Below are 72,089 nucleotides of genomic sequence, written 5' to 3' on the forward strand. Positions count from 1 at the left end.
AATCAAAGCCAACTTAGACAGTGGATTAATGTGGACAAAAATCACTCTCGGAATTTGTCGAGAACATGTTCATCTTTTCGGGAATTTGTCCAGCGCAAGCGGTTTCTTGATTCCACCCGCATGCATGTGTGTCTAATGTGAGGCGTTTCAAAATTCCAACGCCTCCAATGTTTCTGCACACGGTTTCATATTTCTAAGCGTCTCTGGATATGTGTATAGGACAAATAACCACCTCCAGTGAGCTCATTACATGCGGCTTTGTTCTGCTTGGTCACAACCGCTTCTGAGGGCCGCTGCTAATGCTCGATTTTATACTAGTGCGCATTGGATGTTTCTAGTGTGTCGTATGTGATTTTCCATGTCAATAATCTTGTAATAATGCTAATGTGGATTAAGCTTAAACGAAAATGGTCTAATTTCATAATAATTAAAAAATATTTGTTTAGGCAATTTTCATTGACTGTATTGGTACTGCTATGAAATCGAGACCGTCTACAGGTGCAAACTTCAAGAGACAGCACACCAAAAACATCTAATGGATAACCGTCATGAACGTGTATTGAGTTTCGGCTGGCACTCTGAGTGGACCGCTTACTCCTGAACTGGACAAAGCATTATCGGAGTTCACTTTAGAATTTGTGTGTGTCGTCATAAGTGTGTTGGGTGATAGGTTGGTTGGTGCATATTTACACATGTGGGGCATCAAAGATCTATGGGATGCACGTGAATCCAAGCTTCGTACCATCAATGTCAGTGGTGAATGGCATGTTATAGATGTTGGGAAACGTAGCATGCAATTTCAAAAAAATTCCTACGCTCACGCAAGATCTATCTAGGAGATGCATAGCAACGAGAGGGGGAGAGTGTGTCCACGTACCCTCATAGATTGAAAGCGGAAGCGTTTGATAACGCGGTTGATGTTGTCGAACTTCTTCTAGATCCGACCGATCAAGCACCGAACGTACGGCACCTCCGAGTTCTGCACACGTTCAACTAAATGACGTCCTTCGTCCTCTTGATCCAGCAAAGGTGTCGAGGAAGAAGATGAGTTCCATCAGCACGATGGCGTGGTGACGGTGATGGTGAAGTGATTCGCGCAGGGCTTCGCCTAAGCACTACGAAGATATGACCGGAGGCGTAAACTGTGGAGGGGGCGCCGCACACGGCTAACAATTGTTGGTGTGTGTTCTAGGAGCCCCCTCCCCACGTATATGTAGGTGGGAGGGGGAGAGGAGCAGCCATGGGGCGCCCCAAGTAGGAGGAATACTTGGGTCCTATCCCAATTCGGCCTCCCCCCTTCCTTTTCTAGCCGGAGAGAAAAGGGAAGGGGGAAGGAGAGAAGGGGGGGCGAACCCCTTCTCCTCCTTCTCCAATTCGGCCACATGCCTAAGGGGGGCGCGCCACCCCTTGTGAGCTGGTGTGCTCCCTTCTTATGGCCCATATGGCCCATATCTTCCCCCCGGGGTTCCGGTAACCCCATCCCCCCCCGATACTCCGATAAATACCCGATACTACCTGAAACACTTACGGTGTCCGAATACTATCATCCTATATATCAATCTTTACCTCTCGGCCATTTCGAGACTCCTCGTCATGTCCGTGATCTCATCCGGGAATCAAACAACATTCGGTCACCAAATCACATAACTCATATAATACAAAATCGTTATCGAACGTTAAGCGTGCGGACCCTGCGAGTTCGAGAACTATGTAGACATGACTGATGTCTACTACGCAACTTTATTCTTGTAGACACGTGTTAGGCCTCCAAGTGCAGAGTTTTGTAGGACAATAGTAATTTTCCCTCAAGTGGATGACCTAAGGTTTATCAATCGTGGGAGGCGTAGGATGAAGATGGTCTCTCTCAAACAACCCTGCAACCAAATAATAAAAAGTCTCTTGTGTTCCCAACACACCAAATACAGTGGCAAATTGTATAGGTGCACTAGTTCAGCGAAGAGATGGTGATACACGTGTAATAAGGATAGTAGATATTGATTTTTGCAATAAGAACAATAAAAAACAGCAAGGTAGCAATTGATAAAACGGAGCACAAACGGTATTGCAATGCTTTAAAATGAGGCCTAGGGTTTGTACTTTCGCTAGTGCAATCTCTCAACAATGCTAATATAATTGGATCATATAACCATGCCTCAACGTGCGATGAAGAATCACTCCAAAGTTCCTATCTAGCGAAGAACATAAGAAGAAATCTTTGTAGGGTACGAAACCACCTCGAAGCTATTCTTTCCGATCGATCTATCCAAGAGTTCGTACTAAAATAACACCAAATAATTTCAGATTCATAATACTCAATCCAACACAAAGAACCTCAAAGAGTGCCCCAAGATTTCTACCGAAGAAACAAAGACAAGAACGTGCATCAACCCCTATGCTTAGATTACCCTAATGTCACCTCGGGAATCCACGAGTTGAGTGCCATAACATATATCAAGTGAATCAAAATAGTACCCCATTGTCACCATGGGTATTCATATGCAAGACATATATCAAGTTTTCTCAAATCCATAAAAGTATTCAATCCGATAAAACAAAATCTCAAAGGGAAAACTCAATTCATCACAACAAGATAGAGAGGGGAAAACACCATATGATCCAACTATATTAACAAAGCCCGCGATACATCAAGATCATGACATCTCAGGAACACGAGAGAGAGAGAGATTAAGCACATAGCTACTGGTACAAACCCTCAGCCCCGAGGGTGGACTACTCCCTCCTCATCATGGTGGCCACCGGGATGATGGGGATGGCCACAGGTGATGATTTTCCCCTCCGGCGGAGTGCCGGAACGGGGTCTAGATTGGTTTTTCGTTGCTACAGAGGCTTGCGACGGCGGAACTTCTGATCTAGGGTCTCCGAGAGGGTTTTTGGAATATTTGGCGATTTATAGGGCGAAGAGGAGGTGCGGGAGGCCATCGAGGTGGGCACAACCCACCGGGGCGCGCCTGGGGGCCCAGGCGCGCCCTGGTGAGTTGTGCCCCCCTCGGGGCACCCCCCAGGTGCTGCTCTGGCCCATTGGATGTCTTTTGGTCCATAAAAATGCATGAAAAGTTTCGCGGTGTTTGGACTCCGTTTGATATTGATTTCCTGTGATGTAAAAAACAAGCAAAAATAGCAACTGGCACTGGGTCAATAGGTTAGTCCCAAAAAATGATATAACGTTGCTATAAAATGATTGTAAAACATCCAAGAATGATAATATAGCAACATGAATACTTCATAAATTATAGATACGTTGGAGACGTATCAATGACCGAGACACCTCTTCGGTCAATAACTAATAGCGGAACCTGGATGCTCATATTGGCTCCTACATATTCTACGAAGATCTTTATCGGTCGAACAGTTATGACAACATACGTTATTCCCTTTGTCATCGGTATGGTGCTTGCCCGAGATTCGATCGTTGGTATGTACATACCTTGTTCAATCTCGTTACCGACAAGTCGCTTTACTCGTTCCGTAATACATCAGCTCATGACTAACTCATTAGTCATTTGCTTGCAAGGCTTATTATGATGTGCATTACCGAGAGGGCCCAAAGATACCTCTCCGATACTCGGAGTGACAAATCCTAATCTTGATCTATGCCAACCCAACAAACACCTTCGGAGATACCTGTAGAGCATCTTTATAATCACCCAGTTACGTTGTGACGTTTGATAGCACACAAGGCATTCCTCCGGTATCCGGGAGTTGCATAATCTCATAGTCGAAGGAATATGTATTTGACATGAAGAAAGCAATAGTAATAAAACTGAACGATCAATATGCTAAGCTAACGGGTGGGTCTTGTCCATCACATCATTCTCCTAATGATGTGATCATGTTCATCAAATGATAACACATGTCTATGGTTAGGAAACTTAACCATCTTTGATTAACGAGCTAGTCTAGTAGAGGCTTACTAGGGACACAGTGTTTTGTCTATGTATCCACACATGTATCAAGTTCCCGGTTAATACAATTCTAGCATGAATAATAAAAATTTATCATGATATAAGGAAATATAAAATAAACAACTTTATTATTGCCTCTAGGGCATATTTCCTTCAATAGAGCAGTTCAATTAGTACATAATAGTTGAGAACTGTTATGTGGTAGAGAACAGGCTCATTAGAAGTAGTGGATAGTAAAGGAACGCGACTTCATTAAGGCCTTGTTCAGAACCTCTTCACGAGCCAGCTTCACTGACTCCGCGAGAAGTCAACCTGAGTGCTCCAGCTCCTAGAATCCCGCTTCGCAGAGCCCGTCCCAACGTAGTGCATTTTTGTGGAGGAGTAGAAGCCCATCTCCAGAAAAAACGGAGGCGGAGTTGATTTAAATTCAGGAAATGCATTCCAGAGTGGGGTTTCGTACTATTTCGATCTGCAGAAGCCCACCCCGAGCTACCGAGCGACTGTAGAAACACCCTCCCACCCGTGCGTTTCCTCTCTGTTGCCAACCCTAGCAGGCGCCTGAAGGAAATATGCCCTAGAGGCAATAATAAAGTTGTTATTTATATTTCCTTATATCATGATAAATGTTTATTATTCATGCTAGAATTGTATTAACCGGAAACTTAGTACATGTGTGAATACATAGACAAACACAGTGTCACTAGTATGCCTCTACTTGACTAGCTCGTTGAATCAAAGATGGTTAAGTTTCCTAGCCATAGACATGAGTTGTCATTTGATTAACGGGATCACATCATTAGAGAATGATGTGATTGACTTGACCCATTCCGTTAGCTTAGCACTTGATCGTTTAGTATGTTGCTATTGCTTTCTTCATGACTTATACATGTTCCTATGACTATGAGATTATGCAACTCCCGAATACCGGAGGAACACTTTGTGTGCTATCAAACGTCACAACGTAACTGGGTGATTATAAAGATGCTCTATAGGTGTCTCCTAAGGTGTTTGTTGGGTTGGCATAGATCGAGATTAGGATTTGTCACTCCGAGTATCGGAGAGGTATCTCTGGGCCCTCTCGGTAATGCACATCACTATAAGCCTTGCAAGCAATGTGACTAATGAGTTAGTTGCGGGATGATGCATTACGGAACGAGTAAAGAGACTTGCCGATAACGATATTGAACTAGGTATTGAGATACCGACGATCAAATCTCGGGCAAGTAACATACCGATGACAAAGGGAACAACGTATGTTGTTATGCGGTTTGACCGATAAAGATCTTCGTAGAATATGTAGGAACCAATATGAGCATCCAGGTTCCGCTATTGGTTATTGACCGGAGACATGTCTCGGTCATGTCTACATAGTTCTCGAACCCGTAGGGTCCGCACGCTTAACGTTCGGTGACGATCGGTATTATGAGTTTATGTGTTTTGATGTACCGAAGATAGTTCGGAGTCCCGAATGTGATCACGGACATGACGAGGAGTCTCGAAATAGTCTAGACATAAAGATTGATATATTGGACGACTATATTCTGACACCGGAAGTGTTCCGGGTGGTTTCGGAGAAAACCGGAGTGTCGGAGGGGTTACCGGAACCCCCCGGGGAAGTATTGGGCCTTAGTGGGCCTTAGGGGAGAGAGAGGGCAGCAGCCCAGGAGGTGGTGCCCCCCCAAGGGGAGTTTGAATTGGACTAGGGGAGGGGGGCATGGCCCCTCTTTCCCTCTCCCTCTCTTTCCTTCCCCCTTCCCTCTTCCTAGTTGGACTAGGAAAGGGGAGTCCTACTCCTACTATGAGGAGGACTCCCCCTCCTTGGCGCGCCCCAAGGACCGGCCGGCCTCCCCCCTTGCTCCTTTATATACGGGGGCAGGGGGCACCGTAGGACACACAAGTTGATTGTTCCAAGCCGTGTCCAGTGTGATACGTCTCCGTCGTATCTATAATTTTTTATTGTTCCATGCCAATATTATACAACTTTCATATACTTTTGGCAACTTTTTATATTATTTTTGGGACTAACATATTGATCTAGTGCCCAGTGCCAGTTCCTGTTTGTTGCATGTTTTATGTTTCGCAGAAAACCCATATCAAACGGAGTCCGAACGGGACAAAAACGGACGGAGAATATTTTTAGAATATTTGTGATATTTGGGAAGAAGAATCAACGCGAGACGATGCCCAAGGGGGCCACGAGGCAGGGGGGCGCGCCCCTGACCCTCGTGGGCAGTAGGGCGGTTGCTGCTCTTCTTTGGCCGCAAGAAAGCTAATTTTCGGAAAAGAATCTTGGCGAAGGTTTCAATCCAATCGGAGTTACGGATCTCCGGTTATAAAAGAAACGGTGAAAGGGCAGAATCCAGAACGCAGAAACAGAGAGAGACAGAGAGATAGATCCAATCTCGGAGGGGCTCTCGCCCCTCCCACGCCATGGAGACCATGGACCAGAGGGGAAACCCTTCTCCCATCTAGGGAGAAGGTCAAGGAAGAAGAAGAAGAAGGAGGGGGCTCTCTCCCCCTCTCTCCCGGTGGCGCCGGAACGCCGCCGGGGCCATCATCATCACCGCGATCTACACCAACACCTCCATCATCTTCACCAACATCTCCATCACCTTCCCCCATCTATCTACAGCGGTCCACTCTCCCGCAACCCGCTGTACCCTCTACTTGAACATGGTGCTTTATGCTTCATATTATTATCCAATGATGTGTTGCCATCCTATGATGTCTGAGTAGATTTTCGTTGTCCTATCGGTAATTGGTGAATTGCTATGATTGGTTTAATTTGCTTTTGGTTATGTTGTTGTCCTTTGGTGCCCATCATATGAGCGCGCGCGTGGATCACACCATAGGGTTAGTTGTATGTTGATAGGACTATGTATTGGAGGGAAAGAGTGACAGAAGCTTCAACCTGGCATAGAAATTGATGCATACGGGATTGAAGGGGGACCATTATATCTTAATGCTATGGTTGGGTTTTACCTTAATGAACGTTAGTAGTTGCGGATGCTTGCTAATAGTTCCAATCATAAGTGCATAGAATTCCAAGTCAGGGATGACATGCTAGCAGTGGCCTCTCCCACATAAAACTTGTTATCGGTCTAGTAAAGTAGTCAATTGCTTAGGAACAATTTCGCAACTCCTACCACCACTTTTCCACACTCGCTATACTAACTTTATTGCTTCTTCACCTAAACTAGTTTTTATTTCCGTGCTCTTTATATTCTTGCAAACCTATCCAACAACACCTACAAAGTACTTCTAGTTTCATACTTGTTCTAGGTAAAGCGAACGTCAAGCGTGCGTAGAGTTGTATCGGTGGTCGATAGAACTTGAGGGAATATTTGTTCTACCTTTAGCTCCTCGTTGGGTTCAACACTCTTACTTATCGAAAGAGGCTACAATTGATCCCCTATACTTGTGGTTATCAAGACCTTTTTCTGGCGCCATTGCCGGGGAGCAATAGCGTGGGGTGAATATTCTCGTGTGTGCTTGTTTGCTTTATCACTAAGTAATTTTTATTTGATGTTCTTAGTTGTTTTCTATCTTTAGTTATGGGTAGGAAACACAAAATACCAAGAAAATTAGTTGTACCTACTGAACCAATGGTTGAAGAACCACTCAAAATCTATCACACTCCTGAAGCTTTTTACTTGGATCATCTTCGATCCCTACGTGCTCGTGCTGAAACCCCAACTAGCTTAGTTGAGGGCAAATCTTTAGATGAGCATGCTTGTTATGTGCGACACCGCTTATCTCAAAAAGGGAAACTTTTACAGGATCAAATTCATTGTTTGCAATGCTATGCTTGGAATTTATGTGAAATATATGATGTTACTTGTTGTTCTGAAAACCCTAAGAAACACCTTCCCTACCAATGTGAGTTTAGTGATAACGGAATCGTATCTTAGTATTCTAGGGGTGTTTATAATTACTATGATGTTCAACAAATTGAAGAATTTGTTGCTTTTAAGGGTGCTTATGAAATTGCTTCTTTGATTGAAAAGTATGATGCTACTCTTTACAAGTCTGAAAAAATTGCCGTACTTGAATATTGTTATGATAATTATGCTTCTAATGCCTATGTTAAACCATATATTGAGGACTCCTCCGCTGTCCAAGAAGAGACTAATATTTTGTAGGAGTCTATGGAAGAAGAAATTAATGACATTATGAGCTCATTGGATGAAAAAGATGAGGAGGAGAGCGAAGAACAAAAGGAGGAAGATCGGATTGATCACCCGTGCCCACCTTCTAATGAGAGTAACTCTTCAACTCATACATTGTTTAATTTCCCTTCGTGCTTACCGAAGGGTGAATGCTATGATGATTGTTATGATCCCATTGATTCTTTTGAAATATCCCTTTTTGATGATGCTTGCTATGCTTGTGGCCAAGATGCCAATATTAATTATGCTTATGGAGATGAACTTGCTATATGTTAAACATGAAATTGTTGCTATTGCACCAACACATGATAGTCCTATTATCTTTTTGAATTCTCCAAACTACACTATATCGGAGAAGTTTGTGCTTATTAAGGATTATATTGATGGGTTGCCTTTTACTACTACACATGATGATTTTGATGAGTATAATATGCATGTGCTTGCTGCTCCTACTTGCAATTATTATGAGAGAGGAAATACATCTCCACCTCTCTATGTTTCCAACACGATAAAATTGCAAGAAACTGCTTATACTATGCATTGGCCTTTACTAGCTGTGCATGAATTGTTCTTTTATGACATGCCGATGCATAGGAAGAGAGTTAGACTTAGTCATTGCTTGATATATGTTGCTTTGTGCTCACTACTAAATTCTAAATCATTGTTGATTCAAATTGGCTTTGATATACCTTGGGATCCGGGTGGATCCATTACTTGAGCACTATATGCCTAGCTTAATGGCTTTAAAGAAAGCGCTGCCAGGGAGACAACCCGGAAGTTTTAGAGAGTCATTTATTTCTGTTGTGTGTTTTTATAAAGTTTAAAAATAATAATAATGTGCCAAGGTTTGCCTTTAGGATGTTTACAATGCTTGTTGGTTTGTGCGGTGCAGGACAGAAACTTTGGCTGTAGTGCGTGATTTTACATTTTTTACTGGAATGTCAAACGGTTCTGAAACTTTTTGCACTGTCTTTATATACAAATTGTTTATTTTTCCTAATTTTGGAAGAATTTTTGGAGTACTAGAAGTATGGTGAATGTTCAGATTACTACAGACTGTCCTGTTTAAGACAGATTCTGTTTTTGATGCGTAGTTTGCTTGTTTTGATGAAACTATCGATTCCTATTAGTGGATTAAGCCATGGAAAAGTTATATTACAGTAGATATAATGCAAAAAAAATATGAATTGGTTTGCAACGGTACTTAGAGTAGTGATTTGCTGTATTATACTAATGTATCTTACCGAGCTTTTTGTTGAAGTTTTGTGTGGATGAAGTGTTTGAGGATCGAGGAAGTCTCGATATGAGAAGAAGGAAGAGAGGAAAGAGCTCAAGCTTGGGGATGCCCAAGGCACCCCAAGTAAATATTCAAGGAGACTCAAGCGTCTAAGCTTGGGGATGCCCCGGAAGGCATCCCATCTTTCTTCAACAAGTATCGGTATGTTTTCGGATTCGTTTCATTCATGCGATATGTGCAAATCTTGGAGCGTCTTTTGCATTTAGCTTTCACTTTTATTTTATGCACCATGCTGGTATGAGATAGTCCTTGGTTGATTTATGGAGTGCTCATTGCAATTCACTTATATCTTTTGAGTATGGCTTTATAGAATGCTTCATGTGCTTCACTTATATCATTTGAAGTTTGGATTGCCTGTTTCTCTTCACATAGAAAACCGCCATTTGTAGAATGCTCTTTTGCTTCACTTATATTTTTTAGAGCGTGGTCATATCTTTTGTAGAAAGAATTAAACTCTCTCGCCTCACTTATATCTATTTAGAGAGATGACAGGAATTGGTCATTCACATGGTTAGTCATAAAATCCTACATAAAACTTGTAGATCACTGAATATGATATGTTTGATTCCTTGCAATAGTTTTGCGATATGAAGGTGGAGATATTAGAGTCGTGCTAGTTGAGTAATTGTGAAATACTTGTGTTGAAGTTTGCAAGTCCCGTAGCATGCACGTGTGGTAAACGTTGTGTGACAAATTTGAAGCATGGGGTGTTCTTTGATTGCTTTCCTTATGAGTGGCGGTCGGGGACGAGCGATGGTCTTTTCCTACCAATCTATCCCCTTAGGGGCATGCGTAGTAGTACTTTGCTTCGAGGGCTAATAAAATTTCGCAATAAGTATATGAGTTCTTTATGACTAATGTGAGTCCATGGATTATACGCACTCTCACCCTTCCATCATTGCTAGCCTCTTCGGTACCGTGCATTGCCCTTTCTCACCTCGAGAGTTGGTGCAAACTTTGCCGGTGCATCCAAACCCCGTGATACGATACACTCTATCACACATAAACCTCCTTATATCTTCCTCAAAACATCCACCATACCTACCTATCATGGCATTTCCATAGCCATTCCGAGATATATTGCCATGCAACTTCCATCATCATCTTATACATGACTTGAGCATTTATTGTCATATTGCTTTGCATGATCATAAGATAGCTAGCATGATGTTTTCATGGCTTGTCCGTCTTGATGTCATTGCTACGCTAGATCATTGCACATACCAGTACACCGCTGGAGGCATTCATATAGAGTCATATCTTTGTTCTAGTATCGAGTTGTAATATTGAGTTGTAAGTAAATAAAAGTGTGATGATCATCATTATTAGAAAATTGTCCCATGTGAGGTTATCAAAATAAAAGAGGCCAAAGAAGCCCAAATAAAAGAAGAGGCCAAAGAAGCCCACCAAAAAAGAGAGAAGAAAAAAATAAAAAAATAAAAAAATGAGAGAAAAAGAGAGAAGGGGCAATGTTACTATCCTTTTACCACACTTGTGCTTCAGAGTAGCACCATGTTCTCCATATAGAGAGTCTCTTGAGTTATCACTTTCATATACTAGTGGGAATTTTCATTATAGAACTTGGCTTGTATATTCCGATGATGAGCTTCCTCAAATGCTCTAGGTCTTCATGAGCAAGCAAGTTGGATGCACACCCACTTAGTTTCCAGTTTGAGATTTCATACACTTATAGCTCTTAGTGCATCCATTGCATGGCAATCCCTACTCCTCACATTGACATCAATTTATGGGCATCTCCATAGCCCGTTGATTAGCCGTGTCGATGTGAGACTTTCTCCTTTTTGTCTTCTCCACACAACCTCCATCATCATATTCTATTTCAACCATAGTGCTATATCCATGGCTTGCGCTCGTGTATTGCGTGAGGGTTGAAAAGGCTGAAGCGTGTTAAAAAGTATGAACCAATTGCTCGGCTTGTCATCGGGGTTGTGCATGATCGGAGCATTTTGTGTGACGAAAATGAAGCATGGCAGAACTATATGATTTTGTAGGGATGAGCTTTCTTTGGCTATGTTATTTTGAGAGGACATAATTGCTTGGTTAGTATGCTTGAAGTATTATTGTCTTAATGTCAAATGATAGACTATTGCTTTGAATCACCCGTGTCTTAATATTCATGCCATGATTAGATACATGATCAAGATTATGCTAGGTAGCATTCCACATCAAAAATTATCCTTTTTATCATTTACCTACTCGAGGACGAGCAGGAATTAAGCTTGGGGATGCTATACGTCTCAATCGTATCTATAATTTTTTATTGTTCCATGCCAATATTATACAACTTTCATATACTTTTGGCAACTTTTTATATTATTTTTAGGACTAACATATTGATCCAGTGCCTAGTGCCAGTTCCTGTTTGTTGCATGTTTTATGTTTCGCAGAAAACCAATATCAAACGGAGTCCAAACGGGATAAAACGGACGGAGAATATTTTTGGAATATTTGTGATATTTGGGAAGAAGAATCAACGCGAGACGGTGCCCGAGGGGGGCCACGAGGCAGGGGGCGCCCCTGACCCTCGTGGGCACCCCGTAGTGCGGTTGCCGCTCTTCTTTGGCCGCAAGAAAGCTAATTTTCGGAAAAGAATCTTGGCGAAGGTTTTAATCCAATCAGAGTTACGGATCTCCGGTTATAAAAGAAACGGTGAAAGGGCAGAATCCAGAATGCAGAAACAGAGAGACAGATCCAATCTCGGAGGGGCTCTCGCCCCTCCACGCCATGGAGACCATGGACCAGAGGGGAAACCCTTCTCCCATCTAGGGAGAAGGTCAAGGAAGAAGAAGAAGGAGGGGGCTCTCTCCCCCTCTCTCCCGGTGGCGCCGGAACGCCGCCGGGGCCATCATCATCACCGCAATCTACACCAACACCTCCATCATCTTCACCAACATCTCCATCACCTTCCCCCATCTATCTACAACGGTCCACTCTCCTGCAACCCACTGTACCCTCTACTTGAACATGGTGCTTTATGCTTCATATTATTATCCAATGATGTGTTGCCATCCTATGATGTCTGAGTAGATTTTCGTTGTCCTATCGGTAATTGGTGAATTGTTATGATTGGTTTAATTTGCTTGTGGTTATGTTGTTGTCCTTTGGTGCCCATCATATGAGGGCGCGCGTGGATCACACCATAGGGTTAGTTGTATGTTGATAGGACTATGTATTGGAGGGCAAGAGTGACAGAAGCTTCAACCTGGCATAGAAATTGATGCATACGGGAGTGAAGGGGGACCAATATATCTTAATGCTATGGTTGGGTTTTACCTTAATGAACGTTAGTAGTTGCGGATGCTTGCTAATAGTTCCAATCATAAGTGCATAGAATTCCAAGTCAGGGATGACATGCTAGCAGTGGCCTCTCCCACATAAAACTTGCTATCGGTCTAGTAAAGTAGTCAATTGCTTAGGAACAATTTCGCAACTCCTACCACCACTTTTCCACACTCGCTATACTAACTTTATTGCTTCTTCACCTAAACAGCCCCTAGTTTTTTATTTTCATGCTCTTTATATTCTTGCAAACCTATCCAACAACACCTACAAAGTACTTTTAGTTTCATACTTGTTCTAGGTAAAGCGAACGTCAAGCGTGCGTAGAGTTGTATCGGTGGTCGATAGAACTTGAGGGAATATTTGTTCTACCTTTAGCTCCTCGTTGGGTTCGACACTCTTACTTATCGAAAGAGGCTACGATTGATCCCCTATACTTGTGGGTTATCATGGTGCCCCCCTCCACCACATTCCACCTCGGTCATATCGTAGCGGTGCTTAGGCGAAGCCCTGCGTTGGTAGCAACATCATCACCGTCACCACGCCGTCGTGCTGACGGAACTCTCCCTCGAAGCTCTACTGGATCGTGAGTTCGTGGGACGTCACCGAGCTGAACATGTGCAGTCCGCGGAGGTGTTGTACCTTCGGTGCTAGGATTGGTCGATCGTGAAGACGTACGACTACATCAACCGCGTTGTCATAACGCTTCCGCTTATGGTCTACGAGGGTACGTAGACAACACTCTCCCCTCTCATTGCTATGCATCACCATGATCTTGCGTGTGCGTAGGATTTTTTTTTGAAATTACTACGTTCCCCAACAGTGGCATCAGAGCCAGGTTTATGCGTAGATGTTATATGCACGAGTAGAACACAAGTGAGTTGTGGGTGATACTAGTCATACTGCTTACCAGCATGTCATACTTTGATTCGGCGGTATTGTTGGATGAAGCGGCCCAGACCGACATTACGCGTACGCTTACGCGAGATTGGTTCTACCGACGTGCTTCACACACAGGTGGCTGGCGGGTGTCAGTTTCTCCAACTTTAGTTGAATCGAGTGTGGCTACGCCCGGTCCTTGTGAAGGTTAAAATAGCACTAACTTGACGAAATGTCGTTGTGGTTTTGATGCGTAGGTAAGAATGGTTCTTGCTCAGCCCATAGCAGCCACGTAAAACTTGCAACAACAAAGTAGAGGACGTCTAACTTGTTTTTGCAGGGCATGTTATGATGTGATATGGTCAAGGCATGATGCTATATTTTATTGTATGAGATGATCATGTTTTGTCACGGAGTTATCGGCAACTGGCAGGAGCCATATGGTTGTTGCTTTATTGGATGCAGTGCAATCGCCCTATAATTGCTTTACTTTATCACTAAGCGGTAGCGATAGTCGTAGTAGCAATAGTTGGCGAGACGACAACGATGCTTCGATGGAGATCAAAGTGTCAAGCCTGTGACGATGGTGATCATGATAGTGCTTTGGACATGGAGATCAAAGGCACAAGATGATGATGGCCATATCATATCACTTATATTGATTGCATGTGATGTTTATCCTTTATGCATCTTATTCTGCTTTGATTGACGATAGCATTATAAGATGATCTCTCAGTAAATTTCAAGGTACAAGTGTTCTCCCTGAGTATGCACCATTGCGAAAGTTCGTCGTGCCGAGACACCACGTGATGATCGGGTGTGATAAGCTCTACGTTCACATACAACGGGTGCAAGCCAGTTTTGCACACGCAGAATACTCGGGTTAAACTTGACGAGCCTAGCATATGCAGATATGGCCTCAGAACACTGGAGACCGAAAGGTCGAGCGTGAATCATATAGAAGATATGATCAACATAGTGATGTTCACCATTGAAAACTACTCCATCTCACGTAATGATCGGACATGGTTTAGTTGATATGGATCACGTGATCACTTAGATGATTAGAGGGATGTCTATCTAAGTGGGAGTTCTTAAGTAATATGATTAATTGAACTTTAATTTATCATGATCTTAGTCCCGGTAGTATTAGCATATCTATGTTGTAGATCAATAGCTCGCGTTTAGCTCCCCTGTTTTATTTTTAATATGTTCCTAGAGAAAACTAAGTTGAAAGATGTTAGTAGCAATGATGCGGATTGGATCCGTGATCTGAGGATTATCCTCATTGCTGCACAAAAGAATTATGTCCTTGATGCACCGCTAGGTGACGGACCTATTGCAGGAGCAGATGCAGACGTTATGAACGTTTGGCAAAGCTCGGTATGATGACTACTTGATAGTTTAGTGCACCATGCTTTATGGCTTAGAACCGGGACTTCAAAAATGTTTTGAACACCACGGAGCATATAAGATGTTCTAAGAGTTGAAATTGGTATTTCATACTCATGCCCGTGTCGAGAGGTATGAGACCTCTGACAGTACTTTGCCTACAAGATGGAGGAGAATAGCTCAACCAGTGAGCATGTGCTCAGATTGTCTGGATACTACAATTGCTTGAATCAAGTGGGAGTTAATCTTCCAGATAAGATAGTGATTGACAGAGTTCTCTAGTCACTATCACCAAGTTACTAGAACTTCGTGATGAACTATAATATGCAAGGGATAACGGAAACGATTCCCAAGCTCTTCGTGATGCTGAAATCAACAAAGGTGGAAATCAAGAAAAGCATCAACTGTTGATTGTTGACAAGACCACTAGTTTCAAGAAAAGGGCAAAGGGAAGAAGGGGAACTTCAAAAAGAACGGCAAGCAAGTTGCTGCCCCTGTGAAGAAGCCCAAAGCTAGACCCAAGCCTGAAACTGAGTGCTTCTACTGCAAAGGAAATGGTCACTGGAAGTGGAACTGCCCTAGATACTTGGTGGATAAGAAGGATGGCAAAGTGAACAAAGATATATTGGATATACATGTTATTGATGTGTACTTTACTAGTGTTTATAGCAACCCCTCAGCATTTGATACTAGTTCAGTTGCTAAGATTAGTAACTCGAAACGGGAGTTGTAGAATGAACAGAGACTAGTTAAGGGTGAAGTGATGATGTGTGTTGGAAGTGGTTCCAAGATTGATATGATCATCATCGCACACTCCCTATACTTTCGGGATTAGTGTTGAACCTAAATAAATGTTATTTGGTGTTTGCGTTAAGCATGAATATGATTTGATCATGTTTATTGCAATACGGTTATTCATTTAAAGTCAGAGAATAATTGTTGTTCTGTTTACATGAATAAAACTTTCAATGCTCATACACCCAAGGTGAATGGTTTATTGAATCTCGATCGTAGTGATACACATATTCATAATATTGAAGCCAAAAGATGCAAAGTTAATAATGATAGTGCAACTTATTTGTGGCACTGCCGTTTAGGTCATATTGGTGTAAAGCGCATGAAGAAACTCCATGCTGATGGGCTTTTTTGAATCACTTGATTATGAATCACTTGATGCTTGCGAACTATGCCTCATGGGCAAGATGACTAAGACTCCGTTCTCCGGAACAGTGGAGCGCAACTGACTTATTGGAAATAATACATACTGATGTATGCGACCCGATGAGTGTTGACGCTCGCGGCAGGTATCGTTATTTTTTGACCTTCACAGATGATTTGAGCAGATATGGGTATATCTACTTGATGAAACAAAAGTCTGAAACATTTGAAAAGTTCATATAATTTCAGAGTGAAGTGGTAAATCATCGAACAAGAAAATAAAGTTTCTTCGATCTGATCGTGGAGGAGAATATTTGAGTTACGAGTTTGGTCTTCATTTGAAACAACACGGAATAGTTTCACAACTCACGCCACCTGGAACACCACAAGCGTAATGGTGTGTCCGAACATCGTAACCGTACTTTATTAGATATGGTACAATCTATGATGTCTCTTATCGATTTACCACTATCGTTCTGGGATTATGCATTAGAGACAGCTGCATTCACGTTAAATAGGGCACCATCTAAATCCGTTGAGACGACACCATATGAACTGTGGTTTGGCAAGATACCAAAGTTGTCGTTTCTTAAAGTTTGGGGTTGTGATGCTTATGTGAAAAAGTTTCATCCTGATAAGCTCAAACCCAAATCAGAGAAATGTGTCTTCATAGGATACCCAAGGAGACAGTTGGGTACACCTTCTATCACAAATCCGAAGGCAAGACATTCGTTGCTAAGAATGGATCCTTTCTAGAGAAGGAGTTTCTCTCGAAGGAAGTGAGTGGGAGGAAAGTAGAACTTGATGAGGTAACTGTACCTACTCCCTTATTGGAAAGTAGTTCATCACAGAAATCTGTTCTTGTGACTCCTACACCAATTAGTGAGGAAGCTGATGATGATGATCATGTAACTTCAGATCAAGTTACTACCGAACCTCGTAGCTCAACCAGAGTGAGATCCGCACCAGAGTGGTACGGTAATCCTGTTCTGGAGGTCATGTTACTTGACCATGACAAACCTACGAACTATGAGGAAGCGATGATGAGCCCAGATTCCGCGAAATGGCTTGAGGCCATGAAGTCTGAGATGGGATCCATGTATGAGAACAAAGTGTGGACTTTGGTTGACTTGTCCGATGATCGGCAAGCCATAGAAAATAAATGAATGTTCAAGAGGAAGACGAACACTGATAGTAGTGTTACTATCTACAAAGCTAGACTTGTCGAAAAAAGGTTTTGACAAAGTTCAAGGTGTTGACTACGATGAGATTTTCTCACTCGTAGTGATGCTTAAGTCTGTCCGAATCATGTTAGCAAATTGCCACATTTTATGAAATTTGGCAAATGGATGTCAAAACTATATTCCTTAATGGATTTCTTAAAGAAGAGTTGTATATGATGCAACCAGAAGGTTTTGTCGATCCTAAAGGTGCTAACAAAATATGCAAGCTCCAGCAATCCATCTATGGACTGGTGCAAGCATCTCGGAGTTGGAATATACGCTTTGATGAGTTGATCAAAGCATATAGTTTTATACAGACTTGCGGTGAAGCCTGTATTTATAAGAAAGTGAGTGGGAGCACTACAACATTTCTGATAAATATATGTGAATGACATATTGTTGATCGAAAATAATGTAGAATTTTCTGGAAAGCATAAAGGAGTATTTGAAAGGAGTTTTTCAAAGAAAGACCTCGGTGAAGCTGCTTACATATTGAGCATCAAGATCTATAGAGATAGATCAAAACGCTTGATAAGTTTTTTCAATGAGTACATACCTTGACAAGATTTTGAAGTAGTTCAAAATGGAACAGTCAAAGAAAGAGTTCTTGCCTGTGTTACAAGGTGTGAAATTGAGTAAAACTCAAAGCCCGACCACGGCAGAAGATAGAAAGAGAATGAAAGTCATTCCCTATGCCTCAACCATAGGTTCTATAAAGTATGCCATGCTGTGTACCAGATCTATTGTATACCCTACACTGAGTTTGGCAAGGGAGTACAATAGTGATCTAGGAGTAGATCACTGAACAGTGGTCAAAATTATCCTTAGTGGAATAAGGATATGTTTCTCGATTATGGAGGTGACAAAAGGTTCGTCGTAAAGGGTTACGTCGATGCAAGTTTTGACACTGATCCAGATGACTCTAAGTCTCAATCTAGATACATATTGAAAGTGGGAGCAATTAGCTAAAGTAGCTCCATGCAGAGCATTATAGACATAGAAATTTGCAAAATACATACGGATCTGAATTTGGCAGACCCGTTGACTAAACTTATCTCACAAGCAAAACATGATCACACCCTAGTACTCTTTGGGTGTTAATCACATGGCGATGTGAACTAGATTACTGACTCTAGTAAACCTTTTGAGTGTTGGCCACATGGCGATGTGAACTATGGATATTAATCACAAGGTGATGTGGACTACTGGTGTTAAATCACATGGCGATGTGAACTAGATTATTGAGTCTAGTGCAAGTGGGAGACTGAAGGAAATATGCCCTAGAGGCAATAATAAAGTTGTTATTTATATTTCCTTATATCATGATAAATGTTTATTATTCATGCTAGAATTGTATTAACCGGAAACTTAGTACATGTGTGAATACATAGACAAATAGAGTGTCACTAGTATGCCTCTACTTGACTAGCTCGTTGAATCAAAGATGGTTAAGTTTCCTAGCGATAGACATGAGTTGTCATTTGATTAACGGGATCACATCATTAGAGAACGATGTGATTGAATTGACCCATTCCGTTAGCTTAGCACTTGATCGTTTAGTATGTTGCTATTGCTTTCTTCATGACTTATACATGTTCCTATGACTATGAGATTATGCAACTCCCGAATATCGGAGGAACACTTTGTGTGCTGTCAAACGTCACAACGTAACTGGGTGATTATAAAGATGCTCTACAGGTGTCTCTGAAGGTGTTTGTTGGGTTGGCATAGATCGAGATTAGGATTTGTCACTCCGAGTATCGGAGAGGTATCTCTGGGCCCTCTCGGTAATGCACATCACTATAAGCCTTGCAAGCAATGTGACTAATGAGTTAGTTGCACGATGATGCATTATGGAACGAGTAAAGAGACTTGCTGGTAACGAGATTGAACTAGATATTGAGATACCGACGATCGAATCTCGGGCAAGTAACATGCCGATGACAAAGGGAACAACGTATGTTGTTTTGCGGTTTGACCGATAAAGATCTTCGTAGAATATGTAGGAACCAATATGAGCATCCAGGTTCCGCTATTGGTTATTGACCGGAGACATGTCTCGGTCATGTCTACATAGTTCTCGAACCCGTAGGGGCCGCACGCTTAACGTTCAGTGACGATCGGTATTATGAGTTTATGTGTTTTGATGTACCGAAGATAGTTCGGAGTCCCGGATGTGATCACGGACATGACGAGGAGTCTCGAAATAGTCGAGACATAAATATTGATATATTGGACGACTATATTCGGACACCGGAAGTGTTCCGGGTGGTTTCGGAGAAAACCGGAGTGCCGGAGGGGTTACCCGACCCCCCCGGGGAAGTATTGGGCCTTAGGGGAGAGAGAGGGCAGCAGCCCAGGAGGTGCCCCCCCAAGGGGAGTCCTAATTGGACTAGGGGAGGGGGGCGCGACCCCTCTTTCCCTCTCCCTTTCCCTCTCTTTCCTTCCCCCTTACCTCTTCCTAGTTGGACTAGGAAAGGGGAGTCATGCTCCTACTAGGAGGAGGACTCCCCCCTCCTTGGCGCGCCCCAAGGGCCGGCTGGCCTCCCCCTTGCTCCTTTATATACGGGGCAGGGGGGCACCCTAGGACACACAAGTTGATTGTTCCAAGCCGTGTGCGGTGCCCCCCTCCACCATATTCCACCTCGGTCATATAGTAGCGGTGCTTAGGTTTAGCCCTGCGTCAGTAGCAACATCATCACCGTCACCACGCCGTCGTGCTGATGGAACTCTCCCTCGAAGCTCTACTGGATCGTGAGTTCGTGGGACGTCACCGAGCTGAACGCGTGCAGTCCGCGGAGGTGCCGTACCTTCGATGCTAGGATCGGTCGATCGTGAAGACGTACGTCTACATCAACCGCGTTGTCATAACGCTTCCGCTTATGGTCTACGAGGGTACGTAGACAACACTCTCCCCTCTCGTTGCTATGCATCACCATGATCTTGCGTGTGCGTAGGATTTTTTTTGAAATTACTACGTTCCCCAACAGCGCCCACCCCGTCGTTGGCTGGTCGACGGACGTGCCGCAACGGCGCAGCTAGTCTCCGCCACCCGCCCCTCGCATCTCCACCGCATCCTCGTCGCCGGCAACAGGACACCAAACCCCAACAGGAGTTGCGCCTTCCTCTACCTCGCTCCGTTTTCTACCGACGGAGAGGAGTTGCTCTCTGCAGCCGAATGCATCGCTGCTCTCGTTGGAAGCTGGCGCTTGGTGGCTTCTAGGAAAGTTGGCTAGTTCGGAAGCTGGAGGCGGTCAGTGTGTGCTCCCAAACAAGTTTGTTGCTAAGCTTCCTCATTCATGGAGAAACTTTCTCACTTTTCTTGAGTTTGAAACACCAAAGACAATAGGTCTCTTTGTTGGTTCAGAATTTTCCACAGCTTGACGAATTGTTTTTTTGTAGAAGAACTTGGTTGATGTGCATTGTTGCCGATGGCAGTGCCCGATTGGTCGACGTACATTTTTTTAGACAATCTTTGCTATGCTTTATTCATATCAGAACGTTTACAGGAAGAAAATGGAGATCTCTCGGTTGGCCAACCACACAGGGCGGCCAAACCCAAGAGTCAAAGTGTGCTTAGCGAGATTGTGAGCCTCAAAATTCGAGCTCCTATTCTCGTGAATGAAATTATACGCAGAAAAATATGTAGATGGTTCTAAAATTTCATGCACAATGGCACCATACTCCGCTGCAGATTTCTGTTTGATGCCGTCCACCACTATCTTGCATTCCGAAGCAATCTGAATATTGCTCAAATAAAGGTCCGCAGCCACTGCCCGTCCTTCCTGGACCGCTAATGCCTCGATTATGATCGGGTTCAAAATGAACTGATGGGTAATCGAAGATGCTCCTAGAAATCTTCCCTCTTGATCTCTGCAGACCACCGCCACGGCTCCTTTCCTGCACTCCCCATCTACTACATCATCTACATTTACCTTCGCATATCCTGGAAGTGGAGGCAACCAAGCTGACTGCCTGTGTGTGGTTGTTCTGACCAATGGTTGGCATGGTTTTGCTACAAGCTTCAGTTCCTTCAGATAGAAGTTGATAAAAGAATTGGTGGAGAAAGGGCTTTCATATATTTCTTCATGAATAACTTTTCTCCGAGCGCGCCAAATTGCCCACAGTGTCACCACCATTCTTGTAAACTCATTATGTTCCAGAATATCATGCATTGTGAACACCCAGGTTTTTGCATTCATTGATAGATTCTCACACATACTCTCCACCAGCTCTTTTGAAGACAATGACCAAACACTTCTGGCCATAACACAATCTATCAAGGCATGTCTGTCTTGAGCTGCGCACAGACCACACACGTTTGTAGTTGACATGCTTCTATGGTTCAGAAGATCTGCTGTTGGTCAAGATTCGTGGCACAATCTCCATAAGAAGTTTTTCAGTTTTGAGGGCACTTTGATATTCCATAAATTAGTCCAAGCCCTCTCCTCCAAACTCATATCAGATTGGCCACCCACCTGCTCCAGAAGGTTCTCTTTTTGTAATTTAGTTCGTCGCAACAGTTTGTAAACCGAGCTCACTGAAAAAACTCCTTTACTATCCTCTCCCTGCCCAGAAATCATCTACTCTCATGGTACACAGTGGTGTCCTCAGGGTGAAATCAACATCAACTGATAGAAAAATTGAACGGACTCTATCTTCCCGCCATGATGTAGATGTACTGTCAATCAGCTTCGAGACCCTTTGGGGCGGGTCATTCACCAGACATGTAATCGGGCTCATCATCCCAGGCCTGGGTATCCAGTTATGTTCCCAAATGAGCGTACCCTCTCCCGTACGAATTCTCTTAATTATACATGTGACATAGCCTCCCTTCCATCCAACAGTGCCCTCCAAATCTGTGAAGGTTGTTGGCCCAATTAAGCATTCAGAAAAGAGACAACTGAAAAGTACTTAACTTCAGTATTCTTGAACTTAAAGTGAAAGGATCATTGATTAATCGCCAAGCCTGCCTTGCAAGTAGGGCAAGGTTAAATAACTCAATGTCTCAGAAGCCCAGACCTCCCATGTTCTTCGGTTTTGTGCAAACGTCCCACGAAATCAAGCACGGTTTCCTCTTGCCGCTCTTGCTGCCCCACCAGAATTGCCGAATCATGGACATTACACTTTCACATATACCTCTTGGAAGCCTGAAACAAGACATCGAATAGACTGGGATAGCTTGAGCTACAGCCTTTATAAGATCCTACTTTCCTGCATATGATAAGAGCGTTTCCATGTATCCCTTTATTTTATCCCACACTCTGTCCCGCAAATATTTGAATGTTCCATTCTTTGAGTGGCCCACGTCCGTAGGCATGCAAGATACCTATCACACAATTGCTCATCATGCACCTAAAGAGTGTTTTTTGATATCATCTCTAACTGTTTGTGGGCACCCCTTACTGAAAAATATGGATGGCTTGTCATTGTTTACCCTTTGACCCGAAGCATCACAATAAGCATTCACCAGGTATGAAACCACCTCCGCCCCTTCATTACTTGCCTTGAAAAGCAGCAGGCTATCATCAACAAAGAGCAAATGGTTAACAACTGGAGCTGTCGATGCCACCTGCACTCTAACAAACGCTGACAATTGAGGAACGGATTTTAATAGGTACGAAAGGCCCTCCGCTGCAATCAAGAAAAGATAAGGGAAGATTGGATCTCCTTGTCGGATCCCTCTGGTAGGTTTAAATTGTTCCAATTTCTCACCATTTAACAACACCGAGAATGAGACTGACTTGATCATACTCATCACAATTTTAATCCATGGCTGCCCAAAACCAAGTTTACCCATAATCGCCTCCAAATAAGGCCATTCGAGTCGGTCGACGTACGTGTCCACGCAGAGCGCCGTTGGGCCGTATTCGTATAATGGGCGGCGAGCCCTGCAAAAAATAAAGAAACAGGCCCTGCAAAAGAATAGAAAGAAAAACAATCCAGCATCCTCTATGGGCCCGTCGATCCTTCGTAACATCATCGCAGCCAATAAGTTCACGGCATTGCCCGTCTCGCGGATCGCCAGTCGCACGGGCGCCCTCACTGCCGTCGGATCGCATCCGTCGCTCGAGAATCACCCAAACGCCAACCCGCCTCACCGTGCGAAAATTTTCGCGAGCCCGCCTCCGCAGCTGCTACAAATACAGTCCCCCCCAAATCGGGAACCCACACAGCAATCCCACCGCGCCATTCTCGAACCTTCCAAGCTCCTCCCGGCCTCCCCTCGCTTCCACCGAGTCCCTCCGATGGCCCGCACCAAGCAGACGGCGCGCAAGTCCACCGGCGGGAAGGCGCCGCGGAAGCAGCTGGCGACGAAGGCAGCGCGCAAGTCGGCGCCGGCCACCGGCGGCGTGAAGAAGCCGCACAGGTTCCGCCCGGGAACCGTCGCCCTGCGCGAGATCCGCAAGTACCAGAAGAGCACGGAGCTGCTGATCAGGAAGCTGCCGTTCCAGCGGCTGGTGCGGGAGATCGCGCAGGACTTCAAGACGGACCTCCGGTTCCAGTCGTCTGCTGTGTCCGCGCTGCAGGAGGCCGCGGAGGCGTACCTGGTGGGGCTCTTCGAGGACACCAACCTCTGCGCCATCCACGCCAAGAGGGTCACCATCATGCCCAAGGACATCCAGCTCGCGCGCCGCATCAGGGGCGAGAGGGCCTGATGAACGAGCTCTCTGTCTCTGTTCTCGGCCGGCTTTGATGTTCTCGGTGTTGTCGTGTGTTAGGATTTAGAAAATGTTGGGCTGTCGCCTGTTGCTTGCTATCTTGTAGGGATGGTTCGCCTCTGGATTGTTCAATGGAATGATACTACTGCTTCATTGCTCTGTGAGTGTTTGTGTTCACTGCATTTCTTTACGCGCGTGGTATCATCTGAATTTTGTTCTTTGATGAAAGCACTGTGATGTGGTCGTCACAACGGTGTTTGTGTGTAATCGAGTGGGGCATCTTCAGTTGTCCGCACGAGCATCAGAAATATTTTTCACAACGAATGCTCAATAAAGTCTGAAAATCTTTGCATGGAGAAGCTGCAGTTCGGTAGTTCCGCGAGCGAGCCATCTCTCTTTTGAGACAAATTTTTTGAGCCATCTCTTCTATGGATTGGGCCTATTTCTGTTGGTTAGTTCTCGGCGTTGGGCCTTTTCCGTGACAGCCGAACAATTAGTCAGGCCTAGGCCCTTTGCTCACCCACGACTCGACCCCCAAACAGCAGACGGTGAGCATTCCGGGGATGGCTCTGTTCGCCCAGTGCTCCACACGGCAGAGTCGGCGGGAGCCCTTGGTGGATCGAGCTCCTTCCCCGCATCGCAGGTCAATCGCAGCCTATCCCTCGGTAAAGGAATTCTATACTCAGATTAGCCTTACTAGTCTCTAGTTGTTTGAGCCTAAATTTCTGGTAGATAGTTTCAGATTCGGAAGTAGTACTGCGGATGTCTTCCGTGAAGATTCGAGTCCACGCGTTTCGGATGAGAACCAGCCACCTGTTGCTGTTTCCTAGTTTTAGATCTAGACTGCTTCCCCTGATTCTACTGAGATGCATCCAGTGCAATTTTTGAAATTGCAAAGTGCCCTTTGATGAAGAACATAATAAGTTAGTAAAGTGCATGCTGCCAGCCTCGAGAGGGCAATGCATTTTGGTGTCAAAATAGTTGGCATCGCAAAATCTGAAGCTCCACGAATGATGTAATTCCGAGTACCAAGTACTCCCTCCATTCCACAATGTAGTGCTTCCTCTATCTCCGTGCTTCAACTTTGACCGTAAATTTAACTACCAAGACCGATTGCGGCGGGAGCAAATATTATATCAGTGAATTCGTATTCGAAAGAAGTTTTTAATTATGTAATTTTTTCACCCGCCGCAGTCGGTCTCGTTCGTTAAATTTATGGTCAAAGTTCGACCTCGAGAAGCGCGGGCGCACTATATTTTGGAATGGAGGGAGTATTATAGTGCCAATGATCTTTATTAGTTATCGCAAGCAAAGGCTGAAGGTAGTTTGATGTGACCGAGAAATCGCAGTACTTGTTGCCGAGCTCCGAGAGTCCCAAGACTGGTGGCAGGTGTTCTTATGTTTGTTAGCTGCTGTTCAGGTATCTCTGTTTCCCTGATGCTGATAGAACCTAACCACTTTATGGTTGTTTGTTGGCAGGTCACCACTCAAGAGGTCTTATGGTCATTGTCAGGATGTTTCACTCAACAGTTTTTGTGGTTACCATTTCAGCCGTGCCCCAACGGCAAGGGTACCCGTCGCGTTCTCCAGTCTCCACCATGCCTAGTCTTGTCCTGTGTTGTACTATGTTTTCGTTGCTTCTTAATATTAAAGCAGCGCTACCCATTCTGTTTTTCGTATCAGTGGAAGCTTGTTTTCCAGTCTGCTCAACTTCAATATGCTTCTTCACCTATTACTTCTTGGCCTTATTTCCACCCAACATATTCCTTCATCCTCTGCTGCCATTGACTCCATTGCACCAGGCCAAGGACTTGTTTGCGGTGTCAGTGACAAGCTTGTCTCCCTAGATGGCAAGTTTGCGCTTGGCTTCTTCCAACCAGGCAGTAAGTCCCGCAACACCTTGAATTGGTACCTAGGCATTTGGTTTAATAAAGTACCCAAGATAACTCCTGTGTGGGTCGCAAACCGTGATGACCCAATCACACAGCCCGCTTTAGTTAGGTTCACAATTTCCCAAGATGGCAATCTTGTCATCTTAGATCAAGCCACCAATTCCATGATCTGGTCTAGCGGAGTTAGTATCAGAACCAACACCACCATTGGCATGCTCATGAACAATGGAAACCTTGTCCTACAAAATGCCTCAAACTCATCCGACATTTTGTGGCAGAGTTTTGACCACCCAACAAATACTTTCCTCCCTGGTGCAAAGATCGGCCGAGACAAGGTCACTGGTTTGACTCGCCGTCTTGTTTCCAGAAAGAACTTGATTGACCCAGCTCGTGGTCGTTACTGTTATGAGTTAGTTCCTAACGAGTTGATCCTTAAGCTTTTGAACTCATCCATAGCATACTGGTCTAGCGGGGAATGGAATGGACAGTATTTTAGCTCCATTCCAGAGATGTTAAGCCGCAGCTTGATAGACTTCAAGTTTGTCAACAACACAAATGAAGAGTACTTCACATTCACCTTACTGAACGACACGATGATCATGCATCATCTACTTGATGTTTCTGGTCAAATGAAGACTTTAATCTGGGATGAGGTCTCACAGGATTGGTTAGGTTCCTACTCCAACCCCAAAGCTCAGTGTGATGTCTATGCTCTCTGTGGACCATTCACTGTGTGCGATGATAACTCAGCTCCATATTGTAGCTGTATGAAGGGCTTCTCCATAAGATCCCCAGATGACTGGGAGCAAAATGATAGAAGTGGTGGATGCGTGAGAAATACTCCTTTAAATTGTGGCAGTAACAGGAGTACTGGAGGAATGACTGATGAATTCTACTCCTTGTCCAATGTGAAATTGCCTCAGAATGCTGACAACATAGGCGCTGCTATCAGTGCTAGAGAATGTGCAGAGGTTTGCCTGAGCAATTGCTCATGCACTGCATATTCTTGCACCGACAGTCGATGCTCCATTTGGCGTGAGGAACTCCTCAATGTAAAACAGCAGCATGCTGACACTACCGAGACAAATGATGGTGCCGTTCTTTATCTTCGCCTTGCTGCAAAAGAGATGCAAACTCAGAAACCTGACAGAAGAGTGACCACTCGGATTTTGTCAGCTGCCATTGTCACCGCACTGGGGTTGCTGGCACTCATATTGCTAGTTCTTCTACTGATGATTCAGAGAAACAATAGGGATTGGTCTGGTGGTACACTGAAAAATCCTCAAGACGGTGGTGGAATTATTGCATTTAGATACATTGATTTGCAGAGGGCAACAAGAAATTTCTCTGAGAAGCTAGGTGCCGGCGGCTTTGGTTCTGTGTTCAAGGCATATCTGACCGACTCAGCTACAATGGCAGTGAAAAGGCTTGATGGTGCTTGTCAAGGAGAAAAACAATTCAGGGCTGAGGTGACTTCAGTCGGAGTTATACAACATATCAATTTAGTTAGACTGATCGGTTTCTGTTGCGAGGGTGAACGGAGGTTACTTGCATATGAGCACATGCCAAATCGTTCTCTTGACATCCATCTATTTCAGGACAACAACACAGTTTTAAACTGGGGAACCAGGTATAAAATAGCTCTGGGAGTTGCTAGAGGGCTGGCTTACCTGCATGAGAGCTGCCAAGACTTGATCATACACTGTGATATCAAGCCACAAAATATACTTCTTGACACGTCGTTTGTTGCTAAAATTGCTGACTTTGGTATGGCCAAGTTAATAGGGAGGGATTTTAGCCGGGTTCTGACTACAACAAGAGGAACTGCAGGATACCTTGCACCCGAATGGATAAGCGGGGTTGCTATCACAGCAAAAGTCGATGTTTATGGCTATGGGATGGTGCTAATGGAAATAATATCAGGAAGACAGAATTCATTTGAACAATACACTGTAGGTGGTGATTGTGCTGTTTTCTTCCCTGTGCATGCTGCGCAAATGCTTCTCGAGGGAGATGTGGCAAGCTTGGTGGATGAAAAATTATCGGGTGATGTAAATCTAGAGGAGGCTGAACGACTATGCAAGGTTGCTTGTTGGTGCATTCAGGATGATGAGTTTGATCGGCCAACGATGGGCGAAGTTGTTCGTTTTCTAGAGGGCCTATCTGATCTTGACACGCCTCCTATTCCAAGACTACTCCAGGCCATTACAAGGAGGAGCTTGCACCCGCCATCCACCTACCTCTCGAATGAATCAGAATAATGAAGATGCAGCATGGGGTACATCAGAAACAAACATCTATATGTGAAACATAGTAAGAAAGTCTGAGGGAGCAAGAAGAATGGCACCCCATAGCTGTGTAATTTAAGCTTTACACTGCACAGGTGTGTAAACTATCAGTCTAGTCGTTCTAATCTTCCAGGTATGAAAATAAAATTCGTCAGAAGGTCAGTGTAATCTCTTGCAGGATTGATTTTGTCAATGCAAAGTAATATTTTATTTTGGTTGATTCCTTTGCTTTGCTTCGTGGTGTTGTTGTTCGCTTCTTCACTGGAATATACGTATGTATCATTTCATCATTTGTTGCCTTACCCTGTGTAATATGAGAATTTAGTGTGGGTGTTATCCGTACCCTCTATACTACTCCTAGTTAATTTGAGGGCGGTCGTTCCTCAGGATTCGTGGTAGTTGCTTCGTATTCTGATGATCATTTTGAATTTGGGACGAGATGCAGTCGTTGGTGGTGTAGGCCTTTCTCTTCTGTTCCTTGACCATTGCCCAACACGGAAATTACCGATGCCTTATTTTGAGCATTGTGTGCATGTAACATGAAATTTTTTGTGGCAAGCAATCGCTGGCTTGCAGCTGAATTATGCTCAACGGAGTGTCAAGATTCTTGTATCTCTATCTCTACTATTTAAATCGTACATACAACATTAGATACACATTGCATATCAACAAGACCTCCATTGCCGTCTCAGTCGGCGCCGAGGGTTTGTGTTTCAATTCACAGGCTGCTTCTGAGGTTTTTTTGGATCGATTGGGCCAAAGAAAAATAAGGAAGAAGTGCTCGAATATCCATTTTTGAGCCTAGGCTCATCTGCACCCCCGCTAAAGAAAAATTCAAAAAAAACTAGAAAATAAAAAAAATCAATTCTTTTTCCATGGTAGATAATTTGATGCATGAGATTCACTCCAAAGTTTAGATCGTTGCACTCAGAAGTGCTGCATTTTTCACGACTTTCAGTCCCTAATAAATACTAGCAGAACGCTCGTGTTGCTACGAGCTATGCATATATAAATTAATTAAATAAATGATTAAGGTTATCTATAAGGTCAAATCTCATTTGTTCTCAAAGGTCCGGATGTGTTCGGACATCGAACGAACGCTTAGTAGCCTCTTCAAAATTCAACTGTATGGACAGTCCGAGCTCCCCCAAATTTAGACCATATATGGGGGAGAAATGCGATTGTTCAGACTATCCTATGTTATATCCAACACAAAAAACCCACCCCACAACGTATCACCCTCTTTTTCTCTCGGACCCTCCCTTTCTCACTCGGTTTCCCGTCGTAGTGGGACATTTATCGCTGGAGCCTCCTTCTTTAAAATCAAATGACACCCACCTCACCTTGGTCATGCGTTGCAACAAAGATGAATTTTTTCATATTTACTGTATAATAAAATGGATTAAACTAACACATACTATTGACACAAAATAATAAATAACTATAGAGATCAGTCTCAAAGGGCCATTCAACTTCGCAAATGCACACTGACATGGGAGGTAAGTGGCAACCTGAATGTATTCCTAGTCACCAATAAGCTCCACCTCCAGCCCAGATACCATTCATTGCTAGAAGGGATAATTGATGTTCTTCTCTTCCTCGTCCTTCCCCACATCTTCTACTCCTAGTCTCTTCGCCAACCCATTTCGTTGACGCCAACTTCAGCGCGTTGACGCCTCATCTTCTTCTTCTTCCTCCTTCCTTGCCAGTTTTAATTCTCATTCCTACTTATTTTTTATAATACTCTTTCTTTCTTGTTTCGCTTTATATTTTTGGAAAACTCTTTCCATCTCCATCACCATGGACCACTTGGTCGCTTTAGTTCCTTTTTTCCTTCTTATTCATGGAGCACTCGCCCTTTCAACTATAGCATGAACCACCTCGCCAATCTAGTGTCGTGTTGTACTCATCCGCGAACTTTCGAAAACCGTCAACATGTGGACATCCTGCAGAGCATAGTCGTCATCCATCTTGGTGAACGCTAGGTCGTTCATATCGCGGGCGCATGGTGTCCGTTGTCCATGTTGGCAAGTGGTGCTCGACCATGTCGCTGAGAGCCTGTTGATTGTCCTTGCCGACGAGCGCTTTTAAAATGATTCAAAGCGATGAACTGCTTGCTTATAATTGATAACACAAAAAATTAATAACCTACCTAATTCTTCGCACGCCTGATTAACCGCAACCAAATCGACTAATTACCCGCCTAATTGGGAAAAAAATCTCTACTTCTAATTATCTATAGGCATAATTAAGTGTCTACCTAAACCATTAATTACATTAATGACTTGGTTTCAAAATTGATTGGGTGCAAAAAAATATTTTCTATTTAAATGGACCTAATTAATTGCATACATAATTAACCGTCTAGTTAATTAATTACATCAATGGTTATACTTTCAAATTGATTCAGCGCTCGATTTCCAAAATATTATTGCATGAATGGCACGAATGACGACGACTACCAAGTATTGTAGGACACATTTCCTTTATGAATTTCTTGACATTTGAATGGACAGACTTGATTTGAGAATGTAGTATGTGTGTCTCTGTGTATTAATGACAAGAAATATAATATGATTGTGTCCACGAACATATGTACGTGGTGGTATGGCGACACGCCTTCCGTCATGGCCGTCCTTGACGTCGTGATGCACGCCTTGGCATTCTTGAGTATCACGCAAGTGTTAGGCCCGGCCGCGACATCCTCCATGGTGTCGCGCACGGCGTCCTCCGTAGAGGCACGCGGATGCGTACGCCCACAAGTAAATGATATGTTCTTTTGTTGTTTAGGAAACTTGTGATAGTCAATTAATAGTGGAGATAATAATAATGACATAGTGCGCATGATTACTGATTTGTTATTAAGGAATATCTCATTTTGTTTTGGAAGGTTATCGAGGAAAATATTACGTCTATATTTTAGGAAGGTAATCTCAAATATATGGTGTGAGTTCTGAATTCTTAATTACCTATTTATTGACGTGATTGGAATGAATCAGAACCTGCCAAAGTAAGCACGGAACAAGATATCTCCTTCAATAAGATTTGGATTTTTAATGGAAAGGAAAAAACCAGTTGGTGGGAGGTGACGAATAAAAACCGGACGAAAATAAATCATACCAGGCTACCAACTCCTCCATCTCTACTTCTAATGGACGAGTTGGTGAATAGTCTCCGCGGTTTATTTTCGCTGCTTTTTTCGTCTCTCCTCCCACCACCCCCTCCCATCCTGGTCCGCGGTTTATTTTTGCTGGGTTTTTTCGTCTCTCCTCACACCACCCCTCCCACCCTGGTCCATCGGTTTATTTTTCTCTCTACTCTTTATTACAACCAGAACTTTCCTAACGTATAACAAATCACGGATCCCTCCGGCCGCACCCGTGCTAAAGAAAAATTCAAAACAAAACTAGAAAATAAAAAAAATCAATTCTTTTTCCATGGTAGATAATTTGATGCGTGAGATTCGTTCCAACGTTTAGATCGCTGCACTCAGAAGTGCTGCATTTTTCACGACTTTCAGTCCCTAATAATAAATATGAGCATCGTCACAATTTTTTTGGATTATGTATTTTTGTAAAGTAGAGCCAATTACCTAAATCATCATAACTTAATTTTCATTCGGAAGTTGCTTTGGTTGGGTGATAAGCGAGAGGCCAATGCCCCGCAACTTACCATCCATGATGCCATCGATTCTCTGCGCCATCTCGGCCGTCATGTGCTGCTTCCAGTCCCCAACCTCCCCGTTCCTGAAGAATGCGGAGTTGCTGAACTTCCAGTGAACCCCGTACTCGCCGGTGCGGTTCGCCTCCACGCTCCTCATCCGCTCTATGCCGCACAGCGCCGCCACGGCCTCGGGGACCGCCCCGGCCGCCTCCTCGCCCGTGAACGGGCAGCCGAGGAACTCGGCGAGCCGCTTGACGCTCCCCACCGTGTCCTCCTCGAGGTGCTCGTACCGGAGGAACATGACCTGCTCCGGCCGCGCCAGGCTCTCCCTCCAGTACTCGGCGATGTGCTCCCACGCCGGCCCGAACGGCGAGACGCCGTCGCAGAACGCCGCGAGCAGCTCCTCCAGCGACGCCGCGGTGGCGCCAGGACGGTTGGCTTTCCGGAGGTAGTGCCAGAGCGAGACGAGCGCGTCCTTGGGGTCCCGGCACATGTACACGACGCGGCAGCCGGACCCGGCCACGGACACCGGCAGCGCCGACAGCGGCGCGTGCACGGCCAGGACGCGCGGCGCCGGCATCGCCTCCAGGTGCGGGACCGCGGCCGACCGGTGCTTCTCGTAGACGTAGTGCAGGAAGGGGACGAGGTCGTGGGGGCTGGAGCCCAGGAGCGGGTGGCGGCGTTGCCCCGCGCCGTCCGCTACCGGGGTGTGCACGCGGCGGTGCGCGATGGCGAACACGAGCGCCTTGAGCCACGTGGTGCCGGACTTGGGCAGGGTGGCGACGAGGATGTCGGTGGGGCGGGCGACGAAGGTGTCCCGCGCGGCGAGCGTCGGCGCCATCTGGTGCGCCGGATACCAGAAGTTGCGGTGGTTCTTGTACGCGGCGGCCCCCAGGCCCTGGCACGCCGACGCCGGGAGGGAGGAAGCGATCGCCTCGTACCTGGCGTAGGCGTCTGCTGTCTCTGTGCCGTCGCCTTCCATTTCCATATCGTACGTGGTGCGTGACATTTGCGCGCGGCTGTGGATTTCAATATGAAGAGACGGGTCGGGCAATCAAACAAAGAGTTTTGCTTCGGTGGTGCTTCTATGGTAGGGACTTGTCGTCAGTGGGTGTAACGACTTGTCCCAGGGGAAACTATAGGGCACTGTAGAAGTGAGCTGGCTGGGCAACTCACGAGTCACCACCTCATGGGTTAGCCAGTAAGATCCAGAACCTTTCTCACTTCCTCTGAGTGGTTGTAAGCCACACAGGTTTAAGGATTTAACTGGATTATCTCATCTGAAAAAAATTTAAGTAGTAGTTGGATTATCTCTCCTATTAGATTTGGAAAATCCGATCCCTCAAACACCCATAAACGCATTCGTGGACAATGATCAGTCACCCTTTAAATATTATATTCTACAACCGAATACCTCAAATCCATATTATTAGTTGGATTATCTCTCCTATTAGATTTGGAAAATCCGATCCCTCAAACACCCATAAACGCATTCGTGGACAATGATCAGTCACCCTTTAAATATTATATTCTACAACCGAATACCTCAAATCCATATTATTACATCCAACGTAAACGGATCTTTAAGCGGAGCTCATTCGGCTTCGCTGTGCCCATGTCCGTGTTGGAAACATCCCCTAGAGGCAATAATAAATTGCTTATTATCATATTTCCTTGTTCATGATAAATGTTTATTATTCACGCTAGAATTGTATTGATCAGAAACTTATATACATTTGTGAATACATAAACAACACCGTGTCCCTAGTAGGCCTCTGATGGACTAGCTTGTTGATCAAAGATGGCTAATGTTTTCTAACCATAGACATGACTTGTCATTTGATAACGGGATCACATCATTAGAAGAATGATGTGATGGAGAGACCCAACCGTAAGCTTAGCAACAGATCATGTCGCTTAGTTATTTGCTATAGCTTTCTTCATGCCAAGTATCAGTTCCTCAGACCATGAGATCATGCCACTCTCGGATACCCAAGGAATACTTTGTGTGCTATGAAACGCCATTTCGTAACTGGGTGATCATAAAGGTACTCTACAGGTATCTCTGAAGGTGTCTGTTGGGTTGCATGGATCAAGACTGGGATTTATAGCTTCGTGTGACGGAGAGATATCTCTGGGCCCTCTCGGTAATACAACATGACAAGAAGCTTCATGTGACTAATGAGTTTAGTCACGGGATCTTGTATTACGGAACGAGTAAAGAGACTTGCCGGTAGCGAGATTGAACTAGGTATGTAGATGCCGACGATCGAATCTCGGGCAAGTAACATATCACCGGACAAAGGGAATTGCATATGGGATTATCCGAATCCTCGACATCGCGGTTCAGCCGATAAAGGTCTTCGTGGAATATGTAGGAATCAATATGGGGATCCAGGTCCCGCTATTGGTTATTGCCCGGAGAGGTGTCTCGGTCATGCCTACAACATTCCCGAACCCGTAGGGTCGCACGCTTAATGTTCGGTAGCGCTAGGGTAATGTTGAGATATTAATAGTGGAAAGTCCGAAAGTAGTTTGGAGTCTTGGATGAGATCCAGAACATCACGTGGAGCTCCGGAATGGTCCAGAGGTAAAGATTCATATATGGGAAGTCATATTCAGGGTTCCGGAAAAGTTTGGGAATTTTCGGTAGAGTACCGGGAAGGCTCTAGAAGGTTTCGAGGTTCCACAGTGGGGCCCAATGACCCGGGAAGGGCCCACATGGACCGAGGGGTGGGGCTACAGCCCACATGGGTTGGCCACACCATTCCACAAGGCACATGTCGTTTAAATCTAGAAATAAGGTCTTATCTCTAAATTTAAAGGGTTGAATCTAGAGATAATATGTTATCTCCAAGTTTAAAGGGATTTCTCCCATGTGGCTAGCCCTAGGAGGGTTTGGGACGCCCTCCCCTGCCGCCTATCCTATATGTAGAGGAGGGAGGCACATGGGGGCAGCCACTCCTTCACCCTTGCCCATTGCATCTCCCAACTCCTCCCACGTTTCTCCGGTACGGGCTTAGAGAAGCCCTGCCGGAATTCCGCTGTCACCACCACCACCATACCGTCGTGCTAGTTCCGATCTCATCTACCTCCTCTCCTTTGCTTGCTGGATCAAGAAGGAGAGGACGCAATCGAGCTAAATGTGTGCTAATTTCGGAGGTGCTATCCGTTCGGCACTAGATCGGATTGGATCGTGAAGAGTACGACTACATCAACCGTGTTACATACGCTAACGCTTTCGGTCTACAAGGGTATGTAGACACATTCCCCTCTCATTGCCTTGCATCTCCTAGATTAGATCTTGGGTGTTCGTAGGATTTTTTTAGATTTTCATGCTTCATTCGCCATCAGTGGTATCAGAGCTAGGTCTATGCATAGATGTATATGCACAAGTAGAACACAAAGAAGTTGTGAGCGTTGATGTCCAGATTGCTTCACTATAAAAAAGGACACATCCGTGACATTATGGCCCAAACGAGAACTTTTTCTGTCATGGTTATGACACTTATATGACGATAATTGTGGCAAAAACACGTATCATCATAGATGTGGTGGGTTCCTACTTCTATGACAAAAGATCATGACAGAAAATTGGTTTTTCATCCTGGGCCGGCCGGAGACGCACCTGCATGACAGTCTTTGGGTTGTCCATGACGTAAAAAATCATGGTAGAAGTGAGGGCCAGGAAAATTTCGGGGAGTTCCCGATTACGGTGGGTGGTCGGGGCCAAACGATGTAGTGTGGTTTGCCTGTTTCCCTCGTACGCGCGTGTGTGCAAGGCATTCGCTAACTGAACCCGAGTGATCGCACTAGCTAGCTACATACTGAACAAGAGCGATCGATCCCACTACCTAGCTACTGAAGCCGATCGATCGATCCCTTCGCTGCTAACTGAACTCGAGCGATACCTTCACTGCTAACTGAACCCGATCGATCCTTCTCGTTGCTCACTGAAGCCGATCGAGCCCCCGTGCGAGACGTAGCCAGCCGGTGTGTTGGGTTGCCTCTCGATGAGTAGTGCCCGTTGCTGCCATGCTCGCGATACGTAGAATAGAGTCGAGACATGTGGTGAGTCCAACCGGTTGGTTGGCTATGGATGAACAGTTTCTGATGGAGGTTGGATGAACAAGACGCCATGGTTTCGGCTGGATGAACAGGACCCCGAGGAGTCCGCCACACCCCAGCCGGTTGGGGTGGACGAACATGACCACGTGGAGGCTGGATGAACAGTAGCTAGTGGAGGTTGGAGGAAGTCGACGGTGGATAAACAGTAGCCCGTGGAGGCTGGAGCGAGGCAGTAGACAGTGGATGAACAGTAGCCCATGAAGTCCCATTTTGCGGTACGCCACACCCCTCCTGATGATCAGGACCCCGTTTCGACCGTAGGAGTTTGGAGAGAAGTCTGTTTCCTCCGTTTTTTTGGTACGCCACAATCCTCCCAATGAACAGGACCCCGTTTTGACCGTAGGCGGTTGGAGATAAGTTCGTTTCCTCCGTTTGTGGTACGCCAGACCTCGTTTTGGTTGTTCCGTCCAAGCCAGTTGGTTCCGATGAACAGGACGCATTCTGACCCAGTCAGTTGCCTCCCGATGAACATGACGTTGTTTCCTCCGTTCCGACCCAGCCAGTTGGCTGCCGATGAATAGGACGCCGTCGCTGTATGTGTTCGAGACCCTGCCTGTATATACGTATGTAGACATATTTACTTTCTTGCAGCGTGGTTGTACGTATGTATACACGATATAGACGAGATTGCGTGACATGCTACGTCGGCGGCTCTACTACGACACGTGTCGCTCCTTACTCGTCCATGGTTCATCGCTGTAGAGAGACCGATCGACCGCTATGTACATACACGTTCGCGACCAGATAGATAACGCTACGTACGCTTCGACCTGGTGGATCCCAGTTGTCAGGGGGCATCATTTTTTGCACGTAATAAGGAGGCACTTCCTTCCTACTGAAGATGTAGCTAGTGGGTCTCAGCTGTGAGGGAAAGGAAGCATTTCTTTTCCGCGTAATAAGGAGACACTTCCTTGCGTGCGAAGATATAGCTGGTGGGTCCCAGCTGTCAAGAGAAAACATTTTTTTTCATGAAATACCGAGGACCTTCCGGTGGGTCCCCGCCGTAAGGTAGAGGAATTATTACTTCAGGCGTAATAAGGAGGCACTTCCTTGCGTGCGGCCGTGGACCCAGCTGTCAGCCTCTCCACGTATAGTCCTTTTCCGATGGATGTCGTTCCTTGACCACCTTGACTACGCCGTGCCGAGAGCACCAAGGCGGTGGATGACGGTGAGGCCTAGGAAGGGAACGACCTGGAGTCGGAGAAGACTCGGCAGTTGTTTCCCACGCGGAGGAAAGTATGAGGGTTTACTGGTTTGCCTATAGTGTGAGGCTATTGTCGCCGGAGAATAACATGTGTGGGTGAGTAGAGGGATGACCAGGCCAACGATGGGAGTAGGGTGGGGCGGTGAGGCCTGTGAGGCAGCACAGCCGGCCACGGGAGGCGGGAGCAAGCAGTCCCGCCGCCACTGGTTTGGGCGGCTGGAGCAGGAAGATCAGAGATTGAAGAAGCATGACAGGTGTTGGATGGACATCCAACAGTCACTGCTCTCGTGTGTTCACTAAGTTGACACAACCTTGCGTACGCGTCAACCTATTTTTTTAGGAAAGCATACACGTCAACCTAGTAGGCCCACAAATCAGCCTCAAATCTATGGAAAACAGCATACAACCTATTTTTTTAAGGAAAGCGTACGCGTCAACGAAGCGGAAGACTCCGGCACACCCCTACCTGGCGCGCCAAATGTCGGAATCGGGGATCCGCTGACCCAAAGAAAGGTTTGAACTCTGGGGTGTGCACGGTGGACTCCGCTAAGTTATGGCCCGCTGCTCACTACTCCACGGTGTTGCTCCGGCGTGCTCGAGCGAGAGGGAAGGGAGAGGAACATGATGGTTTACCCAGGTTCGGGCCACCTTGCGGTGTAAAACCCTACTCCTGCTTTGTGGTGGATTGCCTCGCGAGGGAGGATGGATATGTGTGTACAAAGATGAACTCGCTCTGGGAGCTCAGGAATCGGTGGTCTCGCCTCTCTATGGTGGAGACTAACCTATACTTATACTGGCCCGGTCCTCTTCCCCCAAAGCTCTAGGCGGGAAGGGATGCCACAACGGCCAATTTTGAAGGGGGACAAGAGTACACCCTATCCTGACTAAAGGTGGTCTTTGCCTGCAAAGCTTCTGGTCGTGATGCGCAGGTGGGTTCGGCGATGACCTCCATCCTGCCGAGCCCACGTCTAGGTCTTGTTGCACCGAAGGGGTAAGATTTGGAGCCACCTCGGGAACCCACGCGCTGGCCTTGTTCCTTTAGCACCAAAGTGGAAGGCCTCTCATTCTGCACCCGCTGGCATCAGTCTTGGCGACACTCGTCGTGGCTCGCGTCACCCACATGCATCGCGAGGTGGGGTGGCGAGCCTAGAAGTATCTGCCCCTCGCGAAGCGTTCGGGCCACCTGATGAAGCTTGCTGACGCTTGCCTCGTGAGGCGGGGGCCTCGCGAGGGCTTTGCTCATGAAGTCTTGACGCTTGATACGTCTCCATCGTATCTATAATTTTTGATTGTTACATGCCAATATTATACAACTTTTATACACTTTTGGCAACATTTTATATGATTTATTTGGACTAACATATTGATCCAGTGCCCCGTGCCAGTGCCTGTTTGTTGCATGTTTTTAGTTCCGCAGAAAATTCATATCAAACAAAGTCCAAACGCGATAAAATTTTACGGAGAATTATTTTGGAATATATGTGATTTTTGGGACTTGGAATCAACGCTAACGGAGGCCCACGACCTCCACAACCCACCAGGGCGTGCCAGGCACCCCCTGGCGCGCCCAGGTGTCTTGTGGCCACTCCGTAAGGCGGTTGGGGCCCTTCTTTTGGTGCAAGAAAGATGATTTATGGAAAAAAACCGTGTAAAAATTTCAGCGCAATCGGAGTTACGGATCTCCGGGAATTTAAGAAACCGTGAAGGGCCAGATCTGGGGAGCGCGAAACAGAAGAGAACAGAGAGGGAGATCCAATCTCGGAGGGGCTCCCGCCCCTACGCCACCATTGAGGCCATGGACCAGAGGGGGAACTCTCCTCCCATCTAAGGGGGAGGTCAAGGAAGAAGAAGAAGGAGGGGGGCTCTCCCCCCTCTCTCCCGGTGGCGCCGGAACGCTGCCGGGGCAAGGATCATGACGGCGATCTACATCAACAATCTTGCTAACGTCAACACCAACTCTCTCCCCCTCTATGCAGCGGTGTAACACTCCTTCTCCCCTCTGTAATCTCTACTTAAACATGGTGCTCAACTCCATATATTATTTCCCAATGATATTTGGCTATCCTATGATGTTTGAGTAGATCCGTTTTTTCCTGTGGGTTAATCATGATCTTGGTTGGTATGATTGTATATTTTATTTATGGTGCTGTCCTACGGTGTCCTCTGTCATCATAAGTGCATAAGGGGTCCAGTCATAAGTGCATATGATCCAAGTAGACAAAGTATGTTAGCTCATGCCTCTCCCTCATGTAAAATTGCAAGAATGATTACCGGTACTTGTTATCGATTACCTAGGGACAAATGACTTTCTTGTTGACAAGAGCTATCTACTTTTATTACCTTGCAATTTATCTGTAGTTTTATTCTCGCAAAGTACTCGTAGTTTTATTCTTGCAAAATAGTTTCATACTTGTTTTAGGTAAAGCAAGCGTCAAGTGTGCGTAGAGTTGTATCGGTGGTCGATAGAACTTGAGGGAATATTTGTTCTGCCTTTAGCTCCTCATTGGGTTCGATACTCTTATTTATCCAAAAATGCTACAAATGATCCCCTATACTTGTGTGTTATCAAGACCTTTTTCTGGTGCCGTTACCGGGGAGCAATAGCGTGGGGTGAATATTCTCGTGTGTGCTTGTTTGCTTTATCACTAAGTAGTTTTTATTTTGTGCTCTTGTTTTCTATCTCTAGTTATGGGTGGGAAATGCAAAATACCGAAAAATTAGTTGTACCTACTAAACCAATGGTTGAAGAACCACCCAAAATCTATCATACTGCGGAAACTTTCTATTTGGATCATCTTTGATCCATTTGTGCTAGTGCGGAAAACCCAACTAGCTTAGTTGAGGGAAAATCATTAAATGAGCATGCTTATTTTGTGCGACATCGCTTATCTCAAAAAGGGAAACTTTTGTGGCATCATATCAATAGTTTGTATTGCTATGCTTTGAATTTATGTGAAATACATGATTTTACTTGTTGTTCCGAAGACCCTAAGAAACACCTTTTCTTCCAATGTGAGTTTAAGGATGATGAAGTCTTATCTTCTTATGCCAAGGGTGTTTATAATTACTTTGATATTGAACAAATTGAGGAATTTGTTGCTTTTAAGGGTGCCTATGAAGTTGCTTCTTTGATTGAAAAGTATGATGCTACTCTTTACAAATCTAAAATTTTGCCATACTTAAATATTGCTATGAAAATTATTCTTCTAATGCTTATATTAAACCATATATTAAGGACTTCTCCGCTGTCCAAGAAGAGACTAACATTCTGCAGGAGTCTATGGAAGAAGAATTTTATGAAACTATGAGCTCATTGGATGAAAAAGATGACGAGGAGAGCGAAGAACAAAAGGAGGAAGAGCGGATTAGCTACCCGTGCCCACCTTCTAATGAGAGTAACTCTTCAACTCATACTTTGTTTGAAGTCCCTTCGTTCTTACCGAAGGATGAATGCTATGATCCCATTGATTCATTTGAAATATCCCTTTTTGATGAACTTGATGCTTGTGGCCAAGATGCCAATATAAATTATGCTTATGGAGATGAACTTGCTATAGTTCCTTATGTTAAGAATGAAATTGTTGCTATTGCACCCACACATGATAGTCCTATTATCTTTTTGAATTCTCCAAAGTACACTATATTGGAGAAGTTTGCACTTATTAAGGATTACATTGATGGGTTGCCTTTTATCGTTGCACATGATGATTTTGATGAATATAATATGCATGTGCTTTCTGCTCCTACTTGCAATTATTATGAGAGAGGAACTACATCTCCGCCTCTCTATGTTTCCAACATGATAAAATTGCAAGAAACGGCTTATGCTATGTATTGGCCTTTACTTGATGTGCAAGAATTGTTCTTGCATGACATGCCAATGCATAGGAAGAGAGTTAGACTTCATCATTGTATGATGTTGCTTTGTGCTCACTACTAAATGCCAAATCATTGTTAATTAAAATTGGCTTTGATATACCTTGGGATCCGGGTGGATCCATTACTTGAGCACTTTATGCCTAGCTTAATGGCTTTAAAGAAAGCGCTGCCAGGGAGACAACGCGGAAGTTTTAGAGAGTCCTTTATTTCTGTTGAGTGCTTTTATAAAGTTGAAAAAAAATATAGAGGGGAACCTAAAACTTCACAAAAATAAAAGTGAAAATGAGAAAGACGAACACCGTTGAAATGGGGGAGCTCCTTGAACTTTGTTCATGCCCATGGAAACTTTGTGAATATTAATTATAGAAACTTTTCAAAAAAAATAGTTATCCCCTTGTACAAATCCTTTGTATTGTGAAATTATTGTGCCAAGATTTGCCTTTAGGATGAGTAGATTGCTTGTTGGTATGTGCGGTGCAGGAACAGAAACTTTGGCTGTAGCGTGTGAATTTTTATTTTTTACCGGAACTTCAAACGTTTCTGAAACTTTTTGCACAGTATTGATATACAATTTTTTATTTTGTCCTAATTTTTTAGAATTTTTGGAGTTACAGAAGTATGGTAGATGTTCAGATTGCTACAGACTGTCCTATTTAAGACAGATTCTGTTTTTGATGCATTGTTTTGCTTGTTTTGATGAAACTGTCGATTCTATCGGTGGTATGAGCCATGGAAAAGTTATAATACAGTAGCTACATTGCAAAAACAAAATATGAATTGGTTTGCAACAGTACTTAAAGTAGTGATTTGCATTATTATACTAACGGGTCTCACGAGGTTTCTGTTGAGTTTTGTGTGGATGAAGTGATCAAAGATCGAGGAGGTCTCGATATGAGGAGAAGGAGGAGAGACAAGAGCTCAAGCTTGGGGATGCCCAAGGCACCCCAAGTAAATATTCAAGGAGACTCAAGCGGCTAAGCTTGGGGATGCCCCGGAAGGCATCCCATCTTTCTTCAACAAGTATCGGTATGTTTTTGTCTTCGTTTCGTTCATGTGTAAATCTTGGAGCGTCTTTTGTGTTTAGTTTTCATTTTTCTTTTATGCACCATGCTGGTATGAGATAGTACATGGTTGATTATAGAATAATCATTACACTTCACTTATATCTTTTGAGTATGGCTTTATAGAAGGCTTCATGTGCTTCACTTATATCATTTGAAGTTTGGATTGCCTGTTTCTCTTCACATAGAAAACCATTATTTGAAGAATGCTCTTTTGCTTCACTTATATTTATTAGAGCTTGGTCTTTTGTAGAAAGAATTAAACTCTCACGCTTAACTTATATCTATTTAGAGAGTCAACAGGAATTGGCCATTTGTATGGTTAGTCATAAAATCCTACATAAAACTTATGGATCACTGAATATGATATGTTTGATTCCTTGCAATAGTTTTGCGATATAGAGATGGAATATGTGGGAGGTACTAGTAAATGGTTGTGGTTAGTAAGAATATTGGTGTTATGGTTTGTGATTCCCGAAGCATGCACGTATAGTCTCTCATTATGCTATGAAGTTGGATCATGATTTATTATTGATTGTCTTCCTTATGAGTGGCGGCCGGGTACGAGCGATGGTCTTTTCCTACCAATCTACCCCCTAGGGGCATGTGTAGTAGTACTTTGCTTCGAGGGCTAATAAACTTTTGCAATAAGTATATGAGTTCTTTATGACTAATGTCAGCCCATGGATTATAAGCACTCTTACCTTTCTGCATTTTGCTAGCCTCTACGGTACCGTGCATCGCCCTTCCTCACCTCGAGACGTGGTGCAAACTTCGCTGGTGCATCCAAACCACGTGGTATGATACGCTCTATCACACATAAGACTTATTATATCTTCCTCAAAATAGCCACCATACCTACCTATTATGGCCTTTCCATATCCATTCCGAGATATATTGCCATGCAACTTCCACCTCTTCCGTTTTGATGACTTGAGCATTCATTGTCATAAGGCTTCGCATGATCATATAGCTGACATAGTATTTGTGGCTCAGCCACCATTCATCATTTTTATGCATGTTACGCTAGATCATTGCACATCTTGGTATTGCTAGAGGCATTCATATAAAGGTATATTTTGTTATAGGTATTGAGTTGTAATTTTTATTTCTTGAGTTATAAGTAAATAGAAGTGTGATGATCATCAATTTTCATTAGTAGAGCATTGCCCCAGTGAGGAAAGGATGATGGAGACTATGATTCGCCCACAAGTCGGGATGAGACTCTGGACAATGAGTGAAAAAAAGAAAAAAAGAAAAAAAGAAAGACAAAAAAGAAAACAAAAAGAAAAGAAAAAGAAAAAGAAAAAGAAAGAAAAGAAAAAGAGAGAAGGGGCATGCTAGTTCCACACTTGCGCTTCAAAGTAGCACCATGTTTTCCATATGGAGAGTCTCCTATGTTGTCACTTTCATATACTAGTGGAAAATTTCCATTATAGAGTTAGATTCACACCCACTTAGTTTTCATATTGAGCTTTCATACACTTATAACTCTTAGTGCATTCGTTGCATGGCAATCCCTACTCCTCGCATTGATATCAATTGATGGGCACCTCCATAGCCCGTTGGTTAGCCGCATTGATGTGAGGCTTTCTTACTCTTTTGTCTTCTCTATATTTACCCCTATCATCATACTCTATTCCACCCGTAGTGCTATATCCATGGCTCGCGCTCATGTATTGCGTGAGGGTTGAAAAAGCTGAAGCGCGTTAAAAAGTATGAACCAATTGCTCGGCTTGTCATCGGGGTTGTGCATGATAAATACTTTCTGTTAAGAAGACAGAGCATGACAAGACTATATGATTTTGTAGGGATAGCTTTCTTTAGTGTTGATATTTTGAAAGACATGATTGTTTGTTGGGATGCCTCAGTATTGATGTCTTTATGTCAAATTATAGACTATTGCTTTGAATCACTTATGTCTTAATATTCATGCCATGATTAGATATGTGATCAAGTCTTTCTTTAGTGTTGATATTTTGAAAGACATGATTGTTTGTTGGGATGCCTCAGTATTGATGTCTTTATGTCAAATTATAGAGTATTGCTTTGAATCACTTATGTCTTGATATTCATGCCATGATTAGATATGTGATCAAGTTTATGCTAGGTAGCATTCCACATCAAAAATTATCTTTTTTACCATTTACCTACTCGAGGACGAGCATGAATTAAGCTTGGGGATGCTGATACATCTCCATCGTATCTATAATTTTTGATTGTTTCATGCCAATATTATACAACTTTTATACACTTTTGGCAAGATTTTATATGATTTATTTGGACTAACATATTGATCCAGTGCCCCGTGTAGGTTCCTGTTTGTTGCATGTTTTTTGTTTCGCAGAAAATCCATATCAAACGAAGTCCAAACACTATTTACAGAGAATTATTTTGGAATATATGTGTTTTTTGGGCCTTGGAATCAATGCTAACGGAGGCCCACGACCTCCACAACCCACCAGGGCGCGCCAGGCACCCCCTGGCACGCCCAGGTGTCTTGTGCCCACCCCGTAAGGCGGTTGGGGCCCTCCATCTGGCGCAAGAAAGATAATTTATGGAAAAAAATCGTGTAAAAATTTCAATGCAATTGGAGTTACGGATCTCCAGGAATTTAAGAAACCATGAAGGGCCAGATCTGGGGAGCGCGAAACAGAAGAGAATAGAGAGGGAGATCCAATCTCGGAGGGGCCCCCACGCCTCCACCGCCATGGAGGCCATGGACCAGAGGTGTAACTCTCCTCCCATCTAGGGGGGAGGCCAAGGAAGAAGAAGAAGAAGGAGGGGGGGGGGGGCTCTCTCCCCCTCTCTCCCGGTGGCGCCGGAACGCCACCGGGGCAAGGATCGTGACGGCAATCTACATCAACAATCTTGCTACCATCAACACCAACTCCCTCCCCCTCTATGCAGCGGTGTAACACCCCTTCTCCCCGCTGTAATATCTACTTAAAAATTGTGCTCAACTCCATATATTATTTCCCAATGATATTTGGCTATCCCATGATGTTTGAGTAGATCCATTTTGTCCTGTGGGTTAATCGTGATCTTGGTTGGTATGATTGTATATTTTATTTATGGTGACGTCTGTCTCGCGCAAACATGAGGGGCCCCCGTTGTAGGGTGTTGCAATGTGTTCATGGTTTGCTTATTGTCAGTGTTGCGGGGGTGACAGCAACCTAAACGCGGATAAGTGGGTTATGGCATATGGGAGTAAAGAGGACTTGATACTTAATGCTATGGTTGGGTTTCACGACCTTAATGATATTTAGTAGTTGCGGATGCTTTCTAGGGGTCCAATCATAAGTGCATATGATCCAAGTAGAGAAAGTATGTTAGCTCATGCCTCTCCCTCATGTAAAATTGCAAGAATGATTACCGGTACTTGTTATCGATTACCTAGGGACAAATGACTTTCTTGTTGACAAAAGCTATCTACTTTTATTACCTTGCAATTTATCCGTAGTTTTATTCTCGCAAAGTACTCATAGTTTTATTCTTGCAAAATAGTTTCATACTTGTTTTAGGTAAAGCAAGCGTCAAGTGTGCATAGAGTTGTATCTGTGGTCGATAGAACTTGAGGGAATATTTGTTCTACCTTTAGCTCCTCGTTGGGTTTGACACTCTTATTTACCGAAAAGGCTACAAATGATCCCCTATACTTGTGGGTTATCAACGCTGGGCCATGCCAGGCCTTCAATGATGCCACGCGATGGGCCACAGGCAGACGGGCTTGGGTACCCCTAGTCCCAGAGCCCCGACAGAGTTCATTTGCATTTTGTTTTCATAAGAGTTGATCTATGCCAGACAACGAGGAATGCAAGAGTAAGGAAGAGAAGTGCATAAATTTGCAACCGTGAAGGTATGTCATATGACTCTCGTCTTTTGCACTTGAAATACTTAAGAGTAGATGTAGTAGTAGTATGTGTGATATGTGCAGATAGGAGTAAGTCTTGATAATTAAGACAAGGTTTTGTTCTAGTAGCTGAAATAATTTTTTAGCCTTTGTTCTGTTTAGTTTAGACAACCAAGACTTGCCGTGGGACTGTTTTTAAATGAAATGATATTAACCAAGAATAAATATGCACAAGAGAAAGTCTTTCAAGACTTGGGAGTTGAGAAAAATTGTAGTAGAATTGATGTTTGAAATGCTCAACCCCATGTTGTTAATTTTAATAAACTTGATAGCACTTGTGGATTAGATTGTCTAGAGGAACTTAGTGGAAGGGTGAACGAGATTATGCCAAAAATATGTGTTGTATCTCTTACATGGTGCTTCAGCTTCTTGCTGGTGCTATGACCCCACTACTCTATGCACGTGTACGTGTGTAAATGTGGCTTCATCACCTTTCTTAATGTTATGCTGAGGACTCCGCCAGCCAATGAACGATCCACCAAGAGCGATAGCTTGGATTTCGGCTATGAGTTTGTTATTGTACGTAGTGGCAACACTACAAACGCATATTATTCAAGTTTCTCTTGAACGAGCGTGTATGTGGTAAATAAAGGGGACTGATCAAAAGGGCTCGAAAGAGACATATTTCAAAGGTCTATAGTTCCCAAACATTAAGCTACAACGAAAACCTATGCATGATCACTTAGTTGGCATAACCCCTTCACGTGACAACCAAAATTCCAGCAAATAATGAGTGAAATAAAGTGCTTAAGAGCCTCGAGGAGGAAATAATTGTGGGTGTGCTTATGAGCACTAGAGAATCATATTTTTACATGCTTTTCACTCCCTAACTTATGTTTTATGGCTCTATCAAAAGAAAACTATTCCGTGCATTCCTAGCAAGCAAGTGTTGTCTAGAATAAATAGAATAGGGTGTTGCAAAGTTGTTTTATCTACTAGATCAAGAACTTTGTGTTGATTATCTTTGCTTCACTAACATTTGCACAATAACCATGCCACTGCTACAGCTATTCTAAATTTTTAGGTCAAGAAGCGGAGGGCTATCTAGGCGTACCGATCGTAAGTGAACCAAAACCTTCTCGTTATTTAAAAACATATATTCTCTCCGATATTACTACCAATGACTAATGAATGCAAAGGATTCCACAAATCCTCTCTTTGATGTGTTTCCACTGGAAATGGGCTAAAAAGGGAAGAAATCACATGTAGGAATGGAGTGGAAGGAGAATGGAAGAAGAAGAAGGAATCAACAGGAGGCATCTGCGTGAAGACAGTGCAATAGACGACGTTCCATACGGGCACATGCGCCCGTATGGGCGCCTGTTTGGTGTGGATTTCGAGGCAGGTCGTGCACCTATACAACTTTTATAAAGGGGACCCATAGAAATGTGAACAGAACAACGAGCATGGGAGCAGCCAGAAGCTCTCATCATCATATTCAGCCACAAACCCTAGCCGCTGCCATTTCCATCTCCATAGCCATCACCACCACTGAAAGAGCATGGTGCCCCCATGTTTGGTTTTAGTAATTGATGGCAATCCTTATGGACTAATAGTTGCCTTGACTTACATTTGCATGGTTTGTCCATAGGCTTTGCTTGAAGATCATTCATTGGTTTCAAGGCTATAAGTAGAATATTATGCGTTGACCAAGGTGATATTCAATGATTTATCCAACGATTGGTCATGTGAGAGTTGAGCTTATTGCAAGCATGTCTTGGAGAAGAAGTTTGTGTGAACATTCATGTTTACCTTCAAGACATCATCTTTATGAAGAGAGAAGATATTACACAAAGCATAAAAGATGTACCGAGTGAGATCAAGTGATCCCATGGTATGGTAAGCATTGTCCATTACGCTTTGTGTACTAACCCATGATCCATGAGTTTTCCTTGTGGGGTTACTGTTGGGGAACGTTGCATGGAAAACAAAAATTTTCCATGCACACACAAGATCTATCCATGGAGATGCATTGCTACGAGAGGGGGAGAGCATCTACATACCCTTGTAGATCGCTAAGCGGAAGCGTTTATCACGCGGTTGATGTAGTCGTACTCTTCGTGATCCGATCACGATCCAACCGATCTAGTGCCGAACGGATGGCACCTCCGAGTTTAGCACACATGCGGCTCGATGACATCTCCTCCTTCTTGATCCAGCAAGCGGGAGAGGAGAAGTAGATGGGATCACAACCAACACGATGGCGTGGTGGTGATGGTGGTGGTGGAGCACCGACAGCGCTTCGCTAAGCGTCGCCGGGATGAGGCGGTGGAACGACGGAGTAATGGGAGAGAGAGGGGCGCCAAAGGCTTGGTGTCTCCTCTTGGGGCACCCCCTCCCCTCTATATATAGGTGGAGGTGCATGAGAAGCAGCCCCTCCAAGCCCTAGGGCGCAGCTAAACGGGGGAGGACTTGGACTCCAAGTCCAATCCTATTCCTACTAGGACTCCTTCCTTTTTGCCTTCCCTAGCCACATGGGCTTTTGAGGACTTGGTGCGCCTTGCCCAATAAGGCCAGGGCACCTCCCCGCAGCCCAGGCTAGCCCTTAGGTCGTGGTGGACCCACTTTTGGACTTCCGGACCCCTCTGGAATCCTCCGAAACCTTCTGGAAGCTTCCCGGTACAATATCGACAAAACTGCACCTTTTTCCGGAACCCAAAATATGACTTCCTATATATAAATATTTACCTCTCAACCATTTCGAGACTCCTCATGACGTCCGGGATCTCATCCGGGACTCCGAACAACATTTGGTTACCACTCATCAAATATCCCAATACTACTCTAGCGTCAACGAACGTTAAGCGTGCGACCCTGCGGATTCGGGAATAACCAATAGCGGGACCTGGATGCTCATATTGATTCCTACATATTCCACGAAGATCTTTTATGGGTTGAACCTTTATGACAACATACGTAATTCCCTTTGTCTGTCAGTATGTTACTTGCCCGAGATTCGATCGTCGGTATCTCTATACCTAGTTCAATCTCGTTACCGACAAGTCTCTTTACTCATCCCGTAATACATCATCTCGTAACTAACTCCTTAGTCACTTTTCTTGCAAGCTTCTTATGATGTGTATTGCTGAGAGGGCCCAGAGATACCTCTCCGATACACGGAGTGACAAATCCCAATCTCGATTCATGCCAACTCAACAGACACCTTTGGAAATACCTGTAGAGCATCTTTATGATCACCCAGTTACGTTGTGAAGTTTGATAGCACACAAGTTATTCCTCCGGTATCCGGGAGTTGCATGATCTCATGGTCGAAGGAATATGTATTTGACATTAAGAAAGCAGCAGCAATAAACTGAACGATCATATGCTAAGCTAACGGATGGGTCTTGTCCATCACATCATTCTCCTAATTATCTGATCCCGTTATCAAATGACGACTCATGTCTATGCTTAGGAAACATTAACCATCTTTGATCAACGAGCTAGTCTAGTAGAGCCTCACTAGGGACACGGTATTTGTTTATGTATCCACACATGTATTTAAGTTTCCGGTCAATACAATTCTAGCATGAATAATAAACCTTTATCATGATTAAGGAAATATAAAAAACCATTTTATTATTGTCTCTAGGGCATTATCACGGGGTATCCACGGCCACCTATGGGTCCAGGAGGCCCCTTGCTGGTTCAGCAGGGGGGCGTCGCGTCGCACAAAGAGCAGACCAGCGCACAACAACACGACAGAGAGCACACATGCAATTTACCCAGGTTCTGGCCACCGCGAGGCGTAAGTCCCTACTCTTGCTTTAGTGGATTGATGGCGGAATGGGGATGGTGAAGCGCAGTACACTTGCCTGACAGGGGTTACCGTAGGGCAGCAGCGACTACGCGCGTATGGGGGTGTGGGTTTGTCTACTTTCCAACCCTTCCTACGGGTGCCATGGGCCTCCTTTTATAGATTAAGGGGTCGCCACAATGGCAAAGTAGTCATTATCCACTGATATGATAGCAAACAGTGCTATCATACCTAACTCTGCAGGCTGACAGGGTGCATTAAATGCACCGCTTAGTGTCAGATCACTAGTTGCCCGACAAGGCTTGCCGGGCTATCTTGCCAGCTCCGCGCCTATTCTCTTGACACGTCGCAGGACGGGTGTCATCTGTGGGTTTCTTCTGTAGGAAATGGCTGCCATGTGGAGAATGGCTGCCACTTAATCACCCTGCGGCTTGACACCGCACTGATTAACGACGTGGGTCGTGCTTGAGTGGTTGGTGTGTGTGTGTGTGGGGGGGGGGGGTTCTGCCCCCGCGAGCCCCGACAGACCTTGCCGGGGTGCCCTGGTTGCGTGCTTCTGGCGGTGGCCTCGCCCCTTCCCGGGCTCACCTGCCCGACAAGGGAGGCCCTTCTGTTGCCGCTATCTTGCAACTCTGGCTTGATCTTGGTCCCTCTGAACTGCATGTTGGTTCTTCAAATCTCTTGGTCCCTCAATCTCTGACTTGAGTTGGTGCCTCAATCTTGTTCTTGTGCCTGTGCATAGTCTGGGCAACGGACCCAGGGTTTGTTGCACCGATAGAAGCCCCCGGGCCTGCCCCGAACGCGCTGCTGAGCGTCATCGGGGTAGGGCCTAATAAGTGCACATGCAGGGTTGCTGAAGGGGTTGGTGAAGGAAATATGCGCTAGAGGCAATAATAAAGTTATTATTTATTTCCTTATATCATGATAAATGTTTATTATTCATGCTATAATTGTATTAACCGGAAACATAATACTTGTGTGAATACATAGACAAACAGAGTGTCACTAGTATGCCTCTACTTGACTAGCTCGTTGATCAAAGATGGTTATGTTTCCTAGCCATTGACATGAGTTGTCATTTGATTAACGGGATCACATCATTAGGAGAATGATGTGATTGACCTGACCCATTCAGTTAGCTTAGCACTCGATCGTTTAGTATGTTGCTATTGCTTTCTTTATGACTTATACATGTTCCTATGACTATGAGATTATGCAACTCCCGTTTACCGGAGGAACACTTTGTGTGCTACCAAACGTCACAACGTAACTGGGTGATTATAAAGGTGCTCTACAGGTGTCTCCGAAGGTACTTGTTGGGTTGGCGTATTTCGAGATTAGGATTTGTCACTCCGATTGTCGGAGAGGTATCTTTGGGCCCTCTCGGTAATGCACATCACTTAAGCCTTGCAAGCATTGCAACTAACGAGTTTGTTGCAATTAATGTATTACGGAACGAGTAAAGAGACTTGCCGGTAACGAGATTGAACTAGGTATTGAGATACCGACGATCGAATCTCGGGCAAGTAACATACCGATGACAAAGGGAACAACGTATGTTGTTATGCGGTCTGACCGATAAAGATCTTCGTAGAATATGTGGGAGCCAATATGAGCATCCAGGTTCCGCTATTGGTTATTGACCGGAGACGTGTCTCGGTCATGTCTACATAGTTCTCGAACCCGTAGGGTCCGCACGCTTAACGTTTCGATGACATTTATATTATGAGTTTATATGTTTTGATGTACCAAAGGTTGTTCGGAGTCCCGGATGTGATCACGGACATGACAAGGAGTCTCGAAATGGTCGAGACATAAAGATTGATATATTGGAAGCCTATGTTTGGATATCGGAAGTGTTCCGGGTGAAATCGGGATTTTACCGGAGTACCGGGAGGTTACCGGAACCCCCCGGCAACATAATGGGCCTTAATGGGCCTAGGTGGAAGAGAGGAGAGGCGGCTAGGGCTGGGCCACGCACCCCTCCCCCTAGTCCGAATAGGACAAGGAGAAGGGGGCGGCGCCGCTTCCTTCTTCTCCCTCTCCTCTTTCCCCCTCCCAAGTCCTAATCCAACTAGGAAAAGGGGGGAGTCCTACTCCCGGTGGGAGTAGGACTCCTCCTGGCGCGCCCCAAGGCTGGCCGCACCTCCCCCCTTTGATCCTTTATATACGGGGGCAGGGGGGCACCCCATAGACACAACAATTGATCATTGACCTCTTAGCCGTGTGCGGTGCCCCCCTCCACCATATTACACCTTGATAATATCGTAGCGGTGCTTAGGCGAAGCCCTGCGTCGGTAGAACATCATCATTGTCACCATGTCGTCGTGCTGACGAAACTCTCCCTCAACACTCGGCTAGATCAGAGTTCGAGGGACGTCATCGAGCTGAACATGTGCTGAACTCGGAGGTGCCGTACATTCGGTACTTGATCGGTCGGATCGTGAAGACGTACGACTACATCAACCGCGTTGTGTTAACGCTTCCGCTTTCGGTCTACGAGGGTACGTGGACAACACTCTCCCCTCTCGTTGCTATGCATCGCCATGATCTTGCGTGTGCGTAGGAATTTTTTTGAAATTACTACGTTCCCCAACAGTTGCATCCGAGCCTGGTTTTATGCGTAGATGTCATATGCACGAGTAGAACACAAGTGATTTGTGGGCGATATAAGTCATACTGCTTACCAACATGTCATACTTTGGTTCGGCGGTATTGTTGGATGAAGCGGCCCGGACCGACATTACGCGTACGCTTACGCGGGACTGGTTCTTCCGACGTGCTTTGCACAGAGGTGGCTGGCGGGTGTCAGTTTCTCCAACTTTAGTTGAACCGAGTGTGGCTACGCCCGGTCCTTGCGAAGGTTAAAACAGCACCAACTTGACAAACTATCGTTGTGGTTTTGATGCGTAGGTAAGAACGGTTCTTGCTAAGCCCGTAGCAGCCACGTAAAACTTGCAACAACAAAGTAGAGGACGTCTAACTTGTTTTTGCAGGGCATGTTGTGATGTGATATGGTCAAGACATGATGCTAAATTTTATTGTATGAGATGATCATGTTTTGTAACCGAGTTATCGGCAACTGGCAGGAGCCATATGGTTGTCGCTTTATTGTATGCAATGCAATCGCCCTGTAATGCTTTACTTTATCACTAAGCGGTAGCGATAGTCATAGAAGCATAAGATTGGCGAGATGACAACGATGCTACGATGGAGATCAAGGTGTCACGCCGGTGACGATGATGATCATGACGGTGCTTCGGAGATGGAGATCACAAAGCACAAGATGATGATGGCCATATCATATCACTTATATTGATTGCATGTGATGTTTATCTTTTTATGCATCTTATCTTGCTTTGATTGACGGTAGCATTATAAGATGATCCCTCACTAAATTATCAAAGCATAAGTGTTCTCCCTGAGTATGCACCGTTGCGAAAGTTCTTCGTGCTGAGACACCACGTGATGATCGGGTGTGATAGGCTCTACGCTCAAATACAACGGGTGCAAAACAGTTGCACACGCGGAATACTCAGGTTAAACTTGACGAGCCTAGCATATAACAGATATGGCCTCGGAACACGGAGACCGAAAGGTCGAGCGCGAATCATATAGTAGATATGATCAACATAGTGATGTTCACCGTTGAAACTACTCCATCTCACGTGATGATCGGACATGGTTTAGTTGATATGGATCACGTGATCACTTAGAGGATTAGAGGGATGTCTATCTAAGTGGGAGTTCTTAAGTAATATGATTAATTGAACTTGAACTTATCATGAACTTAGTACCTGATAGTATCTTGCTTGTCTATGTTGATTGTAGATAGATGGCCCGTGCTGTTGTTCCGTTGAATTTTAATGCGTTCCTTGAGAAAGCAAAGTTGAAAGATGATGGTAGCAATTACACGGACCGGGTCCGTAACTTGAGGGTTATCCTCATTGCTGCACAGAAGAATTACGTCCTGGAAGCACCGCTGGGTGCCAGGCCTGCTGCAGGAGCAACACCAGATGTTATGAACGTCTGGCAGAGCAAAGCTGATGACTACTCGATAGTTCAGTGTGCCATGCTTTACGGCTTAGAACCGGGTCTTCAACGACATTTTGAACGTCATGGAGCATATGAGATGTTCCAGGAGTTGAAGTTAATATTTCAAGCAAATGCCCGGATTGAGAGATAAGAAGTCTCCAATAAATTCTACAGCTGTAAGATGGAAGAGAATAGTTCTGTCAGTGAGCATATACTCAAAATGTCTGGGTATAACAATCACTTGATTCAATTGGGAGTTAATCTTCCGGATGATAGCGTCATTGACAGAATTCTTCAATCACTGCCACCAAGCTACAAGAGCTTCGTGATGAACTATAACATGCAAGGGATGGATAAGACGATTCCCGAGCTCTTCGCAATGCTAAAGGCCGCGGAGGTAGAAATCAAAAAGGAGCATCAAGTGTTGATGGTCAATAAGACCACTAGTTTCAAGAAAAAGGGCAAAGGGAAGAAGAAGGGGAACTTCAAGAAGAACAGCAAGCAAGTTGCTGTTCAGGAGAAGAAACCCAAGTCTGGACCTAAGCCTGAGACTGAGTGCTTCTACTGCAAGCAGGCTGGTCACTGGAAGCGGAACTGCCCCAAGTATTTGGCAGATAAGAAGGATGGCAAGGTGAACAAAGGTATATGTGATATACATGTTATTGATGTGTACCTTACTAATGCTCGCAGTAGCACCTGGGTATTTGATACTGGTTCTGTTGCTAATATTTGCAACTCGAAACAGGGGCTACGGATTAAGCGAAGATTGGCTAAGGACGAGGTGACGATGCACGTGGGAAATGGTTCCAAAGTCGATGTTATCGCGGTTGGCACGCTACCTCTACATCTACCTTCGGGATTAGTTTTAGACCTAAATAATTGTTATTTGGTGCCAGCGTTAAGCATGAACATTATATCTGGATCTTGTTTGATGCGAGACGGTTATTCATTTAAATCAGAGAATAATGGTTGTTCTATTTATATGAGTAATATCTTTTATGGTCATGCACCCTTGAAGAGTGGTCTATTTTTGTTGAATCTCGATAGTAGTGATACACATATTCATAATATTGAAGCCAAAAGATGCAGAGTTGATAATGATAGTGCAACTTATTTGTGGCACTGCCGTTTAGGTCATATCGGTGTCAAGCGCATGAAGAAACTCCATACTGATGGACTTTTGGAACCACTTGATTATGAATCACTTGGTACTTGCGAACCATGCCTCATGGGCAAGATGATAAAACACCGTTCTCCGGAACTATGGAGAGAGCAACAGATTTGTTGGAAATCATACATACAGATGTATGTGGTTCGATGAATATTGAGGCTCGTGGCGGATATCGTTATTTTCTCACCTTCACGGATGATTTGAGCAGATATGGGTATATCTACTTAATGAAACATAAGTCTGAAACTTTTGAAAAGTTCAAAGAATTTCAGAGTGAAGTTGAAAATCATCGTAACAAGAAAATAAAATTTCTGCGATCTGATCGTGGAGGAGAATATTTGAGTTATGAGTTTGGTCTTCATTTGAAACAATGGGGAATAGTTTCGCAACTCACGCCACCCGGAACACCACATCGTAATGGTGTGTCCGAACGTCGTAATCATACTCTACTAGATATGGTGCGATCTATGATGTCTCTTACTGATTTACTGCTATCGTTTTGGGGTTATGCTTTAGAGACGACTGCATTCACGTTAAATAGGGCACCATCAAAACCGTTGAGACGACGCCTTATGAACTGTGGTTTGGCAAGGAACCAAAGTTGTCGTTTCTTAAAGTTTGGGGCTGCGATGCTTATGTGAAAAAACTTCAACCTGATAAGCTCGAACCCAAATCGGAGAAATGTGTCTTCATAGGATACCCAAAGGAGACTGTTGGGTACACCTTCTATCACAGATCCAAAGGCAAAACTTTTGTTGCTAAATTCGGAATTTTTCTGGAGAAGGAGTTTCTCTCGAAAGAAGTGAGTGGGAGGAAAGTAGAACTTGATGAGGTAACTGTACCTGCTCCCTTATTGGAAAGTAGTTCATCACAGAAACCGGTTTCTGCGACACCTACACCAATTAGTGAGGAAGTTAATGATGATGATCATGAAACTTCAGATCAAGTTATTACTGGACCTCGTAGGTCAACCAGAGTAAGATCCGCACCAGAGTGGTACGGTAATCCTGTTCTGGAGGTTATGTTACTAGACCATGACGAACCTACGAACTATGAAGAAGCGATGGTGAGCCCAGATTCCGCAAAATGGCTTGAGGCCATGAAATCCGAGATGGGATCCATGTATGAGAACAAAGTATGGACTTTGGTTGACTTGCTCGATGATCGACAAGCCATTGAAAATAAATGGATCTTCAAGAAGAAGACTGACGCTGACGGTAATGTTACTGTCTATAAAGCTCGACTTGTTGCGAAAGGTTTTCGACAAGTTCAAGCGATTGACTACGATGAGACCTTCTCACCCGTAGCGATGCTTAAGTCTGTCCGAATCATGTTAGCAATTGCCGCATTTTATGATTATGAAATTTGGCAAATGGATGTCAAAACTGCATTCCTGAATGGATTTCTGGAAGAAGAGTTGTATATGATGCAACCGGAAGGTTTTGTCGATCCAAAGGGAGCTAACAAAGTGTGCAAGCTCCAGCGATCCATTTATGGACTGGTGCAAGCCTCTCGGAGTTGGAATAAACGCTTTGATAGTGTGATCAAAGCATTTGGTTTTGTACAGACTTTTGGAGAAGCCTATATTTACAAGAAAGTGAGTGGGAGCTCTGTAGCATTTCTGATATTATATGTGGATGACATATTGCTGATTGGAAATGATATAGAATTTCTGGATAGCATAAAGGGATACTTGAATAAGAGTTTTTCAATGAAAGACCTCGGTGAAGCTGCGTATATATTGGGCATCAAGATCTATAGAGATAGATCAAGACGCTTAATTGGACTTTCACAAAGCACATACCTTGACAAAGTTTTGAAGAAGTTCAAAATGGATCAAGCAAAGAAAGGGTTCTTGCCTGTGTTACAAGGTGTGAAGTTGAGTAAGACTCAATGCCCGACCACTGCAGAAGATAGAGAGAAGATGAAAGATGTTCCCTATGCTTCAGCCATAGGCTCTATCATGTATGCAATGCTGTGTACCAGACCTGATGTATGCCTTGCTATAAGTCTAGCAGGAAGGTACCAAAGTAATCCAGGAGTGGATCACTGGACAACAGTCAAGAACATCCTGAAATACCTGAAAAGGACTAAGGATATGTTTCTCGTTTATGGAGGTGACAAAGAGCTCATCGTAAATGGTTACGTCGATGCAAGCTTTGACACTGATCCGGACGATTCTAAATCGCAAACCGGATACGTGTTTACATTGAACGGTGGAGCTGTCAGTTGGTGCAGTTCTAAACAAAGCGTCGTGGCAGGATCTACGTGTGAAGCGGAGTACATAGCTGCTTCGGAAGCAGCAAATGAAGGAGTCTGGATGAAGGAGTTCTTATCCGATCTAGGTGTCATACCTAGTGCATCGGGTCCAATGAAAATCTTTTGTGACAATACTGGTGCAATTGCCTTAGCACAGGAATCCAGATTTCACAAGAGAACCAAACACATCAAGAGACGCTTCAATTCCATCCGGGATTTAGTCCAGGTGGGAGACATAGAAATTTGCAAGATACATACGGATCTGAATGTTGCAGACCCGTTGACTAAGCCTCTTCCACGAGCAAAACATGATCAGCACCAAGGCTCCATGGGTGTAAGAATCATTACTGTGCAATCTAGATTATTGACTCTAGTGCAAGTGGGAGACTGAAGGAAATATGCCCTAGAGGCAATAATAAAGTTATTATTTATTTCCTTATATCGTGATAAATGTTTATTATTCATGCTAGAATTGTATTAACCGGAAACATAATACTTGTGTGAATACATAGACAAACAGAGTGTCACTAGTATGCCTCTACTTGACTAGCTCGTTGATCAAAGATGGTTATGTTTCCTAGCCATTGACATGAGTTGTCATTTGATTAACGGGATCACATCATTAGGAGAATGATGTGATTGACCTGACCCATTCAGTTAGCTTAGCACTTGATTGTTTAGTATGTTGCTATTGCTTTCTTCATGACTTATACATGTTCCTATGACTATGAGATTATGCAACTCCCGTTTACCGGAGGAACACTTTATGTGCTACCAAATGTCACAACGTAACTGGGTGATTATAATGGTGCTCTACAGGTGTCTCCGAAGGTACTTGTTGGGTTGGCGTATTTCGAGGTTAGGATTTGTCACTCCGATTGTCGGAGAGGTATCTCTGGGCCCTCTCGGTAATGCACATCACTTAAGCCTTGCAAGCATTGCAACTAATGAGTTTGTTGCGAGATGATGTATTACGGAACGAGTAAAGAGACTTGCCGGTAACGAGATTGAACTAGGTATTGAGATACCGACGATCGAATCTCGGGCAAGTAACATACCGATGACAAAGGGAACAACGTATGTTGTTATGCGGTCTGACCGATAAAGATCTTCGTAGAATATGTGGGAGCCAATATGAGCATCCAGGTTCCGCTATTGGTTATTGACCGGAGACGTGTCTCGGTCATGTCTACATAGTTCTCGAACCCGTAGGGTCCGCACGCTTAATGTTTCGATGACAGTTATATTATGAGTTTATATGTTTTGATGTACCGAAGGTTGTTCGGAGTCCCGGATGTGATCACGGACATGACGAGGAGTCTCGAAATGGTCGAGACATAAAGATTGATATATTGGAAGCCTATGTTTGGATATCGGAAGTGTTCCGGGTTAAATCGGGATTTTACCGGAGTACTGGGAGGTTACCGGAACCCCCCGGCAACATAATGGGCCTTAATGGGCCTAGGTGGAAGAGAGGAGAGGCGGCTAGGGCTGGGCCACGCGCCCCTCCCCCTAGTCCGAATAGGATAAGGAGAAGGGGGCGGCGCCCCCCTTGCTTCTTCTCCCTCTCCTCTTTCCCCCCTCCCAAGTCCTAATCCAACTAGGAAAAGGGGGGGAGTCCTACTCCTGGTGGGAGTAGGACTCCTCCTGGCGCGCCCCAAGGCTGGTTGCACCTCCCCCTTTGATCCTTTATATACGGGGGCAGGGGGGCACCCCATACACAAAAATTGATCATTGATCTCTTAGCCGTGTGCGGTTCCCCCCTCCACCATATTACACCTCGATAATATCGTAGCGGTGCTTAGGCGAAGCCCTGCGTCGGTAGAACATCATCATCGTCACCACGCCGTCGTGCTGACGAAACTCTCCCTCAACACTCGGCTGGATCGGAGTTCGAGGGACATCATCGAGCTGAACGTGTGCTGAACTCGGAGGTGCCGTACGTTCGCTACTTGATCGGTCGGATCGTGAAGACGTACGACTACATCAACCGCGTTGTGTTAACGCTTCCTCTTTCGGTCTACGAGGGTACGTGGACAACACTCTCCCCTCTCGTTGCTATGCATCACCATGATCTTGCGTGTGCGTAGGATTTTTTTTGAAATTACTATGTTCCCCAACAGTTGGCCCCTTGAGGTTTCCATTTCTGCTTCATTATCCTTGATTTTGGGCCAGTTTCCGGTTTCCCCACGTGTGGTGTAAAGACAATAGTGGTGGGGCCGCTCCAATGATGGCCCGTGAATGACTTTAATGCACGGGATAGAAACTGCCAATTTACTCTTCCCACAGCATGCCCTTATCCTTGGCCACGTATGTTGCATGCATCGCGCGGGGTAGGTAACAGAGGCGGGTGGCGCGGGAGAGCATCTTGGAGAGGGTCCGCCCGCCTTGAATTGGCGGAGGAGGGCGGTGGTCACCCGTTGATGGAGCAGCTGTCCTTCCCCGCCCGGCCTATAAAAGGGAGGGGCGGAGGAGGGCGGAGTCATCCATCTTTGCATTCCCCCTCTATTGGCTTTACACCACATGTGGGGAAACCGGAAACTGGCCCGAAATCAAGGCTAATGAAGCAGCAATGGAAACCTCAAGGGGCCAACCCCTTCAGCAACCCTGCCTGTGCACTTATTAGGCCCTACCCCGATGACGCTCAACAACGCGTTCGGGGCAGGCCCGGGGGCTTCTATCGGTGCAACAAACCCTGGGTCCATTGCCCAGACTGTGCCCAGGCACAAGAACAAGATTGAGGCACCAGCTCAAGTCAGAGATTGAGGGACCAAGAGATTTGAAGAGCCAACATGCAGTTCAGAGGGACCAAGATACTGCATGTTGGTTCTTCAAATCTCTTGGTCCCTCAATCTCTGACTTGAGCTGGTGCCTCAATCTTGTTCTTGTGCCTGTGCACAGTCTGGGCAACAGACCCAGGGTTTGTTGCACCGATAGAAGCCCTCGGGCCTGCCCCAAACGCGTTGCTGAGCGTCGTCGGGTAGGGCCTAATAAGTGCACAGGCAGGGTTGCTGATGGGGTTGGCCCCTTGAGGTTTCCATTGCTGCTTCATTAGCCTTGATTTCGGGCCAGTTTCCGGTTTCCCCGCGTGTGGTGTAAAGCAAATAGTGGTGGGGCCGCTCCAATGATTGCCCGTGAATGACTTTAACGCACGGGGTAGAAACTCCAATTTACTCTTCCCATAGTGCGCCCTTATCCTTGGCACGTATGCTGCATGCATCGCGCGGGGTAGGTAACGGAGGCGCGTGGCGCGGGAGAGCATCTTGGAGAGGGTCCGCCTGCCTTGAATTGGCGGAGGAGGGTGATGGTCACCCGTTGATGGAGCAGCTGCCCTTCCCCGCCCGGCCTATAAAAGGGAGGGGCGGAGGAGGGCGGAGTCATCCATCTTTGCATTCCCCCTCTTCTTCCCTTGTTCTCTGCTTCCGCCGGCGATACCGAAGAGAAAAGCCTGGGGCCAGCCCCCAGGCTCCTGCTTGGGGTTATTGTCGCCCCATGCTGGTGCTGACGCTCGGGGAGTGAGCTTGGTCCTTGGCATGGTGAATATCTTGGTCTCTTCGAGGCTCGGCCGGGAGGCGGGGCTGGAGATTATTGGTAATCCCAGCAATGCCCCTCCCGGAGATCTTGGGGCTGTTGTCGACGAGAGGCGCGCCTTCCTACCCGCCAAGTTGGGGTGCGGCACGCATCGAGCCTCCTGGCCGCCCTAGTCACTTGTCATCTTCCCAAGGGGGTGCCGGACTGGAGCCCCGGCCTTCCTCTGGGACGGTGTGGATGGAGATAAAGCCTGGGGAGAAGGAGAAGACGGGAGGCAGGCCGTCCAGTAGGAGCACGACCGCATCAACACGTTCGTCTTGTACTGGTGACCTGTTGCCTGTCTGCCTGGCTCTTCCCACATTTTCCCGGCGTTGTCATCACCGTTTCTTCTGGCTGCCGGGAAAAGGCTCGTCCCCCTGGTGCTTCCACTTCCTTTTGGGGCCTTCTAGCTGGGCTCCGGCGCCTTCCTCTGCAGGTGCCTGTGCTGGAGCCCCCCTTTCGGTCCTAGGGGCGGTGACCAGGGGGCCGTCGCGGTGCTCCGCACGTCTTCCTCCTTAGCAGCCTCGCCACTCCCGATCTTGTCAGGCTGGGGTTGACAGCTCCTGACAAGGATCGGGGTGGCGTTGTGCCGGTGCGGCGCCCGTCCTCTTCCCTTCCCACCGCAATACCTGGGATAAGAGGGACAGGGAGAGGAGTTTACGGAGCACTTATCTTTTTCCAATCTTAAATCAGCCAGCACTTGCCAAATTTTAATTCAAATAATGTAATCTCTCGAGTCCATCTTTGTGTTCTGTAATGCTTGTACTTGTATCAGCATATGAATGAAAAAGATGAACCTTGCCGGGAACCCGTGCATGTGTATGTCCATGCAGAGGTGGGGTGCTTCTTTAGTGAAAATAAACGAGTTTTCCCCGGCAGGATATCCTGCCGGCACCCTCTTGTCTGCCAGAGAGCTACGTCTACCGGGGGACAGACAGAGGGGCAAGCCCCCCACCAACTCCTTTTTACTAAAGGCCAGTGCAACCATCCTGACTGAAGCAACGTTCGAGTCATGGATGGGAGCACCTAAGTTTCAAAAGAGAGGCGAGGTTTTCTCATGCAAAGTTATAGCTTTACAGAACACTAATGGACAAGAGGTAAAACTTATCTGTTTGGCTTGTCGGGGATCGCAGTGTCGTGCAATCTTCTCGTCCCTTGTCGAAGCCAAGTTCACGGCAGGAACCTGCAACTCCATGTAGATGAGAATGAATGTAGGATGCAATCCTATCTATATGCATATGAAAATGCTCATGAAATGCTTATGCAGTGATCTTGGTGTGCTCATGCATGCATGCAATCTTAGTTGGGGGCCCCCTACATCGCTTCTTTATTTTCTCTTGCACGGGGTCATCGCTCCGGCTTTGTACAAGGGGTTACATGCAGCTGAGGCAAGGCCTGTACAAAAGGGTGGCTGCCGGGGAGTGCCCGACAGCCTCGCGCCTTACGGGTAGTACTTGCGGAGATGCTCAATATTCCATGAGTTTTGCAACTGAGTGCCATCTCCGGTCTCCAGACGGACTGCGCGGGTCTGGTGACTCGTACCACCCGGTAAGGCCTTCCCACTTCGGTGATAGCTTGTTTGTACCCTTGGCTGACTGAACGCGCCTAAGGACAAGGTCACCATCCTCAAAACACCGGGCATGAACCCTGCGGCTGTGATAGCGGCGCAGGGCTTGCTGGTAGCGTGCAGCACGCGTAGTAGCCCAGAGACGGTTCTCCTCGAGTAGCACAACGTCGTCACGCCGGTGCTGATCTTGCGCTACTTCATCATAGGCAAGCACTCGAGGGGACCCATAAAGTTCCGTGGGGATAACTGCTTCTTCCCCATTGACCAGGGAGAAGGGAGTCTGCCTGGTAGCTCGGTTAGGTGTCGTTCCGAGGGGCCAGAGAACTATCGGCAGCTCCTTGATCCTCCGCCTGCCGTGCTTCTGTAGCGTATCGAAAGTTCTTGTCTTGAGTCCATGTAGCACTTCAGCGTTCGCCCTCTCAGCTTGTCCATTGCTCCAAGGCTGTGCCACAAAGGCGAATGAGATCTTGCATCCGAGGGTACAGACATATTGCATGAAGGCGTGGCTCGTGAATTGGGTGCCGTTGTCGGTGATGATTCTTGCCGGAACTCCAAAACGACACACTAATTCTTTCAAGAACTTGATAGCTGATTGGGCAGTCACCTTTCTCACGGCAGTCACTTTCGGCCACTTTGTAAACTTGTCTATGGCGACGAACAAGAATTCAAAGCCCACGATTGCTCGGGGGAAGGGGCCGAGGATATCGAGCCCCCAGACCGAAAATGGCCATGATAAAGGGATTGTCTGAAGGGCTTGGGCAGGCAGGTATGTTCTCTTGGAATGGAACTGGCAGGCTTCACATGTCGTGACGAGCTCAACCGCATCTTGGAGGGATGTGGGCTAATAGAATCCTTGCTAGAATGCTTTCCCAACTAATGCCCTTGATTCACTGTGTGAGCCGCACATTCCTCTGTGAATCTCAGCCAGCAGTTCCTTTCCATCCTCCCGGCAGACACACTTCAATTTCACACCGTTGGGACTCCTTCTATACAGAGTGTCATCGACAAACTAATATGTACTGGCCCTCCAGGCTACTTTCTCAGCCTCATCTTGGTCGCCGGGAAGTTCTCCGGTTTGGAGGAAGCTGATACGTCTCCAACGTATCTATAATTTTTGATTGTTCCATGCTGTTTTATTATCAATCTTGGATGTTTTATAATCATTTTATAGCGATTTTATATCATTTTTGGTAATAACCTATTGACATAGTGCCAAGTGCCAGTTGTTGTTTTTTCCATGTTTTTTACATCGCAGGAAATCAATATCAGACGAAGTCCAAATGCCACGAAACTCCACGATGATTTTTTATGGGCCAGAAGGAAGGCAATGGGCCCTGGTTGCACCTGGGGGGTGCCCCGAGGGGGGCACAACCCACCAGGGCGCGCCAGGAGGCCCAGACACGCCCTGGTGGGTTGTGCCCACCTCAGGTGCCCCCCGGACCGCCTGTTTGCTCTATAAATACCCCAAAAATACCAGAACCCTAGGGGAGTCGACGAAATATTCATCCAGCCGCCGCAGAGTCCAGAACCACCAGATCCAATCTAGACACCATCTCAGATGGGGTTCACCACCTCCATTGGTGCCTCTCCGATGATGCGTGAGTAGTTCTTTGTAGACCTTCGGGTCCATAGTTAGTAGCTAGATGGCTTTCTCTCTCACGCTGAATTCTCAATACAATGGTCTCTTGGAGATCCATATGATGTAACTCTTTTTGCGGTGTGTTTGTTGGGATATGATGAACTTTGAGTTTATGACCAGTCATATCTTTTTATATCCATGAAAGTTATTTGAGTTTCTTTGATCTCTTATATGCATGATCTCTTATAGCCTCGTATTTCTTCTCCGATATTTGGGTTTTGTTTGGCCAACTTGATCTATTTATCTTGCAATGGGAAGAGGTGCCCGATAGTGGTTCGATCTTACGGTGGTTGATCCCAGTGACAGAAAGGGAACCGACACGTATGTATCATTGCTACTAAAAGGATAAAAAGACGAGATCTATATCTACTGCCATAGATAAACAGATCTTGTCTACATCATGTCATCGTTCTTATTGCATTACTCCATTTTTCGATGAACTTAATACACTAGATGCATGCTGGATAACGGTCGATGTGTGGAGTAATAGTAGTAGATGCAGGCAGGAGTTGGTCTACTAATCTTGGACGTGATGCCTATGTAATGATCATTGCCTGGATATCGTCATAATTATTCGAGGTTCTATCAATTGCCCAACAGTAATTTGTTTACCGACCGTTTGCTATTTTTCTCGAGAGAAGCCACTAGTGAAACCTGCGGCCCCCGGGTCTTTTTTCTCATATATTTGCTTGCGATCTATTTTTTCTTTGCACTTTTATTCAGATCTATTAAACCAAAAATACAAAAATACTTTGCTGCACTTTATTTTATTTGCGATCTATTATTTCAATCTATTACAACTTTCTCCCGTCCACACACCATTTCTGGCGCCGTACCCCGAAAAGGATTGACAACCCCTTTAACACGTCGGGCTGCGAGGTGTTGTTATTTGTGTGCAGGGGCTGTTTACGTTGTGTTTCTTGGTTCTCCTACTGGTTCGATAACCTTGGTTTCATATATGAGGGAAATACCTACCGCCGCTGTGCTGCATCATCCCTTCCTCTTGGGGGAAATACCGACATAGCTTCAAGCGACATCAAAAGGAATTTCTGGCGCCGTTGCTGGGGAGGATCTTCAACATAACCAGGTTCCTAATCACAAATCTCATCTCCTTGCAATTTACATTATTTGCCATTTGCCTCTCGTTTTCCTCTCCCCCACTTCGCAAAAATTTTCCGTTTTATTCACCCTCTTTTTCGTTCGCCTTTTTCTCGTCAGATCTCTTGTTTGCTTTCTCCACTTGTGTTACCATGTGCCTTATATTTGCTTGCATCTTTGCTTGCTCATAATCTATTGATATGGATCCTCATCCACTTGCTAATCTTTTAAAGAGATCCAATTATGATGAACCCATTGCTAGTGAGTCAAGTGCACTAGATTATCTTTATGAAGTTTTGCTTGAGACTCGTGAATCTGAAAATTGTGATGAAGAAATTTATGAAGTGATTCATGATAGCTCCTTGAATGAAAAGCATGATTGCAGTAATTTTACTATAAATTCTATTAATGTCAATTGTGCTAATAATATGCAAAACCCCAAGCTTGGGGATGCTTGTTTTGTCATGTCCGCTACTTATTGCAATGATCATGATTGGGGTGATAATGTTTCTTATGATCTTGAAAATTTATTTAAGCCTCATGATGAATATGTTTGTGATAATATTGAAAGTGGGTTTGGAAGAGTGTCAACTTTAGCTAAAATATTCCCACATATTTGGAGAGTGTTCAATCTTATTAAATTTTTGATGAAAGTGGGTTTGGAGAGGTCATGACTTTATTTGATGATAATCCCACTATTTTGGAAGAGTGTCAACTTTGCATGCATGTGGATCATAAAGAGAAAATTTTATATGATAGTTATATTATTGAATTTGATTATGATCTTTCATATAATTATTATGAGAGAGGAAAATTTGGTTGTAGAAATTTTCATGTTATTAAATTTCCTCTCGTTGTTTTGAGATTGTCAATGTTTTATTCCTCTCCTTTGCATATGCTAGATATTTCTTGTCTTGATAATTTGTTTTCCTATAAAATTCCTATGCATAGTAAGTATGTTAGACTTAAATGTGTTTGTCACATGTTTGATGGTGCTCTCTTCGTGTTTCAACTACTATCTTTCTTGTGAGCATCATTGAAATATTATGCCTAGCTAAGGGCGTAAAACTATAGCGCTTGTTGGGAGGCAACCCAATGAATAAATTTTCTTTTTTCTTTTTGATTTATGTTCTTGAGTGTTAGCACAATTATGATACCTTTATTGTGTTTTTGTGTTTTAATTAGTGTTTGTGCCAAGTAGAACCAATAGGATCTTCTTGGGTGATAGTTGTTTGATCTTGCTGAAAAAGACAGAAACTTTGTGCTCACGAAAATAATCGTTAAAATTCACCAGAATGTGATAAAATGATAATTCTTTTTGCCAGAGATCAATATACAAATTATCCAGGTTGTACTAGTTTTTCGGAATTTTTGGAGTTCCAGAAGTATTCAAACAAATCAGATTGCTACAGACTGTTCTGTTTTGACAGATTCTGTTTTCTTTGTGTTGTGTGCTTATTTTGATGGCTCTATGGTTTTCTTTGATGAGTTTTTGCCATAGAAAAGTTGGAATACAGTAGATATAATACAAAAACAAAATATGAATTGGTTTGATACAACACTTATAGTAGTGATTTATTTTTCTTACACTAACGGATCTCACGAAAGTTTTGTTGAGTTTTGTGTGATTGAAGTTTTCAAGTTTTGGGTTATCTAACGATGGATGAAGGAAGGATGTAAGAGCCTAAGCTTGGGGATGCCCCGACATCCCAAGCTATTATCCAAAAATGAGCAACCAACTAAGCTTGGGGATGCCCCCGAGTGGCATCCCCGCTTTCTTCCAACAACTATCGGTATTTTACTCGAGGCTATATTTTTATTCGTCACATGATATGTGTTTTGCTTGGAGCGTCTTGTATGATATGTGTCTTTGCTTGTTTTATTTTTTGTTTTAAGTCATCAATCCTTGCTGGACACACCTATTTGAGAGAGCCAAAATTATCATGACTTGTTAGAATTGCTCTCTATGCTTCACTTTAATCTTTTATGAGCTAGGACTTGCTCTAGTGCTTCAATTATATCTTTTTGAGCACGGTGTGCTTTGTTATTTTTGAAGAAATTCTCTCTTGCTTCACTTAAATTATTTTGAGATAAAGAAAATTTGTTATGCTCATGATCTTCACTTATATTTGCTTGAGCTTATGAAAAGCAACACATGAAAATTAGTCCCAAAGTGATAGATATCCAAGAAGGATAAAGTAAAAAATGTCATGAAGATCATTGGACAAAATAAACTTGATTCCTAGTAATAGTTTTGAGATATGATGATGTGATATGTGAGTTATGTTGATGAGTAATTATGCTTTAGTAAGAATATTGGTGTTAAGGTTTGTGATTCCCTATGCATGCACAAAAGTCAATAATCATGCAATGAAAATTATATCCTACTTGTGGTGCATTATTCGGTGTTAATTGTGCTTAATGCTTGCTTATGAGATTACCCGTTTCTTGGTTGGTCGCTTCCCTATCTTTTGCCAGCCTTCATTTTGCACTAAGTATGACCTCTACTTGCGCATCCAAAATCCTTTAAACCAGTTTTGCCACATGTGTCCACTATATCTACATATATGCGGTATTATTTTGCCGTTCTAAGCAAATTTGCATGTGCCATCTCTAAATTTCAAAATAAACTTCTCTTTTGTGTGTTTGTTTCGCTCGCGGAACGGTAACGGGTGGCTTATATTTTCCATGCTGGATGTGTTATTCTCAAGATGAGTGTTTATTCACTTGTCATTGCACGAGAGTAAGGCAAAGGTTTTAGGGATGCCCAGTCCCGAAATGCAAAAATGATTTTACTTTATGTTGTCAAATAATAAATTCCTTGGAAAGTTTTGGTATGGAGGGCAACTTTGGATACAACTAACCATGGAAAGTGAAAGAATGATGGAAAAAGGAATAAACTTTATATTCTGTTTGGGAACCGCCTATGGCATATCTAGCATGGAAAGTGTTGGGAACTCTAAGTCGTTTTTGTTGGTGGCATGGATACACCTCCCAAAATGTTTTTATCTCTAATCTTTCGCTTTGAGCTCTGGCACCTCTACAAATCCCTACTTCCCTCTACGAAGGGCCTTTCTTTTACTTTATGATTTTTTTTTTGAAATTTGAGTCTCCATCTTCTTTTATAAAAAGCACCAACTAGGAGGCAATATGATCGTACTTAAGTATTGGGTGTAGTTAATACTCCAGTGTGTTTCAGGAATGGATCAATGTTTGAGCATGATGGGCTAGGGATAACTTATTTTAGCGTTGATATTTTGAAAGACATGGTTGCTTGTTGATCTGCTTGAGTATCTAAATTATTATGTCAAAACTAGACTATTGCTTTGAATCACATAAAAGTCCAAATGTCCATGCTATAAACAAAATAATATGATATGACATGATGAACAGCACTCCACATCAAAAATTCTGTTTTTATCACTTACCTACTCGAGGATGAGTAGGAGTTAAGCTTGGGGATGCTGATACGTCTCCAACGTATCTATAATTTTTGATTGTTCCATGCTGTTTTATTATCAATCTTGGATGTTTTATAATCATTTTATAGTCATTTTATATCATTTTTTGGTACTAACCCATTGACATAGAGCCAAGTGTCAGTTGCTATTTTTTCCATGTTTTTTACACCGCAGGAAATCAATATCAGACGAAGTCCAAATGCCACGAAACTCCACGATGATTTTTTATGGGCCAAAAGGAAGGCAATGGGCCCTGGTTGCACCTGGGGGTGCCCCGAGGGGGGCACAACCCACCAGGGCGCGCCGGGAGGCCCAGGCGCGCTCTGGTGGGTTGTGCCCACCTGGGGTGCCCTCGGACCGCCTCTTTTCTCTATAAATACCCCAAAAATACCAGAACCCTAGGGGAGTCGACGAAATATTCATCCAACCGCCGCAGAGTCCAGAACCACCAGGTCCAATCTAGACACCATCTCGGATGGGGTTCACCACCTCCATTGGTGCCTCTCCGATGATGTGTGAGTAGTTCTTTGTAGACCTTCCGGTCCATAGTTAGTAGCTAGATGGCTTTCTCTCTCTCGCTAAATTCTCAATACAATGGTCTCTTGGAGATCCATATGATGTAACTCTTTTTGCGGTGTGTTTGTTGGGATCTGATGAACTTTGAGTTTATGATCATATCTTTTTATATCCATGAAAGTTATTTGAGTTTCTTTGATCTCTTATATGCATGATCTCTTATAGCCTCGTATTTCTTCTCCGATATTTGGGTTTTGTTTGGCCAACTTGATCTATTTATCTTGCAATGGGAAGAGGTGCCCGGTAGTGGGTTCGATCTTACGGTGCTTGATCCCAGTGACAGAAAGGGAACCAAAACGTATGTATCGTTGCTACTAAGGATAAAAAGACGAGATCTATATCTACCGCCATAGATAAACATATCTTGTCTACATCATGTCATCGTTCTTATTGCATTACTTCATTTTTCCATGAACTTAATACACTAGATGCATGCTGGATAGCGGTCGATGTGTGGAGTAATAGTAGTAGATGCAGGCAGGAGTCGGTCTACTAATCTTGGACGTGATGCCTATGTAACGATCATTGCCTGGATTTCATCATAATTATTTGAGGTTCTATCAATTGCCCAACAGTAATTTGTTTACCCACCGTTTGCTATTTTTCTCGAGAGAAGCCACTAGTGAAACCTGCGGCCCTCGGGTCTTCTTTCTCATATATTTGCTTGCGATCTATTTTTCCTTTGCACTTTTATTCAGATCTATTAAACCAAAAATACAAAAATACTTTGCTGCACTTTATTTTATTTGCGATCTATTATTTCAATCTATTACAACTTTCTCCCGTCCACGCACCGTTTCTGGCACCGTACCCTGAAAGGGATTGACAACCCCTTTAACACGTCGGGCTGCGAGGTGTTGTTATTTATGTGCAGGGGATGTTTACGTTGTGTTGCTTGGTTCTCCTACTGGTTCGATAACCTTGGTTTCATATCTGAGGGAAATACCTACCGCCGTTGTGCTGCATCATCCCATCCTCTTTGGGGAAATACCGACGTAGCTTCAAGCAACATCAGAAGTGGACGATGTGCCTTGCACAAGTTGGAGCCTGAGGCTCGGCAATGAGGACTGGCGGCACCTCCTCTGCCGCGGGAGCACCAGCCTCGTCGCGGGGTCCATGGGCCCGGCTGGAGGGGGTGGTTCGGTTGGCTGTGAGGAGTTGTTTCCGGCAGGGTCTCTGTCGGGAGCGGACGGCTCAACCGGCAGAGGCCTACCATAGTCCAACTTTCTCCTTTTCCGGGCCATTCTGGCTGGTGATACGCAGGGCTGAGAGAGATGGAGAACAAAAGTTCCTGGTTCCACAGGAAGCTTCTGTGCAACACACTTTGACAGGTGATCAGCTATGCTGTTTTCTGCACGGGGAACGTGCTCTGTTTGCAACCCGTCAAAGTGCTCCTCCAATCTCCTCACTTCCTCGACGTATGGTTCCATCAATGGGCTTTGATAATCCTTGTTGACTTGTCTCACCACAAGCCGTGAATCTCCTCGTATGATCAGCTTCTTGATTCCCAATTCTGCAGCAATTCTGAGACCAGCAAGGAGCCCTTTATACTCAGTTGTATTGTTGGTGGCTTCTTCCCGGGCAAAGTGCATTTGGACGATGTACTTCAAGTGTTCCTCGGAGGGGGCAACAAGAAGCACGCCAGCCCCTGCACCTTGTAGGGAAAAAGCACCATCAAAATACATAATCCATTCTTGGTGAGATTCCTTGCCGGGGATAGCTGTCTCTGTCACTTCCTCATCAGGGGTTGGCGTCCATTCTGCAATAAACTCTGCCAGCGCCCTGCTCTGAATAGTTGATGTGCTCTCAAACTTTAAACCAAAGCTGGATAACTCCAAAGCCCACTCCACTATTCTTCTGGTAGCTCAGGGTTTCGGAGTATCCTTTGCAACGGAAAACGAGTGACAACCGTGATCTCATGGGCTTGGAAGTAGTGGCGCAGTTTCCTTGAGGCCATAATGAGACCAAAGATCAACTTTTGCATGCCAGAGTACCTTGATCTAGCCCCTTGTAACAAGGAGCTGATGAAGTACACTGGGCGCTGCACCACTTTCTTCCTTGCTGCATCCTTGGGGTTGCTCTCGTTGCCATGCTCATTGCTGCTATGATCCTTTTCTGACTCTGCCGTTATCTGCCCACTTTCTGCCTCATCCACTTCTCACTGTGCTACCAAGGCCGCACTGACCACTTGGTTGGTTGCCGCCAAGTATAGCAACAACGGCTCTTGGGGTTTGGGTGCAACCAAGGTAGGCACAGACGATAGGTAGGCCTTCAACTCCTGTAGAGCTGCATCTGCTTCTGGGGTCCACTTCATAGGCCCTGCCTTCTTCAAAATTTTAAAGAACGGTAGGGCACGCTCGGCAGACTTGGAAATGAACCTACTCAGCGCGGTGACACATCCCATCAAGCGCCTGAGATCCTTAACTGTCCTCGGTGCTTGGATCTACTCGATGGCTTTGATCTTGTCGGGGTTAGCTTCAATCCCCCGATGGGACATGAAGAAACCAAGCAGCTTGCCGGAGGGGACACCAGACACACACTTCTCCGGATTAAGCTTCATATTGATCTTGCACAGATTAGCAAATGTCTCCTCCAAATCCTGGATAAGAGTGGTCTTATCCTTGGTTTTGACCATGATGTCATCCATATAAGCTTCTATGTTTTTGTGTAACTGTGGCTCAAAACCAATCTGAATTGCCCTTGCAAAAGTGGACCCAACACTCTTTTGTCCGAGTGGCATGCGGACAAAGCAGTACGTACCACATGGAGTGATGAACGATGTCTTCTCTTCATCTTCTTTGGACATGAAGATCTGGTGATATCCGGAATACACGTCCAGAAAGGAGAGCAAATCACACCCTGAAGTGGAATCCACAATCTGGTCGATACGCGACAAGGGAAATGGGTCCTTCAGGCAAGCCTTGT

General features: G+C 44.8%; 3 protein-coding genes across 4 annotated transcripts; 2 read left to right on the top strand and 1 right to left on the bottom strand.

Moving 5' to 3' along the window:
* The first annotated feature begins 23,508 nt into the window (after positions 1–23,508).
* On the top strand, positions 23,509–24,156 carry LOC109781574 (histone H3.2). The gene has a single exon (XM_020340165.3). The coding sequence runs from the start codon at positions 23,590–23,592 to the stop codon at positions 23,998–24,000; it is 411 nt and encodes a 136-aa protein (XP_020195754.1). The 5' UTR covers positions 23,509–23,589; the 3' UTR covers positions 24,001–24,156.
* A 362-nt stretch (positions 24,157–24,518) lies between these two features.
* Positions 24,519–28,405, top strand: LOC109781575 (G-type lectin S-receptor-like serine/threonine-protein kinase At2g19130). 2 transcript variants are annotated; one of them, XM_020340167.4, is made up of 2 exons: positions 24,519–24,646; positions 25,483–28,405. In XM_020340167.4, exon 2 carries the CDS (start codon positions 25,721–25,723, stop codon positions 28,154–28,156), a length of 2,436 nt encoding a protein of 811 aa, XP_020195756.1. In that variant the 5' UTR covers positions 24,519–24,646; positions 25,483–25,720; the 3' UTR covers positions 28,157–28,405. The 2 variants fall into 2 exon arrangements, with proteins under 2 accessions (XP_020195756.1, XP_020195755.1); XM_020340166.4 differs by having other exon boundaries at positions 24,539–24,668.
* A 3,205-nt stretch (positions 28,406–31,610) lies between these two features.
* On the bottom strand, positions 31,611–32,828 carry LOC109781576 (cytosolic sulfotransferase 8-like). The gene has a single exon (XM_020340168.3). The coding sequence runs from the start codon at positions 32,826–32,828 to the stop codon at positions 31,791–31,793; it is 1,038 nt and encodes a 345-aa protein (XP_020195757.1). The 3' UTR covers positions 31,611–31,790.
* Positions 32,829–72,089: the final 39,261 nt, after the last annotated feature.

This window comes from Aegilops tauschii, chromosome 2 (assembly GCF_002575655.3).
Source record: "Aegilops tauschii subsp. strangulata cultivar AL8/78 chromosome 2, Aet v6.0, whole genome shotgun sequence".
NCBI classification, from domain to species: Eukaryota; Viridiplantae; Streptophyta; class Magnoliopsida; order Poales; family Poaceae; genus Aegilops; species Aegilops tauschii.

Coding starts and splice junctions, on each gene's coding strand:
- LOC109781575 (XM_020340167.4), top strand. CDS start 25,721: ATGCTTCTTCACCTATTACTTCTTGGCCTTATTTCCACCCAACATATT.
- LOC109781574 (XM_020340165.3), top strand. CDS start 23,590: ATGGCCCGCACCAAGCAGACGGCGCGCAAGTCCACCGGCGGGAAGGCG.
- LOC109781576 (XM_020340168.3), bottom strand. CDS start 32,828: ATGGAAGGCGACGGCACAGAGACAGCAGACGCCTACGCCAGGTACGAG.